The sequence below is a fragment of the Phoenix dactylifera genome, unplaced genomic scaffold, assembly GCF_009389715.1.
Source record: "Phoenix dactylifera cultivar Barhee BC4 unplaced genomic scaffold, palm_55x_up_171113_PBpolish2nd_filt_p 000800F, whole genome shotgun sequence".
Classification (NCBI taxonomy): Eukaryota; Viridiplantae; Streptophyta; class Magnoliopsida; order Arecales; family Arecaceae; genus Phoenix; species Phoenix dactylifera.
The window spans coordinates 47,967-110,309 of record NW_024068167.1 but is presented as its reverse complement, the minus strand read 5'-3'; the positions used below and the strand labels follow the sequence as shown (position 1 = coordinate 110,309).

General features: G+C 38.9%; 3 protein-coding genes across 4 annotated transcripts; all 3 read left to right on the top strand.

The window, feature by feature from the left end:
* Positions 1-9,536: 9,536 nt before the first annotated feature.
* LOC120107224 (AUGMIN subunit 2-like) lies at positions 9,537-28,296 on the top strand. The gene is made up of 6 exons (XM_039120410.1): positions 9,537-9,841; positions 10,767-10,895; positions 13,843-13,947; positions 14,564-14,632; positions 27,079-27,192; positions 27,692-28,296. The coding sequence occupies exons 1-6, from the start codon at positions 9,725-9,727 to the stop codon at positions 28,013-28,015; spliced, it is 858 nt and encodes a 285-aa protein (XP_038976338.1). The 5' UTR covers positions 9,537-9,724; the 3' UTR covers positions 28,016-28,296.
* A 6,850-nt stretch (positions 28,297-35,146) lies between these two features.
* Positions 35,147-41,111, top strand: LOC120107222 (bZIP transcription factor 39-like). The gene is made up of 2 exons (XM_039120408.1): positions 35,147-36,837; positions 40,463-41,111. Exons 1-2 carry the CDS (start codon positions 35,193-35,195, stop codon positions 40,918-40,920), a joined length of 2,103 nt encoding a protein of 700 aa, XP_038976336.1. The 5' UTR covers positions 35,147-35,192; the 3' UTR covers positions 40,921-41,111.
* Positions 41,112-54,985: 13,874 nt separating this feature from the next.
* LOC113463716 (protein NRT1/ PTR FAMILY 3.1-like) lies at positions 54,986-58,055 on the top strand. Of its 2 annotated transcripts, none has more exons than XM_039120399.1 (3): positions 54,986-55,260; positions 55,916-56,687; positions 56,891-58,055. In XM_039120399.1, exons 1-3 carry the CDS (start codon positions 55,194-55,196, stop codon positions 57,792-57,794), a joined length of 1,743 nt encoding a protein of 580 aa, XP_038976327.1. In that variant the 5' UTR covers positions 54,986-55,193; the 3' UTR covers positions 57,795-58,055. The 2 variants fall into 2 exon arrangements, with proteins under 2 accessions (XP_038976327.1, XP_038976328.1); XM_039120400.1 differs by having other exon boundaries at positions 55,175-55,260; positions 55,370-56,687.
* The last annotated feature ends 4,288 nt before the right edge of the window (positions 58,056-62,343 follow it).

Sequence of the window (62,343 nt, the reverse complement as noted above, 5' to 3'; positions counted from 1 at the left end):
CACATGTGGTGGCGGCTGGTGGCTGTCAGCTAGCGGAGACCTCGATTCCTAGTGCTGAGCTAAGAGCTGCATGGGAGGGTGTTCGATATGCGCAGCGAGTGTTGCATGCTAGCTTTATTATTATGAAGGGTGACTCGGCTACTATTATTGAGTGGATCTACAGGGGTCCGAGAGTGTCGGCGGGGACTATCCCCTACTCCGAGACATTTGGGCCATGAGTAGGGATGGGGAGGCCTTCCTGATCAAGCATGTTTATAGGGAGGCCAATGGAGCCGTGAATTGGGTAGCCTCTTATGTGGCTAGTCATTCAGGCGACACTCTGTAGACGCAGGGGGAGAGCTGCCTAGAGCTCTCCGCGGTATTTTGTTTTCAGACTTTATTGGGTGTGTCCGTACTTGTGTACTGTGAGGCACCCATCTAAAAAAGATAAAAAAATAAAAAAAATAAAGAGAGAGGACACATTAAACCCTATAATATTGCCTACACCACCTATGTAAAAAGCTATGAGCCCTCCATCTCAGAATTCAAGGTAAATGTTATTGAATTAGAAGAATTTCAAATTGATGAAGAATTATTAAGAAAAGACTTCAACTCTGAAGCCAATAGAGAAAAGAGGCAATGGTTCTTCAGAACCTCTAATGAAGCAAAAGGAAGCTTTATCAGAGAATTACATAATAATCAAATGAGGGCAGAAGAAAGAAACATCCTTTTCTTTTGACTGGTATGAAAATGAATATTTGGAAGGGCTTCAGAGCTGTAACCCAGACCTACAACTAGCGGTAATCAAATGTTTTTCAAACACATGAAAGGCAGCCAGAGGAGTTGAAGTAGAGTCTGTATATCCACCTTTCGAAACCATACAAGCAGAGGAAGGAGTATGGGCTAGTCTTTTAAAGGTATTCACAAAAGGACTTAGAAAAACTACTAAAGTCGAGCATATGGAGCAAATAGTGGAGCAACAAAACTTCATAAATATGGCTCTCAGATCGATAGGGAAGCAAACGAAAAGGATTGAAACAATCTTTCTGAAAAAGAAGGAAGAGGTAGATAGGGTAGTACATAAGGTCCCTAAAGACAAAAGATACCTCAAAACAATAACAAAATCTCTTCATCAAAAAACGTAGCCCCTATGTTTACTTCTCATGAGTTGGACACAAGAGTCAAACTAGGACCATCCTTAAAATTAAAGACACAATAAATTATTTATTTGAAGAAAATTTTGAAGGAGAAAATTCTGAAGATGATATTCCTTCAGAAGAAAGAGAAGACGAATTACCAGAAAAACCTATAGAGGATGATGAGATAAATAAAATCTCAGCCTATAAACAAGTAGTACAAGCCTCTAGGATTATAAATTATCTAATCTACTCATGCAGACCTGCAGTTCGAAGAAACAGTAGATACTATAGTAGCTGTTCAGTTCGACAGAAGAAGCCTAGTCGAATGGAATCTTGATGGACTTACAGAATACCAAATATTCACCATGTGTCATCAAATGATCATGTATTCTAATGCCTATAAAGTCCATGGTAATATTCAGAATCAATCATGTTTATGATAAACTGCTTTTCATCAATCAATACCATCAAATCAAAACCACTGGATTGACTCTTACTATAATGTTCATCACAGCATGAACAACCTTTGGTTTCAGAGTTAGCCGAAATGATCAATCAGGTATAAGGTATACCTCAAATTCACCATAAAAACTGATCAGTTTCCATTATTCTTCATCCGGAAGACTTATGTCAAAAGATGGAACTGGTTCAATGAACAACCGATTATTTGGGGGTACTAGCTAGGAAAAGCTCCATCAGGATCCGACAATCTATATCAGGTAGAATTGCGTGTCAGTCAAGATCTGAAGACTCATAATCTTGACCTATCTGAAAAGGATCATCAAATTGAAGTATATAAAACTCTGCACAAGATGTTTCAAAAATCTCCTCAATCTCTTGATATAATATACGAAGACATGTATTATCAAAGCCGGACAGCAGCTATATCAACAGAAGCACCAAATGAAGAACACAGTCTATTAGGACAATCTTCTTCATCACTAAGGGTGACATACTGGTTACCCCTCAAGTAGGAGGAAGAAGAGATTGCTGATTTATCTGACGAAGAAAATCTTCCTAAATATAATCTGAGGCTAGGAGAATGAACAAAAAATCCTACCAAAAATGGACCATTCTAGCCAAGAAATCTGAAGAAATACCTCCGCAAAGAAATATTTAACAAAACTTTGAAGTAATGTTTCTATATGTCCACAATAAAAAATTGAAGTGATATCTACAGTAAAAATTATCCCTAGATAAGGATGTCCATAGTAAAAAACTGAAGTGACATCTATAGTGAAAATCCTCCAGATGTCTATAGTGAAACAATCTGAAGCGACATTATCAGTGAAGATTCCATCCAAATCGGCTATAATAAAGGACCGATTTATCCCTTGGACTTCAGAATGAAGTAAGTCCCGAAATCCACCAAGGCTTTAAGTCTTGAGGAGCCCCCTCATCTATAAAAAAGGGACCAAAGGCTCCTGGTGATGGTGACCTCCCTCCGAGGGCTGATGTGGGTATTGCTGATGATGAGAATACGACCCTGGTTCGACCGGTGTCGGCGCAGGAGGTGGAGGAGGCAGTCTGGGCTCTGGCAGCAGATAAGGCTCCGGGACCCGATGGGTTCCCCCCTTCTTTTTTCGGAGATATTGGGGTATCATTCGGAGTGCAGTGGTTGAGGCTGTGCAGCGTTTCTTCACTCAGGCAGCTATGCCTGAGGATTGGAAGGCCACCTTCATTACGCTCATTCCGAAGCGCCAGGAGATGGTAGAGCCGGTCACTTTAGGCCCATTAGCTTGTGCACAACCGTGTATAAGGTTGTGGCGAGAATAATGGTGGGCAGGATAAAGCCCCTATTGCCGGGCATCATTAGCCAAGAGCAGGGGGCCTTTGTAGCGGGGAGGAATATCTCCCACAATGTTATGTTGGCCCAGGAAATGATGTGGGATCTTCAGCGAGCATCGAAGCGGCGCAGCTTGATGGTAGTCAAGCTGGATATGGAGAGGGCATATGACAGGATCAGGTGGAGTTTTCTTCGGAGGGCACTAGAGGCCTATGGCTTCCACAGGCGATGGATTGGATGGGTCTTAGGGTGCGTCCAGGGGCCAAAGTTCTCTATTTTGGTCAACGGCACACCGTCGGATTTTTTCGAGTCCACTATGGGGTTGCGGCAGGGATGTCCCTTATCCCCTTACTTATTCATCATTTGTTCTGACATCTTGTCTCGTGCATTGCAGGGTGCGTGTACTAGCCGGGAGCTGGAGGCCTATGTCCCAGCACCGGGGGTGGGACCTATCTCCCACTTACTTTTTACTGACGATTGTCTTCTTTTGACTAGGGCGCGGGTTTCTGATGCATGGGTACTTCGCAGAGTGCTGGCAGGTTACTGTGCGGCGTCCGGACAGAGAGTAAACTTTATGAAGTCAGCCATTCAGTTCAGCCCTAGCACGGAGACCAGAGTCATACTGGAGATCAGGAGGATTCTGCAGATACCAGAGCAGGAGGGGACATTGGTCTACCTGGGAGTCCCTATCACAGGCCGGAGACTACGGGTGACAGAGTGCTCGGGGCTGGTACGGCGGGTCGAGAGCAGGCTGGAGGGATGGAGGGCATCATCTCTATCCATGATGGAGAGACTGACACTAGTCAGATTGGTGTTAGGATCTATGCCGATATATCTCATGGCCAACACTGTGGTCCCAAAGACGACTCTGTTGAAGATTGAACGTCTTCTCCGGAGCTTCTTGTGGGGGTCTCACGGTGGGGGCCATGGGGTACATCTGGTGGCCTGGGAGCAGGTCTGCCTTTCCATCAGCGAGGGTGGTCTGGAAGTGCAGTCCCTCCTGGAGCGGCGTGAGGCCCTTATTGCTCGGCATGCAGCTCGTTTCTTGCTGGAGCCACAGGGGCTTTGGAGCCGGGTGATGGCAGCCAGATATGGCCGAGGGGGCTCTGAGTAGAGTTGGGCACTGGGCCGGGCCGCCCACGGCCCGGCACGAAGCGGGCCGTGCCTGGCACGACCCGCTAGCTACAGTACCGGGCCGTGCCTGGCACGACCCATTTAAGGGGGCCGTGCTGGGTCACGGGTTTCTGGCCCGCGGGCCGAGCCCGGCACGACCCGCTTCGGGCCTGGGCCGGCACGGCCCTCTCTTGGCCCGCGGGCCAAGCACGGCACGGCCCGCGGGCCAGCCCAGCCCGGCCCAGGCCATCATAAATTTTTTTAATAAATTAATAAATATTGAAAACTAAGGATTTATTAATATAAAGCCACCTTAATGGTGGGGAGTTTGGCATAGACCCCTACCAGTTTATTAATTTAAATCAAAATGGTACATGAAGGGAGGTTTGGACCTTGGTCTGACCTCCAGAATACAATAAGAAAGGGCCGAGGTTTGGACCTTGGTCTGACCTCCAGAATACAATAAAAATGTACAATTATAAAAAATTAAGAAATCTTACTAATCATTAGTGATTCAGTGAATCAGTATTCACTCTTCAGTAGTGTTTGTATCATCATCATCAGAGGATGTTGTATTATGTCCACCTTTATCTTGAAGTCTTGCCTCAGCATCCAACCAATCTTTGAAGCAGAGAAGCATCTCCACCGTTTCGCCCGTCATCCTACTTCTCTTTTCGTCAAGAACACGCCGACCTGCACTAAAAGCGGATTCCGATGCTACCGTGGACATCGGCACAGCTAAAATATCGCGTGCAATTGCAGACATAACAGGATATTGATTTTTAACACTCTTCCACCAAGTTAATACATCTAGATTCTCTATTTGATTTTCATCATATGCAGACTGAAGATCATTTCGTAAATAAAATTCTAGTTCACTACTTAAAGATGAAGAAGATGAAGATAAACTTGAAGCATGTGTGTGTTTTCTCTGTGCAATGAATGAAAAAATAGATGACGAACAAGAACTACTAGAAGAAGAAATAGAGGTTTGTATGGAAAATCTAGATCCACGAATTTTTTCATCATATATAGCATAAATATCATAAAGAAGTTGTTTTACCTCATTTTTAGCAGGTTCGGGATCTTGATTCATATTTTCACAGTATGTATCAAGTAAAATTAGCACGCCATTTAATTTAACTCTAGGATCAAATACAGCAGCTAAGTTATGCATAGGACATATCTTGTCCCAATACTCATTCCATTTAGATTCCATTAGGTCAATAATAGGCATTAAAACATCATCATATCTATGTTCTGCAAATTTTTGACTAATTATATATGCTTGTTATAAAAATGAACATGAAGTTGGATAATAAATACCAGAAAGAACATTGGTAGCATTATAAAAACTAAGCAAAAAATCTTCCAAAATTTTTTCTTTATTCCAATCAGTTTCAGTCGATGTAAAGCCTAATCCACGATCATTAATATATGCACTTAATAAGTTTTTATATGGGTATGCATCATGTATCATGCTATATGTTGAGTTCCAACGAGTAATTACATCAAGTTTAAATTTTTTAAAACGTTTACCATGATTTATACATAGTTCCTTAAATTCTTGAAGTCTTGATCTTGAAGCATGAATAAAAGAAACTGCATTTCTATTTTTTGAAATCACATCTTGAATCATACTCATGCCAGCTTGAACAGAAAGATTTAAGATATGACATGCACATCTAATATGCAATAAATTTCCATCTAACATGGGATGCAATGAGTCTTTTAATAATGCAACAGCAGAATTATTATTAGATGCATTATCAAAAGTAATAGACATAATTTTATCATTAATATTATATGAACATGCAGTTTGATAAATGACATTTGAAATTTGTTGCCCAGAATGTGGAAAATCAAAAGCACGAAAAGCAAGAATATGTTTATTTAATTGCTAATCATTATCAATATAATGAGCAGTAATGGCAATAAAACAATTACTACCTACAGATGCTGACCAAATATCAGAAGTTAATGAAATTTTTATATTTAAAGTAGAAAGTGTTTCAATTAAACTTTGTCTCATTGCTAAAAAGTTAGTCATAGCTACTCTTCTAAATATACGCCTACTAGTTCTTTTGTAAGCAGGTTGTAGGTTTAATTGAACATATTCTTCAAAATTAAAAGATTCACATAAACTAAAAGGTAATTCATCCTTAACTATCCATTTTACAAGTGCTTTTCTTTGATTTTCATGATTATATGCAAAATTACCTACAAGTAATCCCCCTTGTATATTAAGGGTACTTTGAGTTTGAGCATGAGAATCATGCATCCTATGAGACTCTTGATGTCTTTTTAAATGCCCTGTTTCCCCACTACTACTACAACTATAAAGTTGGGCACATTTTTTACATTTAGCTTTCCAGACTCCATCAACCATAACTCTATCAAATTCATTCCATACACTACTAGGCCTCTTACGAGAAGAGGTTTGATCTTCACTCGGTTCACTAGTTCTGGAGGAACTAGGAACATGGGGTTGGGGATTAGTTTCTTCTTCCTCAGAAACAGGAGGAATGCCAAACTGACTTTCCTCAAAAGATGACATATCTAAATTGATGAATTCAAAAAATAAAAACTAACCACAAGGAGGAATTGAGTAGAGGGTCGGAGGGCAGAGGCAGAGCCGAAATTCTGAGCTTCCTCTTGTGCTCTCAACAGGAGTGACCTTCTCTTCTCAACAGGAACCTCCTCTTGTGTAGCATTTGAACACTTGCTAAATGCAAATTAAAAATTAAATTGCTAGAAGAGCACTTTAGAAGAGAGAAATAATAGTAGTAGAGAAGGAGAGAATAGTTGGTTTGGTGTGGTGAGAATGAGGGAGGAAAGGGCTATTTATAGAAGCCAAATTTTTTTTCCCCAAAATATCCCTCAATTTAGCCGTTTTTTGGACTGTTGGGAGGGGCAAATTTGGAAATTTCCCAAAATAGCCGTTGGAAACGGCTATTTTTCTCCCCCTCTCCAGACGGGCCGTGCCAGGCACGGCCCGTTTGCGCCCGAGATGGGCCGTGCCAGGCACGGCCCGTCTCGTGCCGTGCCCGGCCCGGCCCGCCAATAGACGGGCCTGGGGCCGGGCCGGGCTTCCGTTCTGTGCTGAACGGGCCGTGCCCAGCACGGCCCGCTTCATAAGCGGGCTGGGCCAGGCACGACTCGTTTAGACCTCGGGCCCGGTGGGCCTGGGCCGGGCCGGCCCGGCACGGCCCGATGCCCAAGTCTAGCTCTGAGGTAGCACGGAGAGGCCGCCGAATCTCCTTTATGTGGCACGAGATTGGGAGGTATCTGCCGACTGTGTCGGCTAACACCAGGTGGCTGATAGGCGATGGACGGAGCATCGATGTGACCGGTGATCTGTGGGTGGATACTTTTCCTTTGAGATGTTGGCCGACGATGGTGGATACTGAGGCAGCAGAGGGGCTCCGGGTGTGCGACCTCCTAGCACCAGGGAGGACAGAGTGGGATGACTCCAGACTGCATCAGTTGTTTGGGGCACATCTTGCTGAGAGGATCCAATCCCTTCCAGTACCAGATTGCGAGGGACCAGACGTCAGGGTCTGGGGCACCTCATGCAGGGCCAGTGTCAGGCTGGGTGATCTGTCTCGGGTCATCCAGCGGGAGCATGAGCGGGGACCGGACTACGCCTGGATTTGGAGGTCTGGGCTCCATCCGAGGGCAGCACTCTTCTTATGAAAGGTGATGTGGGACCGCCTTCCGACGAGAGCAGTGTTGAGTCGGCGTGGTTTGGGGATCCCTACGGAGTGTGGGGCTTGCGGTGCAGATGAGACTGTGGACCATGTACATTTCGGTGCACTTGGGCGAGGTCGACATGGCAGTGGACAGGTATCCCGAAGGAGGTGTGGCAGGAGAGGAGACTTTTCCTGCAGCTGATACGACAGTGGTTGGCCAGTCTCGAGACCTGTCAGGAGGCCATCCGAGCGACTTGCACAGCCCATCAGATCTGGCTGGCAAGGAACGCTCGCACTTTCGGCGAGTGCAGGATGTCGTCGAGGTTTGTTGCGGAGTTTGCTCGAGCACTGGCAATGGAGTCCAGACTTCCCACCCCCTCAGACATATCCTTGATAGCTCGGGACACCTGGGGTTCCTTCTCTGCTCAGGCAGCTCCTCGGACGGTGTTCTTCACCTGGGAGCCCCCAGCCCCGAGTTTCCTCAAGATAAATTTTGACGGGTCGGTGTTGGATGGAGGTACGCAAGGCGGGGCAGGCTTTGTCATACGAGACCCTCAATCCAGGGTAGTAGCAGCGGGCGGTTGCCGGTTGTTCGACATATCAGTTCCAGGGGCAGAGTTGCGAGCTGCCTGGGCAGGTCTTCGCCATGCCCGGCAGGTGCTGCGTGCCAGCTCGATCATCCTGGAGGGCGACTCGGCTATAGTTATTGGGTGGATCCGGCGGGGACCGAGTGGTAAGAGCACTGACCACCCTCTGATCCGGGACATTAGGATGATGGTGAGGGATGGCGTGGCCTTTGAGGCCAAGCATGTATTCAGAGAGGCCAATGGGGCGGCTGACTGGGTGGCTGTATATGCGGCCCACCATTCCGGATACGCCCTGTGGGCATGAGAGAGAGAGAGCTGTCGTTGGCACTTCATGAGATTATGTATTTTGACTTTTTTGGGTGTATTTAGACACGTGTTGTCTGAAACCCGTTTAAAGCAAAAAAAAAAAAAAAAAAAAAAAAAAAAAAAAAAAAAAAAAAAGGCAACTAGCCGAGCACCTGCAGCCTCGACCCTCACTCCTCTACTCTTTCTCACTCATCTGCCTCTTCCACTTCCACTTCCAACTCTACTCACCTTCCCACTTACATCCACCACAGCCATTCACCCTCACTTCTTTCTCCCGAACCACCCCTCTTTGTAAATCTATTGTAATTAACTAAGAGTGTATCTAGAGTAAAGTTTATGTCTCGAGTGAGCTTCCCTACTAGTCTGTATAAAAGGTCAACAAAACTATTATAATCATCATCTTTATCTTAATGATAAATATTATGTATTTATTTTCTTTATTCCTATGTTTATTGTCTTTCTTCTAAACTAGACCGTATACAAATCTAGTATAAAGTTTATGTCTTGAGTGATCTTTCCTATTGGTGTGTATAAAAAGTCTGACAAAACACTCGTAACCATCTTCTCTATCTTAATGATAAATATTTTGAGTTTTTTTTTTGTTCGTATGCTCATTATTTTTCTTTTGAACTGGGTTGAATACTATAAAATACTATAAAATACTATATATATATATATATATATATATATATATATATATATATAGATGGCTGGTACATTGACCTTAAAAAGATATACAATTTTTTCTTTTTGACTGATGACCTCTTTCACATTTAGTGTACAAATATTATTCAAAAGAGAAACGAATGGTTTTCACAAAAAAAAGGAAAAAGAAAGATGAAAGGTATGTAAGATCGGAAGGAGAGTACGCTTTTAAAATTTATTTCCCATGAACAATCTTGATTAATGTTATCATGGCTGTCCATCAAGTGCCTCGCCCTTTTCTCTGCACCCCCCCAAAAACCTCTCCTTGATTTTTGTATTTTTCCTTCCCTCTGAGTCACAGACTCACGGTGCCAAGGGGAAGTGCCCGACCGAGCAAACCCCTCTCTCCTCCTCGTCTTCGCTCTGCCACTCTCCGCTGTCCTTCCTTCTTCGTCCAGTTCTACTCGGGACTCCCAAATGTCGGTTTCCGGTGACGCGGGCTGGGCCACGAAGAAGCCTCCGAAGCGCCTTGGAGGCATGGCCGAAGCCCTCTCCATCGCTTCCGATCTCGGCTTCTCCATCCCTCCCCTCCAGGTCCCAAATCCCGTCCGCGATCCATTCTTAGATTCTATCTTAATTCTCCCTTCCTGTAGATCTTGGTCCTTCGTCAAAGCTCGCACCTTTCATCGTTAATTTCGATATATCCATGACATCCCAACTCTCCTTGGTCGGCAGGCAGATGGATTCCTTTAATTTTGTGTAATTTTCAATGTTAGATTTGGATAGGTTTCGCAGATTTGTGGTTTTCGGAAGTCCTAATCTCTTTAAACAAAAGAATAGGAGACATTTATGTGAATCTGTTCCTTTGTTCCTTTGATTGTAGCTGATCATATTTTTTTGGGCTTTTCTCACTCTTGGATGCTTTAGTTGCTTTTTCTTCTGTGATTTGGTGGGAGATACTAATTTTTCTATGTAGTCTTAAGCAGCATTACACTTCCTAATAGGATCTAAAACCTCTGGATGCGGTTAAGCTATCAATTTTCCTCACCCAAACAAAGAGTTTCATGCATTATGCATTCTGTAATTCGATATGTTTTCGGGAGTTCATTTAATTCCTAGATGTATTGATTCGTTTTCCTCTAACAGTTACAGATGTTAGTCTTTTTGTTTTATATCTCTCTCCATCACTTGAACATATTATGTTAGAAACACTTCATTAATGAGAATTATTGGCAAGCTTCGTAATCTATGAAGGTCACATATATTTATTTTCTAAATAAAAAATTGTAAAACCTCTTGGGTCAGCTTTTTTTGTCATTTTTTTTAAATTATGTTCTTTAGCTCATTAATATTTGATTTATATTCAATCTTGCGAGGGTCATCCAGCTTTTCGTTTAACTTAATTTCTTGTATTTATTGGTTAGTATATCTTGTTATTTTTTTGGATATGCAATTTCTCTTCTAACTATGTTCCTTTGGCATCATTTGATCCAGTTTTCAATCTTGTTCATTTTCATAGGAAGATCAACAAAGCATGGTTAACTCCTTTGGTGGTGACAAAAGTGATGACTTGATAAGGGTTTTAAGAGAGCTTACTTCAGTGCAAAGAAACATCGCCAATTTGCAAGTGGAACTTCAAGGACGAAAGGTGAATTAATTTCTTGTGCTTTTTTCCCAAATCTACTCTATGGAGATATGTTGCAGTTCTTTTTTTCTTTTATGTACCAATAAGAATTCTAGAGATATTGCTATTGTAGTGTTTTGTTTCTTGATATTTAAAAAGATTCAATGTTGTTTGCATCACATGAGATCAGGGTCTTTTTAAAATTTCTAGTAACATATCTTGCTTCGTTGTTATTATGCAACCTAAATTGAAGTCTTTGACTAAAGTAGTCATGGTTCAATGTACAAGCTTCATAACTAGTGTTGAATGAGTAGTGCAGGCGATCGAGTGAACTAGTGACCATGTTATATTTGATATTTACATATTGGTGAACTTTTTCCTTAATCTTCCAATTGAGATGTCAACTTTGTATATTGGATGCTTCATTGTGGGAAGGCCATCTTTCAAGCGTCAAGTCGAGGGGAAAGTGTGCTACATTTCCATATTTCTGGCAAATGGTTTTCTATTTATGAATATATAGATATTTTTATTTTTGATTTTAATTTTCAAATGTATTATCAAGTATTTTTGGTTGTTTCTTTCAATTTTGCAAAATCCTATTCAGATTAGGGTAATGACTATTGGTCCCTTTCAGTTGCATTTTGTAGTTTGAGGTGGGAAAATTTTATATCACTAGCAAGATTTTAAAAGCCAACACATTGGCCACTCTGATGGGTGATTTATTCTGAGATAAAATCAAGATCTTGGTTGGTTTTCCTTGCTTGAGATGGATGGAAATATTAAAAAAGAAATAAGCAATATACATGAACCAAGTTAGTAAAATATCAGCCAATATAATAAACAGAGATTAACTGTTGCTTTTAGGCATTGATTTTGATATTTACTAATTAAAAAACCCATTTAAGATAGTAAAAGAAAGACTAGGATATCCTGGTTGATATATTGATGTTGTACATGTATTGGCTGGGAAAATAGTGGTCTATGTTAGTCTAGGTAGTCTAGGTAATAAATGCTGAGATTTTAGATATATATTGGTCAATGTTGGATGCCTTTACCAACTGATATCTCAGCCCAGGTGAAAACCTTGATTACTAGGGTTAAACTTTAGCCATTTTAACCTCTATAAATCATGATCTATGAGGGTAATATCAATGTTACTAATTTATTTTAATTTAAGAATCTCTTTAAGTCTACAATTAAGGTATCACACCATATTGGTTTGTACCATATGGTACATAACTGGCTAGGTTAGTACAAGGTACATACCTCTGTATCATGCACATCTATCCATGTTAGTTAGGCCCGAACTTGCATGGCTTAATATTGGCTAGCGTGGACACAACTAACACATCTTAGGGCATATGATTGGTCCTATCCTAAGTTACATACTGTACCATGCAAGCCGATGATCAGCATGGGTGTGGCACATGGTAATTTAATACTTGCTATAGGTCATGAATAGTCAATAATGCTTTGAGTTGTAGGACACATCTCCCTTTCTCTTGCAGCATGTGACTTTGATGGTATGCTTCCTTTGGCCTTAGACTTTGTGCACAAATATTTATATTTTAGTCATATTTTTTTTATTCTACTTCCATCACCTTTTTCCTCCAATACCTGCCTATGTTGTAAATTATCAAAGTTGAAAATCCATAATAAAATACAAACTTTAAAAATCCAAACTGCTTTTTAAAATATAACCCACAATATCTAAAATACCTAGAAACCAAAATAAAATAGCCTTAAGGTTTCGTAGTTATGCATCATATGGCTCCAAATTAGATAATTTTTAGTTGCATGATACAATGCTTTGATTTGACTAAAGGTTTTAAAGCATACAAATTAGTTAACTATGTTTCTGTGATTTAAAATGTATAAATCAAGATTGATGGCTCTACTGAAAAAAGAAAAGAAAAAAAAAGTAATGGTCAGGAATCTCAATTTAGACAACTTTTATTAGTTTTGGCACTGTAACTTCAATAACAACATCCATTTTTTTTATAATTGAGCATAGGTAATAGACATTCAGAGCAAAAATTTCTTGATTTTAGGCAATTTAAATATTCTAGATCACGTCGATTGTCTGTATGAAATGGTCTGACATTGGTTTTGCATCAAATTGTTGAAGGTTCATTAGAAGGATCATATTTCAACTCTCCACGCTTGTGCATATCTTTGTGTGTATATTTTTTAAAGTCATACATCCTACAGTCTATCCTATCTTCGCACATAGTTGTTGTGTGGCCTATGTAATCTTTGCAATTCATCCCTAGCCAAAAGAAACTTTTGTTGGAAGTTGCAGTTAGCCTGACATTCAGCCTGTCCTTCTTAAAACCTCCCTGGTCACCCAATAAGACCCTACAATTCTATTACCTTTACTTCAACTCCATTCATCCTACACTAATTTGTGAAAATCTTTTTCTAATTCACTTTAATCCAAATTCGCGTGCAATTTTAAGTTTGTACAAAGCACATATTCAGCTTTCTTTACCTACATCTTAAAAATCCCTGAAATTCCGCATTCTTATTTTTGTCCAATATCAATTTGGGCATTAGAGCTCAAACTCTTTGATTATCCTGTATCATTTTTTTTTAAAATTAAGTGTTCTCTCTTTTTCTTTGTCCTAGTTTGTTGAGGTATCAATCATGAGAGAAGTCAATTATAGTTAATTAGATCTACTTTTCCTACATTTCTTGTGTTCCCCTCTCCATTTTCAACTAATTCTTGTTACTCTTTTCTTTTATTTACAGAATTGTGCATTTTAGTGGAAGCAGTCAAATATAACAAATACTTAGAATTGCTTGCCAATATGAATGTCCTTGCTTTATAGGAACTACCTGCTGCATGATGTTTAGTATGTTAAGAATGCGCTGTAGTAGACTCATAGTTTTCTGACACTTGTGTACCTCGAGCAAAATATTCTTTTTTGTGAAGCTATTTTTGTTTATATGCATGTTTTTAAATGCACAGGATGATAAAAATGTGGCACATCTAACCCATGTGAGTGAAATGGAAAAGAAATGCGAGTCTTTGGCCAGAATCACTGCTATTTTAAAAGATGTTATCCAGAACAAGGTATTACCAACTCTGAATTCCTTTGCTATGACCACTTGAATTTTCAAATTGTATGTCAAAGTAATATTTAGCAATATTTTAATTTGTCGATATATTTAAGAGTGGAACATTCGTATGATGTATCCGGCCCTGGTATTAGTTTCTGTCTTTGTCTTATGTCTGTGGTTTTTTATCTTTCCATCTGCCTCTGTAATCATTGTGATTCTTATTACCTAGTTAGTTTTAAGCTTGCATTTTAAAGCTACCACATGTAAATGCGATCTCTATTGTCGGGGAAAAAATATTTAATCTTGTAATAAAGATGTAAATATCTGTGCTTGATAGGAGTTTGGGCCATTGATAAATCCTAAGTTATGCATTCATGAAGAATAAAAATTTCAATAAACAGAAAGAAGAGCTAGATTTCAATATGTCCAGTATTTCTGAGGTCCTACCTCTCCTTTAACCGCTGAAAAATGAAACTTTGATCATTACAGTTTTGGAAATTCATCAGGCTTGGGCAGCCTTGATGAACTAACTAAATCTCCACTTGTTAATCAGCGATTGGAGTGGGTGATATTTGAAGTTACTGTCACTTATTAGAATCTTTTCTCATTAAGGGGACTTGTTTTGTCAGGATCGCATCATTGCTCGGCTTCAACAACCATATTCTCTAGATTGCATTCCAGTGGAAGCTGAATACCAGGTTAGAGTATTCGATATTGGGGATTTTTATTCTTTCACTTATTATCCTAATGCATTTGAAAGGCAAACTCAAATATTTCATTGGATTAGCATATGATTACTTCATATTTTAGTGCTCTAATATTTCATTAACAGTTAGAATGTATATGTTGATCCAAGTCTAATTATAACACTTCATGATAATATCATGGGATATTGAATTTATCTCATGATAGCTTCTATGGTCTGTGAGGAATAAATTGCTTCTAAATTTGAAATAAGGCTTTTGCTTTGTACTTTATTTTAGTAAACTTCCCATTTTTTGATTAATTCTGGCTGCAAGCTTTAAGGTCCATGACTTGACATGGGAACATTTGCTTGAGCTTCATAATATACAATTTTGTATTTTAAAATGTTAAAAGCATCAAACAAGGTTGTTTAGGACATCTTATTAAGCATGAAAGTACAATGAGTAGCGATGCAAATGTCCATTTTTTTAACATAGGTCAAAGGGTTTGTTGATTAGTTTATCAGGACATTGGTTTAGAGTATAGCTAGGTTTTGTAAGGCAAGTTAGCATGCTCACCTTTGTCGGGGTAAAACTATTTGGAAGGAAAAAAAGAACAAAATAAAAATATAGTTTGCATGTTTTGATATCACCCTTCTTCTCATCAATGATGCACTTCTAGAATTAAGTTTTTTTTGGCTTTGATGATTACATTTTTCAGGGTTCGCCAACTAGTTTTGGATGGCTTACCAGCCGGTGACCCGTTTGGCATGGTCTGGGTTTGTACCAAGGTATTCCGAACCGGTACTGGTAGGCGTACTGGTGGCCTACCGGACCGGTTCATCCTTTTCGGTACCGGGCCCGTACTGAGAGTCGGAGCCGGAGAAGACGAGGTGAAAGAGAGAGCGAGCGGGGGAGGGACAAGGAGAGGCCTCCGCCGCTAGCGGCGGGGGGGGGGGGGGGTAGCGGCCGCGTCTCCTGTTTCAGCATACCATGGTTTGTACTGTGCCGTTTCGGGATGCATCAAAATAGGAAGAGCCGGAGAGGGAGGGGGAGAGGGACTAGGAGAGAGGAAAAGAGAGAGAGGGGGAGAAAGGGAGGGAGAGAGGGGGAGTGGGAGAGGGAGAAGGAGAAAGGTTGAGAGAGGGAGGGCCATCATCGTCAAGGTGGGGAGAGAGAGGGAGAGGAAGGGAGAGGGAGGCAGGGAAAGGGAGAGAGAGAGGCCGACAGAGAGAGAGGGAGATGCTGTCCTTGTCGTCGTGGGGGAGAGAGAGGACTTACTTTGGGGACCTTGTTGGCGGCAACGACGACATTGTCGTTGAGTTGGCCGGGGATGGGGATCAAGGAATTTGAAACGGGAAGAAGTGATGGAGAGAAGCGAATGCGGGGTGAGGGCGCTTTTTACCGAACTGATATATTGAACTGTGTTGGTAATCGACCGGTCTAATTCAGTATGCTCCGAACCAGCCAGTTCGACATGGTTCAGCCAACACAGACCTTTTGCCTATGGTCATTGAATCAATAAACAATAATTCCTTTGTTTTCTTGACATCCAATATGAGATGGATGCTATAGGAAACTAGGAGATTCTACGATTTGAGAGGTCAAAGCTAGTAAAGGACATACTATTAATCCCTAAAGATGTTTACAGCAGCTCAAAAGACTTGTTTAATTTGTTTGAACTGTTCCATGAATTAATAACTTTCTTAAATGAAGATTCCTACCAAGCACCAGACATAGATTGAAAGAATTGCTTGGTCCATGATTAATAGCCCTGATCATTGAAATTCTGATTGATAATCGACCGACTAAGAGTCATCTAGCTTTAAAAGTGTCATAATCAGCATGAAAAGTGCATCGATTGCAAATCCAACCATTGATTCAAGACCCTCAAGAATAGAGCTATGTTTGATTTCAAAATTTACTGTAACACATGAAACCATGACAATGACCTTGTCTGATGTTACTGGAGGAGCAGTCTGGGGGCTGATCATGAAAAAAAGCTCATAGTTAGTCTTCATCAACCACTGTGCGTTGGGAGCAAATTTACTGTGATTCAACTTTAGATGAGACTTTAGGTCGAAGGCTTTTTCCCTTCTAATTTTTGGACATAATCGCAGAAACAAGTTAAGAGGATCATAACTTGCAAGCAAAGCACTTTATAGATAATTTTGTGCCGTGTCAATGAGACTCATATCTAGAAGTTACAAGAAGACCTTTTAAGCTCATAAAATCTATACGAGTTTTCCAACTCAGTTGAAGACCATTCACAGGTCAGTTTGTGATTTTCTATCAAGCTTTCAAGAAATCTTTTCAGGAAAATTAATTTTTCCAGAATAAAGCCAAATTAATTGCATAAAATCTTACTATTCTAATTCTTGTTTTTATGATCTATTTATAATCATTATTTGACTCTATAAATTTGGTTTTATGCAATGTTTTGTAGATCGACATATTATTGATTCAAGGAATGTGTACAGTTTTTTTTTTGTAATTTTCTTTTAATGAATCTCCAAGTATTAATGGTCTTTTTATATTGATCTGTTATCCAAGGCAAAAACTGTCATTATCATTCTGTAGCTTTTATCACATCATCCTTGCCGGTAACTTCTTAGTGGCTCTTTGGTTACCTGGAACTGGATTGGCAGCAAGTTTATTTGCAATGAGCTTGCAGGCAAGCACCTATATGTGTTTGGTTGCATGTAGGTCGCTTCAGTCACAAACAATTGATTGCGACTTTTGGCCCTTTTGCTGCTAAACCACTGATAGTCAAATTTAGTTGCAAGTACACTTCTAGCCACTAGTTGCAACTTGTCTAGGGACTGACTCGCAGTCTTGCACCATGCCTATTATCATGACCTGGAAGCTTCTCATCCTCTTTGGAAACACTCATAGCATAACATAACATAACATAATATTATCATACATAATATTATCATATGTTTATAGGATAATATATATATAATACAACAAACATATCTATTAATGTTAGATGTCATATCATTATATATAATGCAACTATTATAGTATTATACAATATATGATACAACATATAAACATAATATTATAGTATAGTGTTAGCAATATACTCTATGTAAGTTATATCATTGATAATATTTATGTTGATTAAAGTACTATGAACCTTAATACAAATGAACTGAATTATACTACATAACATTACCAGCAATGCTATAATATCATTAGTCCAATCTTATAGTAATATTCCAATGACACTATAATATTCATGATATAATCATTAAAATAAAATAATATAATAGATTCTTAAAAAAAAATCATATTTTCATGTTATTGGTATTATATCAATTAGAAATTGTGTATAGTATCAATAATATTATTATGTACTTATGTTAATGCATACTAATAATATAATATGTAATAAATAGTAATGTCATATCACTATTTTGTATTATTATACACCACATGTTATAACCTATAATACAATTTATGATAATATTTTAACATAATATAATAGTATATTATGTTATCACAATATAGTATGATATAAAAACAATAACATATCACAATGTCATTGTATAAATATTATTTTCACTGTTTTTGAAGCAGATAGTCTCATCAGATTAGTTGTAAGATTACCATATCGCTTTACCATTGGACAACTAAACACAGAATTGCACTTGCAATATCAGGTGCATGCATCTAAGGAGGAAACAAAAGTTTCTTCCAGCTGTATTGCAGATTAGCCAAATAGATACCTACAAACAGAATTGCAGCATTTCTACTTGCAGCTGCATATCCTATTGCAGGCAAGTGGAATTGCAGGAGACCAAACTGCCCTTACTTTATCTTTACAGTATCCTCTACACCAGTCACCCTGTGATGTATATTTCCTAAATATTCCTGTTTAATCCACATCCAATATCTTTTCTATTTCATTGGGATTCTTTAATTTACTACCATTCTTATTGTTCTTTGTATATAATCTAATCTACATCCTAATTTTCCTCAATTATTTCCATAGCTTTTTGTTCGTTTTCTCTCCCTTTTAAAGCTTATTAATTGTTTGCATAAACCATCAATTGCAATTTTCCTCACTAGGTTCTATCCTACCCCTTGTACTTCTTGCTTTCCCTAGTTTTGAACAAACCGTAGAGCATGGCCTTTTTGCATTGATTGCATTATCTATAACCATGCTTGCTTTACGTTATCTTAACCTATCAGTATATTGTGACATCACTTTTGGTGGTGCTTCCAAGTCACCTTTGAGATGACCAAGGTAAAGATGGAGAGCAGAAGGTACTGGAGTCCAGAGAGAAAAGATCTTACAGGAATCTCTAAGAGTCATATTAGAAAAGTTCCTTGTAGGGGACAAGATAAGTTTTCTAAATCTTCTGGTCTTTGTCAATGCAAGGCTCCTCTTTTCCATTTTCTCCTTAAAGGAGTTCGCTTCAGGTTCGGAGGTAGAGACCATCATTGGAGAGAGTGCAAATACATGCTTGCTGTTTTTGTGGATGCAGATTGGCCATTGAAACTTTCTTTGTAGGAGGTTTCCACTTAGTGTTCTAGTTGGTTCTTGGGGAGAGATGGTGGAGGATCAGATTAATCTTGGTTTAATTGCCATTCCTATATGGAAGCATATAAAGAAGCAATGTGCTGAGGCCTGTGATTCGACCATTATCTTATCCTCTATGAAGATCCTATGTAGAGGAAAGTGGAGATTATTTTGTGTTTTTATGCTAATATCATTTGGAAGTGGGAGGAAAAGATCTGGGAAACCTCATACAATGGTCGTTTTCTGTTGTCAAGAGAGGCCTTTTTTTTTTTCTAGCCATGGATTAAGTATGGGTGGTGAAACATGATTACAAGTTCAGAGCTTGAGTTAAGCTCCTTGATCTACTTGTTTTTTGTTGTAACAAGGCCTCTGTTGCAAGTGTTGTAAGCAATTTTTGTGCCATTGAATTGTCCAATGTAGATAGTTTTTCAAGGAACTACATGAAGGAGTTTAAGTTTACAATGGTGTGTGATGACTTGAAAAATACCAAAGGTTGGTTCTTTCTGTTATAGTGTCAAGATTGAGGTTGATAATTGGTTAAAAATACACCATGTCTCCTAATCTAAAGGCCCCAGCTGATTCAATAAAGTTTGGGATTTATGGTACAAGAAGGTTTATATTGAATTTAGAAGAAGGAAAATTTTAAAGAATTTAGGTAATCCAGTCAATGCTGTAGAAGCTGCTGGAGTTTCTTCTTTTCTCCTAGTTGAGACTACTCTTGTGTTGGGAATTTAGCGATTTGGTAAGGTAGGGAAATATTATTTCTGTAGTCAAATATACGAGTCTCAAATTTGAATTGGGTAAATATTGGATCAATGCCTATTGTTTGCTCGGTCGGGATGGTTCATTATGCTAATATTGGAAAAGAAAAGAGTAATGAAGAGGCCAGGTCTCCAGATGATTTAAGTCATGAGGAGATGTGGGATAGCTTTGATTGCAGCATGGATGAGGTGAACCCCTTTGGTTCACATGAATGTCAATAAAAGAGGCTTCTTTAGGGGGATTGCCTTCTACTGACATCACTCCTTCAAGAAAACTTTCTAAGGTTAAGAGTATTTTGTTTGATATATCCCTGCTCTTTGATTGGAATGTCCAACATACTTTTGGGGCTGTGTTAGAGGGAGAGCCTTTTTGGAGGGCCTGATGACTATTGCTTTTATACTTGGTCCTGATCTGGTGTTGTCTGCTGATGCTGGAAAGTGTTGCAATTTCAAGTTTAATTTTCACTTCTATTGCTGAGTCAGCTGGTGAGGCCCTCAGTATGTGTTGAACATTAAGGAGCCATAGCGTTCACATCTGGCAGCCCTGTCAACTGTAGCCTGAAACTTTTGCAAAGGGTGCTTCTCTTGGGAATATGGTTAAGGCTTCTAAAAGAAAGATGGTGAAGGATTTGGAATGTCTGTCCTTTAAGACAAGGCAGTCTTCTTGTTCTAAAGATTCTGGTTCTCAAGTTATTGCTATAATGAGTGTTTATCAAAGGAGCAACTGATGATTTTGTCTTCTAAACATGAGTTGTTTATTGGTGGTCAGGGTATAAAGGGAATTGCTTTGAGGAGGAAAGAAATGAAGAGATCCTTGCTGGCTATGAGCCTCATAAGCAGACTTGGATAGTTCTTACTGAGAGGGCCTATATGTGGATCACAGTAACCCTTCCTTCCTTTCTTTCTCCCCTTCCGCCAACAAACCCCACCCCCCCCCCCTCCCCTGCGGGGGTGCGAACCACCCAAAAAAAAAAAAAAAACCGCTGTGTCTTGTAATGTTACATGGGCAGGAGGCAAGTCCTCTAAATGTTGACTTGTTAAAAACTCTTTAGCTAGTTGTTTGTTTGTTACAGAGGAACTGAAAGCTGCCTTACCCTGCCTTTCCTAAAATCTATTAGTGGTAATTTTTTAAATTCTTGCGTCTGGATCAATTCTCAAAGTGGTTTTGGGGGACCTATCTTGGCTTGGAAGACTGGTCTGGCTGACTATGTTTGTCATTCAATGGCAAACTCTCTTTACCTCTGGTACTTCATATGAAATTTGGAAACTTTGATTGCATTTTTTTTTCTTGTATAACCGTCCTCCTGATAATTTTGAAAATCTGGAACTTTGGAATGAATTAAGGACAGTCAGTAATAGGTGCAATAGCCCTTGGATGCTTTGTGGAGAGTTCATTGTTACAAGATTTGGAAGGGAAAGAGGTGGTATAGAAGGATGTATGAGAGAAATGAATTCTTTTAATGACTTCATCAGAGAGATGGAGTTGATAGATTTTCCTCTGTTTGGTAGAAAGTTCACTTGGAGCAATATGAGGGAATGAGGCTCCTATCTTTGCTAAATTAGATAGTATTCTAGTTTCTATTGATTGGAATCCTATTTATAATACTTTGGAAGTCATGGCACTTCTCAATTGTACTTCTGATCATGTACAAGGTTGATTGTCAAAGTGACGAGCTGTTTAGATTTGAAAAGGTTTGGCTTGGTAATCTAAATCTTGTTACTTTGAGAGAGATGTGGTGTGTGAAATTGCTAATACAAAATCCTTTTTTGCTCATCTGATCACCAAAATGTGAGAAGAAAGGAGTTGGGAATTCTTCTATTACTGATACCAAGCTGAATGGTGAGGAATTCTTTAATATTATAAGAATCTTTTTGGTGGCCATTCTCAACCCCAAATTCATATGGACAGGAGGTCCTTATATCTTAACTCAACTTCAGATCTTTCTCAGATGGAAGTGGAATTCATAATGGAGGGAAACAAGGAAGCCACATTTGCTTTAGGTGATGAGAAGGCCCTCAGGGCCGATAGCTTTCCTATTCTATTTTTCCAAAATTTCTGGATATTGTCTATATGGATTTCAACTGAAGAGTTTGAAGATCTATTTGGAGGCAGGGTAGAAGAAGTGAATTTTTACATCAGTCTGGTCCAAGGACTGCTGAACCAACCTGTACCGGTCGGTTCAGCCCGTATCGGACCGGTACTGACTGGCACCGATCCAGTACAGAGGTGGAAATCGGTTCCGACCCAAATTGGGTCGGAACCAATCGGTACATGTTCGAACCGGTGCGAACCGGCTCGGTTCGCACCGGTACATGTTCGAACCGGTGCGAACCGCTCGGTTTGCACCGGTATGAGCTTGAACCGGTGCGAACCGAGCCGGTTCGCACCGATTCGGTACTGGATTTTAGTGCCAGAAAGTGCCACAGCGCTGGCCAGAGGCACTTTCAAAGTGCCACTTCGTGCGGCACTTTCAAATGAAAGTGCCGGTGCGGCACAAAAGTGCTGCGCTGTGGCTCACAGTGGCACTTTTCAAAGTGCCACAGTGCCTCAACGGTTGGCTATAAAAGCCGACCGAATGCTAAAGCCAAATCCATCAGCTTAGGTGAAGGAAAGGCAGAGAGAAAGGAGGAAAAAAAAAGAAAGGCAAAGACAAAGGCATGAAAAAAAATTAGAAGGGTCAGAGAGCGTCGTTTTTCTTGAAGAAAAATCCAGCAAAAACTAAAGAAGGTAAAATTTCTTTCCCCTACCAGCAGCGATGAAGGTTCTGGTGGTGATGGATCTATTAGCCATGGAGGAAGTGGAGGACAGTGTGGTACACTTATGAGACACAGCCGGAGGGAGGTTTTCGATACACCGGTGAGTCTCAGTTTACGCATGCTACACAAAATACGGACCACGGTAGGCCGTCTGATATAGGCCGGTCGGATACCATTGCATATCGAAGAAGAGCTCCTCGAGGTCGTTTAAGAGACCAGGATGCAGCTGCAGATGACCTCCCATGTGGAGTCGGATCCATTGATGTATCAAGTTCCGAGTCTTCCTATTATCCGCGGCCTCAGCCAGCCTATGGATATGGTGCATCGGAGTCATCTTCCGGTGGCTACTACCCTGCGCAGCCCGGAGGGTCTTACGAGTCGGATTTTGGTGCCGGCATATTCGGATGGGCCCCTTATCAAGACACCTCTCAGAGTCAGAGCTTCAGCGAGAGATCCGAGAGTTCTTATGACCCGACGCGCATTCCTCGAGGATTGAGTATACAAGACTACAATGCCGCTTGGTTAGAGGGATGGGTTGATCTGCCTCCATATTATGCTGATGATCCAGATATTGACGAGAAGCATCGCCACTCGATCCGATTTTAGATATCCGAGAGTGCTTTAAATGTATGTAATTGATTGTATCTTAATTTGAAAATATTTTATGTTCTTCATCTCATTATTTGAATCATTTGGAAGTAATAAGTTGCATCATCTAGTTTTAACCTTAAACCTAAATGTAAAAACATCAAAAAAAATATCCAAAAGTGAAAGAACTCCAAAAAAAAAAAAAACGACAATGGGGTCGAAACCAGGCCGAATGTGCCCTATCGGTACGGTATCGGTTCGGCTCGGTTCGGCACCGGTACCGTACCGTTACCGGAGTCGACCGGTACGTCGGTATGATCGGTACCGCGAACCTTGGTCTGATCAGTGATGTACATAAGATTGTATCAGAAAGTTTAGCTAATGGACTTAAGAAATGGTTGGACTCAAGCTGCTTTTGTTGAAGGAAGACACGTACTCAATAGCTTTGTTTTGGCTCAGGAAATTGTTTCTTAGGATCATAAGGTTGTGTTTTCTACTTAAACTGAACTTTGGAAAATCTTATGACATGGTGAATTGGAACATTCTATTTAAGTTGCTAGAAGTCAAGGGTTTTGTTCAGAGATGGATTGAATAGGTGAAAGAAATTAAGAAGGATTTGCACCAAGGGGTCCTCTCTGCTCTCTGTTATTTCTTCTGGTGATTGATGCTCTTGACAGAATGCTGAAGTTGGTTCTGTACTATGGTCTTATAGCAGAACTTGACCCCAGTGTTGATTTGAAGGTTGCCTCTTTGTAGTATGCTGATCATACACTCATTTTTCAGGAAGCTAATATAGTTCTGTCCTGTAATTCGAAATGCAAATTATTTCTCTTTGAATGGATTTCTGGCCTGAAGATCATTTGTCTTAAGTTAGGTCTGGTTTGTTTTTGGTAATAGAGATAATCATGGTATCTTTCTTCAATCTTAGACTGTAATAGATTTAACTTCCTTGTGAAGTACCTTGACCTCCTTTTGAGGCCTGATGCCTAAAGTACAGAGATTGGAAGATTAACTTGGTTAGTTCTGTATTACTAACCTACCATTGCACTTTCTTCTTGATTCCTAATTGGGTTACTCAAAATGTTGATAGAATCAGAAAGCCCTATTTCTGGTTTGGTATGGGTGATGTTAAATGGGCCTACCTTTTAGTTAACTGGAAGTGTCTATGCAAATCCATGCTTGCAGAGAGAAGCGGCGGGGGGGTGGGGGGTGGGGGGTGGGGGGGGGGGGGGTGTGGTTTATGGTGTAGAAGATCTCGAAGTCTTAATGTTGGCCTACAAGGGGAATGGTGGTGGAAATTCCTTAATGGTAGAATCCTTACTACTGACAATCTTCTAAAGAGATCTTGGCCAGCTTCATCTGAATGAGTCTTTGTAGTACTTCTGAATCTGCTTCTTTCATCTTCCTTAGATGCTCCTACTCTAAGAGAATTTGAGATTTCTTCATAGCTAAAATTAAATGGAATGGATGGCCAGGCTCAGCAAGTTTCTTTTAAGATGCCTAGAGACCCAAGAGAATAAACAAATTTTCTCAGACCTGAATGAGATATTCTTGCTCCAATGCGGGGCAAATTATTGTAGGAAGCGATGCCAAGATTTTTATATTTTCAGCTAAATCTGATCTGTTACTTGTAAATGAGATTGTGGACTGGTTGGGCTTCCGTTTCTTCATCTAAGGTCGGGAAGGATGTTAACTTTTCCACGTGTCCTTATTGCCCTAAAGTTTTGTATGATTTCATGAACTCGATAAAATGTTGTTGGGCCTTGCCTGCCTTTTTCTCAAAAAATCATATGGATTCATCTGGTGGATATAGATTGGAGAATATGGATAAAGCTTATTTGCTGAGATATATTGTAGGCTATACAAATTGAGAATCTTCACTGTTGATCATGTTCTACATATTTTGGAACGCACAGAAACAAGAAATTAACTGCTACTATTGCTGTCCAACCATAGATTAATCAAAACATTGTATTATGCTCACATAAATTAATAGTTTCTTGGCAGTGTGGGTGTTGCAAATCATAATTAGTGGTGTGGATTTTTGATATAAATGCTCAATCATTGACTTTGCATTGGTAGGATTAGTTTGACTCCAAAACTATAGCTGATTTATTGCCCTTCTATTAATTCTCACAATGGCTCAAAGCAGAGATGATCCATCTGTACATTTTGTTTGAAAATGCCATACTGTTAAGATAAATAAACATCTTGCACACATTGCCTTAGCTGATCCTGTGAAATTATCTAGGTGTCTGTTTACCACCCCTTTAGTGCATTTAGGGGTAAATTGACAATTTATTGATCATTTATCCTTGCAGTTAAAAATCACTTAGTATCAGGCACATGCTATACCTGTATTGCTGATCCATATTTATGATGATGAGATTATAGAGAGGGATTTGGTAGATGGGTGTATAACATCTTTTCTGAGAATGGATGGATTTTTTTATGGAGGTTGATGGTGGACCATTATCATGTGATGGAAGAGGAATTTTAGTTCGACAGACCCCATGATTATGTAAGGGTCAACACCTTCATTTTTTGATGACACTGTAATTGTAAAAATACATTCATTTTTCCCTTGATGCATTCATTTTCTCTCTCTCTCTCTAAACATGTAAGAGAGAGTAGTATTCCTATCAAAATAAAAAAGGTATTTTTAGCAATTTCCTTCATATTTTGCGTGGGCTCATGTGCAGGTGCCTCAGGTGCGTAGGGACCTGGTCATGTAGTTCTTTAGTTAACAAACCAGTTATAAGTATTCCTATCAAAATAAAGAAGTATGCTTATCAATTTCCTTCATATTTTGCATGGGCTCATGTGTGGGTGCCTCAGCTGTGTAGGGACCTGGTCATGTAGTTCTTTAGTTAACAAACCAGTTATAAGTATTCCTATCAAAATAAAGAAGTATGCTTATCAATTTCCTTCATAATTTGCATGGGCTCATGTGTGGGTGCCTCAGCTGTGTAGGGATCTGGTCATGTAGTTCTTTAGTTAACAAACCAGTTATTCTTGGCTTGACATTCTTATTGTGTTCAAAAAGCGTTATCTGCATGCTGCTGATGCTATATGTGACTAACTTATTTTATTCTTACATTTTATTGGGGACTTTACAGCCTGCTTTTGTGGTCTCTTGTCTTAAAAAATTTGGCCATAAAAAATTTAATAAGTTGGTCGATAATGATAGACTTGCTGACACTATATGCGACTAACTTATTTGATTTTCTACATTTTATAGGTGATTCTACTTCACACAGCCTGCTTTTGTGGGCTCTTTTCTTGAAAAATTTGGTCACAAGAAATTTGATATGTTGGTTGATAGTGAGAAATTTAATATGTTTGTTGGTCTATTTCTTTGCTGTCGTCTTCTTCGTTGTCCATCATTTTCCTTCTCCTTGTTCTTATCCTTGTCCTCCTCTTCTTCTTTTTTATCACCTTTCTGTCTAGCCTGGTGTTGACTGGTCTCATTTTCACATTTTCCTTATATCAGTTTGAAGTTATGTAGTCACTTGGTTCTACATTTTCATCCGAGACTTGCACTATTCCATTTGTAGGCTTTTCTTTAACAATTTTGATTGGCTTGAAAACTTCTGAAAATTTTCAAATGAATAAATTGGTTAGTATTACTTTCCGTTTGAATCTGTTCTTGATGCTAATTTGACATGCAAAGCCATTTCTAAATCTTCCTTGAAAATAATCATTGTTTATTATTCATTCCATCCATTTGAATGGTTGGTTCTGAGGATGGTGGTGGTATTTCAACTAGAATTTTTGTAGCTTCTATTAATAGTTAAATATTATTATTCTTACATATGATCCAGAAACAATTTTCGGAGCTGTTGCTGAAGGCTGCTAGTGATTATGGGGCTTTGACAACATCTGTTGCTGATCTCCAGTGGAGCCAGAACTTCAGAGAATCACCATCAGTGTGGGGGGTATGTAAAGAATTTTTGTAGTTTTTAAATGTATGGACGGCTAGGTTTTTATGTATTGGAGGCGACAATGAAAAGTTCTCTACTTTTTTGTTTTCTACTGGTAAGCGTTCGTATATGCTCCATTTTATTGGTCCCTGAGTTTGTTATGGTATTTTAAGTTCTCTGAGAAAAGATCATTTTATGTTCATACTTAGAGCTCCATGCACAAAGTAAAGTCAAACGGCTGGTGATATTTTTAAGAACCATGTTCCATAATTTTGCATCCAATTTTCCACATCATATGCAGAAATACTAATTTTTAATGATTTTGGATGCTCACATCATTGTTGATAAATTTCTTGGTTCGGGTGCTGAATTTGTAGACCAAATTTGTTGATATAAATCTTCCCTGTGTTGATCGGTGGTGTTGTCTTGACAAACTTTGTTCAGTTTGTCTTGTTTCCTTCACATCTTTATTATCGTAGGCCAGTTTTTGACATCTTATTCTTGTTTTTTGAAGGAAATGCTTCGTCCGATCCCTGCTGCCTTGGCATCCTGCACTCGTTTCTTTGAGGCCATGTCTGCCATGAGGGATTCATTTGCGACCCTCCAACAGCTACGTGTGGGTCACTCTTCCTCACCTATGACACTGAGTGACTCTTCGGGAGGGGATTCTAGGTTTTTGACACCTTCTCAATGGAGAGAGGGGACAATGAGCTCTGGTGATCCAATTGTCGATAATTGGAGACAAGAGGCAGAGGGTAGAGTGGAGGAGGGTGATGCGGGCGATGGCATCAATCAGAGGAGGTTATCTTGGCCTCCCTCGCTTAGGAAGGGCCCCTGATTATGTGGCTTCACCTGGCAGTTCATAGATAATATTTGGCATTACTTTGCACAAGTTGAAAGATAATAAACTGCAGTTAATTCTTTGTTGTAACCTTATTTTGTAAGACATCTACCCAGAGGATCCTATATGACATTGTAGCTGTCATTGTCCATGAGACATCAGTTGTGATTCATTGGATTTTCTACCCTTGCTGATTTTTTGAGATGTATCACTTGTTGGAATATGACAGATTGTGTTCATAGTGGCACGTATATGTATATGCGCACAAGCACATAAGGTCATGCAAGTCTTATCCATATATGATCTATGATTTGTTATCCTAAATCTAAGAATTTATACTTGTAAAGATCATTCTCAATCTATTTTAAAGATTTCTAATTGAGGTTGGGGTGAAAATGACAGAGTAATCTTCCTTCAAATCATTATATAATTGGTCAGGATTAGATATTTTAGTATTTGGTGGTAACAAGATATCGTATGAATTGGTTTTCAAATTTACAATCATGATAAAGGTTTTGGGTAGACTACTTGTCCAATTTAATAAAGTTTAAACTACCCTTGTGATGTGTTGCAATAAGGATAAAGAGTTCTATGATTCAATTATAACACAAACACATTTTGTATATTTATCTACCTTGTGTTGACTTTCAAATTTGAAGGAGCTGCTCGATAGATTATCACTGACAAGAGACATTCAGTATGAATTGATTTAGTATCTAAATTGTCATTATCCAACTTGCACAATAAAAAATAAGCTTGGTAGTTAATGAGGAATTAAATAAGCAAATGAACAGTTGGTTGAATAAGAGATTTGTTCTTTTGGAGCAGGGCTTGTATATCAGGAGGCGAACAAAGGCGTAGATTGGATGGCCTCCTTTTGTTGGACTATTTTGAACTACTGAGGCATAAATGCCAAGGGCTTTTAGGTTATTTTTTGATTTTTTGGGATGTATTCATATCAAAATAATATAAAATGCCCATTTCAATAAAAAACAATTAAAAAAACACAAGAGAGAGAGAGAGAGAGAGAGAGAGAGAGAGAGAGAGAGAGAGATGAGGGTGGGACCATATTAAATATTGTCCCTCTTAGAACCTAAGAAAAGTTTATGGAAAGATTGTATAGACGTCCAAGCCACTAACAAAATTACAATCAAGTATTGATTCCCCATCTCAAGCCTTGGCAACATACTAAATATTTTGTATAAATCTATGGTTATCCAAGATCGGTCTAAGAAGTGATGATTGCCAAATTGGTATACATGCAATTAGAAGATGAGTAAAATACTACATTTCAAAAAAAAAAAAAAAAAGATTAGATGAATGGATGGTCATGTCATTTAAGTTAATTAATGCTTCCAGTACATTCATAAGAGTGACGAACCTAGTTTTTTAGCCCTTCATTGAAAAACTTCTTGTTGTATACTTTGATTATATTTTTGTACTATAGCAGGCTTGAGGAGGAACATTTGAGTCACTTGAGGCGAGTGATGTGGATACTTAGGAAAGAAAAGCTTGGCATCAATATGAAGAAGTGTAGCTTTATGGAACCAAAAAAGATATTCTTAGAATTCATGGTCTCATCAACAGAATGTAAAGCAGATTCTAAGCTGATCAAAGTAAGATATTCTCCTATGCTGATAAATATTTAGGAAGTCCTGAATTTTCATGGAATTGTTACTTTATACTGACATTTCAATGAAGGCTTCAGCACTATCATGCCATCAATTCTATAGTGCATGGAGCAAGGGACCCCTACTCTTCACTTGTTGGCTCTATTCCAGAATAATTTTTGATGCAACTATGGCTTCTTGATTATAGGCATCCTTCAACCACTTTGCCTCAGTCCTTTGAGGATTTTTGTTATACAATTTGGAGCAAGATGGTCCGACTTCGTGTATCCAAAAGATGAGGGCTTTTAACTCATGTTAGCATGGTATAAATAATGCACTTGCATAGAAGTTGTTACATATAATACATTCTATTGCCTATGCTTGAAGTATGCATATAGTAGGACTTGTAAATACACCATATTAGTTATATGTTTGCATCTATGTTAGTATAGACTGCTTATGTCTCATAAATTTGTAGAAGTTATGCTTGAAATATTTGCATAGTTGGACTTGAAAATGCAGTGCCCCGTAGATGTGCAAGTTTTGCTTGTCATATGCATATAATATGCAAGCAATATGCACTGGTCTTGTCATATGATTGCTTAGAACTTTTATCCATTACTTGCAATTTGTATGTGGTTTACATAAATATTATTTAGAATTTGATATTTGCTTCGACATGTTTTCTGGCTTGATGGTGATGGTATCATTACAAATCTTATATCATTCTTGCATATTTATGAATGAAGAGAGAAAGGTGGTCCAAAATTACTAACCACCTTTTATTCTGCACTTGAAGATGAAAAACTACATAAACATACAAGAAGATGAAAACTTATACAAGTGACAAGCCATCCTACTCTTCCCCTGTTTATACAAGACAATGTCTTCTCCTAGGTAGATTTGTGTCTTTTAAATTGCACAACCACTCTCTAGCTCATGCAAAGATAATACATGCTCCAAAAGTTAAAAACAACCTAAGCACACATCAGTATTTTTTTGATTTCTAAATATGAACTTCACGGCGGATGTTTTCTCTTGAATGATAGGAGAATTTAGAAGAGTTCTATGCTCTAAGTGGAAAGCTCTATTTAGAAATTTATACTTGACAATGCATTAACTTGTTAGGGATATTTGGTTGATTTAAGGTCAATATGGATTGTTTGCTCTTCACAGAGTGTATTATCCCTCTTTAGATTGAGAAAGGAATACAAGACAACAGAACCGGAGGAAGTACTACATGGAAACTCTCCTGTTTTGAGCAACAGACAACAGTTTTGCCAAATGAAAAAGATGGATTAAGAAAAGTTTGGAGGCCAACAATGAACAGTGCGGACTCAGCCTTTTTGATGCACTCATGATGTTTTTGCGACTCTCGACGATGTTTGATCTATTTCATCAATCCATTTTACGGCCTTTGTCATGAAATTTGATGCATTAAGGATCATAATCATGTTGCTAGAAGGTAGAGAGTTTCTGGCCTGCATCAATCTCCCTACCTAAGTCCTCTTCTTCACACAATATCCTTTCCCTTTAGGCCCATTCAAAAGCACAGGAAACAATCCATTTGATGCATTATAGCTCCAGCCATCTCCTCCATTTAGTTTCGAAGCCTTGGCTTTGAGAAGCTCTAAAAATAAGACCGATCTGCTCCATCCTAGGACTTTGTGAAGTAACTAACATTAAGGATGCCTTCTTCAGTGGATCTTTTACAATGAGAAATGATCTTGCTAGCTGTAGGATAGGATATGGTGCCGTTCAAATGAAAGCTGATTGAGATGCTTCCACCAGAACATCCATTAAAGGCTTGAGCCTACCAGCAAGGATCTTGGAGATGATTTTGATGATGCGATTTAGTAGAGAAATGGGTCTATGGTCTCTCACATGACAACAATCCGCCTTCTGGGGAATAAGAGCAACAAAGTTATAGCTCAATCTATGGGAGTCAAGATGAACTCCAAGAGTTATTTTTTTCTTTTGGGTGCTGGTCCAACTAATTTGAGCCTTAGGCTCAACAAACATAGCTTGTCTTATAGGGTCTGTAATTGGGTGTCTAGGATTTATATCTTTAGGATAAAATTCATGATAGGATGTGGGTGTTGATCCTATAGGATTAAACGTAAAATTCATGATGGGATGCGGGTTTTGATCTTATACCTAAACAAAACAGAGTACCCTTTATTTATGATTTGGGAAATAGAAATCAAATTTTTCTTTGTACCGAATATATAATAAACATTATTTACAGCAATAGAAGAACAAATAGATGATGTGAGAAATAAATCAACAATACTTTTGATAAGATAAAGGGAATCATCAGCGGTAGCAATAATATCAGAATCAATATAGAATCAAATACCTTTCCTTGACCAGTAAGATGATTAAAACACCAATAATCAATAATCCAATCATAAGCAAAATTAATGTCTGGCATATGACAAGAAGTAGAAATACATGCATACTGGCTATGTAGATAAACTGAAATCAACAATAGATGTAGAAAGAGCCTAACTATTATTTTTCTTCTCTCTCCTACGCTCTGATGTTGATGATGCAATATTAGACTATTTGTATTTCACCTTATAATCTTAAATTTTATGATCAAATTTTCTATATCTAGGATAATTCTCTTTGAATTATAATTTTTCTTCGGATTAAATTTTTTATATTCTCCAACTGACCTTTTTCTAAAATTTTGAATTTATTATTCCGCTTCTTATTTTTCTTTTTACTACCAAAAAATAAGGCTTCTTCTTTTTGAGGAGATATAGTCAAATCATGCATCCGAGTATTAAGTGTTTTTTTGATTAACAAGTATATTTTCTTAGTTAACAGGTATATTTTCTAGTTCTGCTAACGTAGATAGTTTAGCCTATAAAGAAGTAGAAAGTATATAAGCACTATACTGTTTATTCAAAGTTTCAAAATATGGACCACTAATCTATGCTATTTATTTTCATCATAATAAGCATTTAGATCAAGCATGCCAAACTCATCAAACAATTTCTTTTCTTTAAATATTGAGCGATTGTAAGATTATCTTATTTGAAAGCACCAATCTTATTCTCTAAAAATTGAAGCTGAGCATCAATAGATTTTTGAGTGGAAAGCAACAAATATATCCGATGCTATCTACGAATCCTTTATATCTTGAATATGCACTTCATCCACATTGGTCCTGAGAATATATATAGTGTTTCTAACTTTGATCTTCCACTTTTCTTCGCTTCTACATTATCAAGAGTTTCCAGTAGTATCACCGTATTTGTCCTATTCATGTTCTTCCATAAATCTTGCCCGATCAAATAAAATTTGATGCAGGCCTTCCAATATGCATAATTGGTATTGTCCAATTTTTTGATTCCCATGCTAGAGATGATGGTAACATCAACTATGCTAATTCACCTCTTAAATCACCAAATAAAAGTCCGCATGTTGACAATGCCACACAGTGAATTACTGAAAGCTCTTCAACCATGGCTTCAATACTGTGTAGAATAGTATCCTACTCAGAGTAGATCAACTACATCGGCATAGGATCGAGAACAACACCAAAAGAAAACAGATAATAAGGAAGAGATGCTGCAAGAAAAGATTTAGGAGAGAGAAAAAATTATTAAAAAAATTGTAAACCATATTGGAAAGAGCTCTCTCATGCCTCATCAAAGAAGTTGATTCAAGCTCTCTCTCTCTTCATACCACATACCAAAGAGGACGCGGAAGGTCTCTTTTGAAAAGAGTGAGTCTTTTTTGGAATTAATTTTATAATTAGAAATATTTTATCTTATGATGAGATGATGTTCATATTATCAAGTAATATTAAAGTTTTGTCTAATCTGAGATCTTGTATATTTTTTTTTAATTTTGCTCTAGAGAACGTGCGGCCGAGTCATATGACCAGCTCGAGTGATGAGTTTAAAGCTTGACCATAATTATACTAGATTATCTTAATTTTATATCTTCTTTATTTTAGTAAAAGTTCAGTTATAAATTACAAAAATTTTGGTGTACTAATTGAATTTTTAATTTTAGCAATACCTTAATATATATTTTGAAAGCAAATCTTTTAAGAACTTGTCCACTTTACCATCTTCTTGGATATTTTTTTTTGTTTTCTATCACCTTCTAGAATATTCATGCTCTGATCATCTCCAAAAAATCATTGATGCAAGGAGTGCAAAATTCCCATCTTTAATATTTTTCATTATCTTTTAACTTCGATCAACTGTGGTAACTCCCAAACAAACAAAAAAAATTAACATTTTAACTCAGATGTTTAATGTATAAAAAGTTAATGTAAAAAGTAAAAACTGATATCCTCAAATACGGGCTTTTTTTTTTTTTTTTTTTGGTGCTAAAAACGGGTTTTCATACAATACGTGTACGAATACACCCAATAAAGTCAAAAAACACTAACTCACGAAGTGCCAGTGATAGCTCCCCCTCCCCCATCTAAAGGGTGTACCCTGAATGATGAGCCGCAAAGGCAGCCACTCAATCGGCCGCCCCATTGGCTTCTCTGAATACATGTTTGGCTTGGACGGCCACCCCAACCCCACACATCATCCCTATATCCCGAATCAAGGGGTGGTCTGTACCCACACCCCTCAGCCTCCCTGGATCTATTTGATGACTGTGGCCGAGTCGCCTTCCAGGACAACTGAGCCAGCCTGCAATACCTGCCTCGCATATCGAAGCCCCGCCCAGGCCGCTCGTAGCTCTGCTCCGGGAACCGAAATGCTGAACAACTGACAGCCCCCTGCTGCCACCACTCTGAAGTGCGGGTCCCGTATCACAAAGCCCGCACCACCCCGCGCTCCTCCATCCAATACTGATCCATCGAAGTTGACCTTGAGGAAACTCGGGAGTGGGGGTTCCCAGGTGAAGAACACCATCTGAGAAACTGCCAGAGCAGAGAGGGAACCCCAAGTGTCCCGAGCTATCAGAGGTCCATCTGAAGAAGGTATGATATCCAATGCCTGTACTCGCGCGAACTCCGCTACAAACCTCGGTGACACCTTACGCTTACCAAAGGTGCGGGCATTCCGGGCCAGTCAGATCTGAATACGGGCTTTTTTTGTATTTACAAATTTACTAGCATTTATACTCCTGGATTCCAGGAAAAATCTTTAATTTTTGCCATATTTTCCACATCCATCCTTCCATTTTTTGGTATTACCAATCCATCCTTCCTTTGCTTGTACGTTACGCGGGGAGTCACGGAGACCTCCTCCCACCCATTCCATACTTTTCTAAAGAGGCGAGGGGTTCGGGTTGTATCACACGCGCTAAAGAATGGTTGATCTTGTTTCGCGATGTCGCCCGTCGGATTGCACTTCGCACAGATCACGACGCAACCATTGCGCAATTGTACGGTGGATTCATGCAAAGGAAGGTGAATCCTTTTTTTGCGAGAAAGATACAACCCTGTTCCACGAGGGAGAGGAACTTTCCCGAACCCGTGTGCGTCGCACTCACGTCAACCAAGTTGGTCGGACTCCTTTCGGTTTTGACCCCCTCCTAGACCCCCAAATCTTGGCCTTCTCCGGCGGAGACGCTAAGCCATGGCGGAGAATTCCTTCCTCGACCCGTCCCCCTTCGACTCCAATCCATCGATGGATGCCTCCTATCCTCCCTTCTTCGATTCGGACCTCACCCTTGACGATCTTCCCCTCCCCGCCGATTTCGGCGAGGATTTCTCCTTTCACGACTTCGACATCAGCCCCGATTTCCCCATCGAGGATTTGCTCCGGTCGCCGGAGGAGCAGCCATTCCCTCCCTCCGGCAATGGATCCCAGTCGCCTAATTCAAACGACGGATCCGGCGTATCCTCCTCCTGCCCGACCTCCGGCCATCAAAGCTCCGATCTTTCCCGGAATAATGGCCCCTCCTCCCCTGACTCCGGCCACTCCGCCGCCTGTTCACCCAATTCCGGCAACTCCTCCGGCGTCACCAGCCAGGAGCTGAAGCTGGAGGATGAGAACAGCAGGTGGAACCTCAAGAGGAAGCAGGACGGAGAGGATGGATGCCCTAACCCTATTGCTAACCCAAACCTTAGGAACAGCAAGTATCAGCGATCGGAGCAGGGGAACTGCGCGAGTGCTTTTAATGCGGGGTGCGAGGAGGAGGAGAAGAGGAAGGCGAGGCTGATGAGGAACAGGGAGAGCGCCCAGCTCTCGAGGCAGCGGAAGAAGCATTACGTCGAGGAGCTGGAGGAGAAGGTGAAGTTGATGCACTCCACGATCAATGAACTGAACACCAAGATCTCGTACATCATGGCAGAGAATGCGAACCTACGGCAGCAATTGGGCGGAAGCAGCGCGAACTGCCCTCCGCCGGGTGTTTATCCTCCGCCACCGATGGCGCCCATGCACTTCCCGTGGATCCCGGGATATGCCGTGAGGCCCCAAGGGTCTCAGGTTCCTTTGGTTCCTATACCTAAATTGAAGCCTCAGCAGCCTGCCTCAGCTTCCAGGGCCAAGAAGTCTGAGAGCAAGAAGAACGAGAGCAAGGTCAAGAAAGTTGCAAGTGTGAGCCTATTGGGGCTTTTGTTTATTTTGCTGTTTTTCAGAAGTATAGTTCCAGGAGTGACTCCTAGGTATGGAGGAGATAGAGATGAAGTATTTGGTGAGTTAGGTGTCGCCAAAGATGGGATTTTTGGTCGGTCTAAAGGAAGCATTTTGAGTGTCAATGGTCGTGGTAGTGGTGTGAATAGTACTGATGAAATTGGATTATGCAATGGAAAGATGGATCTTGGCGAAGGAGGTGTTGATTGGGTCACTCGTAGGAGATGTGAGACTGGAGTGGATGGATCTGTGTTCAAAGTCAAACAGAACTTGAGCGAGACTCTGCCTGCTTTGCTATATGTTCCAAGAAATGGAAAACATGTGAAGATTAATGGAAATTTGATAATCAATTCGGTTCTTGCTAGCGAGAAGGCCATGGCACAAACAAAGTCTAGAGATCAGGTGAGGCAATCGTCAAGTAAAGAAGGTGAAGAGACGGGTCTAGCTATTCCTGATAATGTGGCCTTGGCTTTGGCCCTTTCTAGAAGTGGAAGAGAGGTGGATCAACATTCTAACTCGTATAGGAGCGCAGGTGAACATCAGAGAGCACTTGCTTCTGATTCTGAAGACGTATATGGGGACAATTCAAAGAGAATACCAGCTGATGGACCACTGCATCAATGGTTCCGTGAAGGAATGACAGGTAATAATGGTAGCTGCTTATTTGTTCATCTGCTTTTTTGTTATTGTTGCATTTATAAAATGCATAATGCTTATACAATTTGCATCTTATCTTGTTGTTTTCACACCTAAAGATATCTGTTACCATCTGGTGATAAGGCTCTAGAATTTATTTAGTGAGTCTTCTGCGGAAGAAGGATGAATTTTCAGTGGGGACACCTTAGAAGATATGGTTTGAGAAAACATGGTTAGGTTCTGTTTGCCTTTTTTGATAATTCCTGCTATGCTGTAGCTTGGTCGCGTAGAGTTTGGTATATTCCGTGGTAACAGGCATTCGCCCTGTGTTTGCATGAAGCAGAGTTAAAAGAAGGGCAGTTTTGGGTGCAGGAATGAGGAGACAGTGGAATGTTGATATTCTTGAGATGCCATACTAAGTACTACTTGATGGCATTTTGTTGTTTATTTTTACATTCCATGATGCAAACTAATATTTCTTATTTGATTTAGACGAAGTTATGGTAATTATAACTAATTGTATGAGAAATAAATGCTTACATGTTTTTGGTACTGGGAGTGAATCATGAGTTATGAAGTGGATGTGACACCAAGATAGGATATTCTTGCAACCAAGTTCCATCCCTTCATGTTTCTCTAATCATGGGTTGTGGTTCATGAGAGTTCTTTATGTACTGCTCATGTGAGTTTATCTATGTACTAAAGCAGCAGTAATGGCTATCAAGGAGGAAAGGTGGGCTATGTTTGATCTTCTACATCGAGTCCCCAAGGAATAGAGGATTGCTTATCTCATACCATGAAGCAAATTGAGTCCAAAAGGGTGTATTCTTGTTAGTTTAGAATGAGAATGGTCTTTTTTCCCTCTCTCTTATTTATTTTTCTTTTCTTTCACCCCAGGTTTTTTTGGGGGGGTTTTGGGGGGGGGGGGTGCGGTTGGGGTGGGATTTGGAGTGTGTATGTGTGTGCAGGCACTATATTCAAACCCTAGACATGAGCTTTTTTCAAGGAAAATGCTGAAATTATAGTATTACGCAGATTGAGGATGAGGGTCTTGGCATGTGGAGCATGATATATAAGAGATCATCTTCCAGTAGGATGATTTTATAGTAATTGAGATATTGATTTTATAGTTAATTAGATGGTTGAGACTCTAATTGGAATATTTTTTTGAATGATGTAAGTTATACGAAGATGATCATTATTAAATATCTTCCATTGTTGAAAGGACTATATATGAATTTAGAAGCTGAATTGGGGAGTACTTATAGATGAGAAGTTAAGAGGAGATGTGCTTCCAAATTAAACATGTCCTTTATTCTTTCTTTAATCTCTTGAGAAGTCAATACTGTAATTCTTTATGTAAGATTCCCTTGATTGTAACTAATGTTTGCATCTGGCATAGATTGGATTACCTTGTGAGAACTTCCGTTATATTTTTGATTACACTGCCTTTAGTAGTGAATATTTTTTGTGCTTGAGGACTTGTATGATGCTTTATGATGAAATGGAACAGTCATTGGGCCATATATTTATTGCAATGCCCTTGTTTAACTAGTAATGCTCCTCGTTTTGGACTTTTAGTGGATCCTTCTGACTGCTTCTGCATATGTCACAATGATCATCTTCATTTATAATCACATTGAAATGAGATTGTGCATTAAGTTAATTTATGAAGAAGAGCTGAAATGCTAAATGTGAAAAGATGCCAATTTTGTAAAAAGAAAGCCAAATACAAAAGAATAAGAGTAGCCATCTCTGAAGGAGGCTATTAAACCTTAAAATGTGTAGAAGGCAGCATGTCGTATATTTCTAAACTGAATTCTACTATTATTTTTGACTTTTCAATTGTAATTGAGTGAAGAAATACAGTCTGCCACATCCTTATTTTGGGGTTAGATTGTCTTCAATAAAAATTGTTCTAAATGCTCTTTGATCAGCCTGTAGATATGGATATGGGATGCAGATACTACATGATATGGATACATTAATGCACCAAATATTGCAAAATAGAATACAACATGCCTTGGACACTTAAATGGATAAATGTACAATTATATATTTTATAAAATCATCTAGAAATCATTATGGTTTATCATAACATAGTCCATACTCTATACATTAACATCCATAAACTCCATCATTTAGTTGTCATTCAAATCCATGGACCACAATCTATACTTTATGCAGTGTCATTGACATTGCAAACTCTGAAATTACCAATCCACCATTCAAAGGTCTAGATTCATCAATAGAAAGAAAGAAAGCCCTCCACATCCCTAAAGGTATTTGGAAGTATTCTGATCCTATTTAAAATTTTAAAAGATAGGATATTTTAATAAGTACCAACAATATAAATATTTGTCAAGTATTTGATGTGAGCATGCAATGCAATTTAAGTATCATGCTTCGGACATTGATATCTTTGGCTGTTATAAATGGGAATTTTTCTAAGATTGGGATATGAGTTTGAGTGTTGGTGTTGACCAGGATATTCCTTAGGACCGAAATGCAATTTTATCTGTAGGATGACTTTAATTAGTTTGATCTATGTTAGCGAAATAAAAATATTAAAAAAAGGTTATGTAAGAATAAATAGATGATTATTGGAATAATATAAAATTCTAAATAGATGATTATACTATATCTTTTAACATTATTTGTTGTAAAATTATTAATGGTTCTTGTTTGAGGAGAAAGATCACATTATTCTTGAGTAAGTTTAATCTTGTGAAAAATAACTGTTCTGTGAGATTTTATTTATAAATTATTAGAAAGTTTTGTTACTAATTCATAAATTATGAAATGATGATCATATGTCCAAAATTCCTTCAGACTATGAATACTAGAAGTCAATTATGTAATCGTACTGTTGATATGTGTATCCTGATATTGCTTAAGAATATAAGTTGTTGTTCTGTTTTCTAGCTTATACATGTTTTAGTATGTAAAAGATTCATCAAATCTACTGATAGATTGTTTCATTGCAGTGGGAGATGTTATATGCTTACTACATGCTTATCGTCAATCGAGTCTTGTAGTTCAAAACTTTGCTATATTCATCAATTGTGAAGCTCAGTATGTAATATATTAAAATTCTTCATCAGTTGTAAATCACTCTGTCTGGTTCAGTTGATGCAACATGGCCATAATTAAGTATTTTCTTTGTCTTTGTATTTAGTATTATCATGGCTTTTTTCTGGAGATATTGAACATGATCCCATACAGGCATATACATAAGACATGCATACATGCAGGCATACAAACATACATACAGATAGACGTGAATATGTACGTATGTATAAGCATATAGATGTCTGATTTGCACATGCTTGTGCATGTAGACAACTTCCCACACCCTTGCCTGTTTTGGCACGTGCAGACATATATACGATGTCTGTGCGCCAGTACGTGCATGGCATGCATGTGCAGTGTTTTATTTTTAAAATATAGTTATTTTTGTATATTTCATTACTCTCCCATGGTGAATGGTGTATTTGAAAACCTTGATTTCTTCATGGAGAAACTACTCTATTGTTAAAACTTTTAGCTAATATACTGTAGCTCATGTATATCCCATTGCAGTCCCTTTGCAGGGTTCTTAAATGTTGAGTTGTGATTGTATCTTTTGGCAGGTCCAGGATTAAGTTCCGGCATGTGCACTGAAGTATTCCAGTTTGATGTCTCACCAGCCTCTGCTCCAGGTGGTATCATTCCTGCCCCTAAAATTGTTAATACTCCAGATGCTAATGCTACTGAGAAGCTACACCCATCTGCTCATCCAAGGAAGATGAAGAATAGGAGGATAATGTATCCTGAGCCAATTCCACTCCCTGGAACAACTCTTAATGATACAGAACACTTTGCAGAGCCTTCTAAAAGCAGGAAATTACATGATAACAAATCTGTTTCCTCGGTGGTCGTCTCTGTGCTGGCTGATCCTAGGGAGGCTGGTGATGGGGAGGGTGATGCCAGGATCTCGCCGAAGTCTCTCTCTCGAATCTTTGTTGTTGTGCTTCTTGATAGTGTCAAGTATGTTACTTACTCCTGTGGTCTCCCATTCAAAAGTAGTGGCCCCCATCTTGTAGACTAGCTGTTAGGGACAAGTTATAACTGGATTATATGAAACTCATTGTGAGAATCTGAATATGGTCAGTTTAGTATGGTTGACGTCATTTGACTGACAACTTCTGAAACAAATAGAGCAAATCTGAAAAATTGGAAGGCAAAATCATGACCTTTAACAAATTCTTTATCATTTATTTCGAAATAATTCTTCACTTATTTGGCTAGAAGCCTGTAAGTTTCTCATCCAAGCTAGTTCAGTTGTAAGATTTCTTGCATTTGAGAGCTAACTTGATGCGAGATACTTTTCAAATTTGCCCTTTGATGCATCTTGCATATGAAATATTTATGTTCCATTATTGTCTTGTGCTAAATGTGACAGGCTGTCTATAGGCTTCGTGTGTGGCTGTTCTAAAGTTTCAGGGCTATACCATGAGGTGGTTTGCAACCTCGATGTGCATAAGAAGGGAGAGTTGTAAACTAGGGGTGGCAATTGGGTTGGGTGGGGTTATAAACAAGTTGGGTTAGATTCTGGTTGGGTCAAAAAATTTCAAAACTTGAATCCGATTCGTTTATTAAATAGGTTCAGTTTTGAAACCTGAATTTGTCCTATTTAATAAATAGATTATCTGAACTGATTTGGTTAATCTATTTAATAAACAGATGGCCTGTCTATTCAATCCGACTCGATCTATTTAATATATTTAATAGATGGTGTTGTTGGACCTGCTAACCCAACCTGATCCAATCTATTTATCCCCACATTAAATTTTATATTTGCTCTAAAGTTTAACTTTGAATATTACATGCATTAATACAAAGGATCCAAATCTAAAATATCAACATCAAAACGAGACATGAAAAGCAAGTAAGGTGGCTATAGTATGAATAGAAAACAAAAGAACTCACTTTAGACAACTTAGATTATGATCGCAATGTATAAAAGCAAGCATAGAAACAAATATAACTTCCATAAGACTTCACTCTTCTAGGTAGAATTACAAATAGAAGCAACAAACAGAAACTTCCACTCTTCTAGGTAGAATAACAAATAGAAACAACAAACAGAAACAACTTCGTACAAGTAGGCATCTCCTTACCAATATACCTAGTAGAATAACAAACTACCCAAATAACATTGTACAGATGAAAAAACCTGCAAGTTCGCACCAATATCAACTTCCATTTCACCTTCTTCACATAGCTGCCACTGTTGCAAACCTTGGCTATCTACTTATCTACATGTAAGCTTGTATGTCTTTGCAATTCAGGTGTCTTGGTATATCTTTGCAACATTAAAGGGTACTGACTTATGTATTTTGGACACTGGTATTGCATGAGATCATGAGCTAATGTCATACTTTTAGATGGGAGGCGAAGGTGCTTGTTGCCCAGTGACCTGATGACACCAGACGAGAACTAAAGCCAAGAAACAAGCAAACTAACTAAATAGGAAGACAATAACAAAGTTCCAAGATATAAATAATATAACAGGCTTATAATGCCATTATATGATACTTACATGATCTGTCATTGTAGACATCTATTTATTTTTCCTATTATGCAGAGAAGACCTGAGAAGCAGCTAACAAACTATGACGACATCAAAATTTGATGCAGCTAATATGATACTATGCATATTGTCATATAATGCTAATATGATACTTACATATTTCATATGAGACATCAAAATATGCTCTGTTTATTTTTCCTTTGATGGAGGGAAGACCTAAAATGCAGCTAAACTATGCATTAGTAAGCAGTTGTATGTGCATATTAATTGATAAGAAAGGAAAAGAGATCCAATAATCCAACTTCAAGGAAAGGAACTATGCATATTAAATGATTTGCAAATGCATTAGTAAGAAGTTGTATATGCACCGAGACAAAAATTCAAATAATTACCCAAACACGAGAAAAATTGTTTTATCTTTGTACCTCTTGATCAGCTCTTCGAAGCATGATGCTCATGCATTTGTAGAGATTCAAAATAAGATACAAGTAGATAAACTTGAAATTATAATCTGAACAAACCTGAAATTAAATCTATCATGAAACAAGAACCTAAATTCTAATCATGACTACAATACTAAGCTATCCCTCCCCAAAAAAAATCTACCAAAAGAAACTATCAACTAGCTATAAATATCAACTACTTAGTAATTAATTAATAATTACCATCATAAGTCCATGACAATATCCATCGTCAAACCAGAACAAAAAAGAGTCCCAAACTATGATAACATCCATAGTTAAACTAAAACAAAAGAGTCTCAGACAAAATGCAACATAGCATATCCAACCAAAACATATGGGCAACATAAGTCCAAAAAAGTAACCATGATCAGCTTTCTTTTTGCATTGTTTCCTACTTCAACTTCCCAAATTTAGGTGAACCTATAAGCACAAAATTCAAACAATTAATGAAGAAAACAATAGAAAAAGATGAAACTAGAAAATATTAGCAAATATTAATTAGTAAACCATGATTCATCTCATTGTGCATTGCCATCAATAGTGGTCGAGCATTGAGTTGATTTGGTTTTATTATAGGAACTTGAGTTCATAACATCTTCTACAATCTTACCTAACTAAGATTCCAAAACATCTACATTAAAATATTAAAATAATTAATAATAAATTTATTCAAAAATAATAACAATCTAATCGATGACACGTATAGCTTCTTTCCAAATGCCCAATCTCAAACACAAATCAAGACTGCAACAATATCTGGTTTAAGTGCACTACGATACTTATCAAGTACTTATCCACCAGCATTAAAAGTAGATTCAGAGGTGACAATAGATATTTGAATAATTTAAATATTACGTGCCATAAGAGAAAGTTCAGGATATTAAAGTTGATTGGCTTTCTAAAATCCAAGGATATCCAGATTAGGCTGTCTATCAACTTTAGGCTCATCCAAATATAATTCAATTGAGAATTATATCCAGTAGTCACAAAATCAAAGCCTTGGAATATATTAAATTCCTACATTATTGAAAAAATAAAATAAGTTATTTATCATAAACAATACCATATACAAGTACAATACATTTATTTTGATAAAAAAATTATTTTATGTTACGTTAGAAGCATCCACTTTTCTACATGATTCAAAAGCCTCATAAAAAATACCACTCTCCATGTCTCAATGAGTTAATGTGCTTGTAGTTAGAGCTTTAAGAGAAGTAAGCATAAAAGAAAAAATATACAATCACAGATGTGCATGCTCTCAGTATAACCAGATCCATTAATTTCTGATAACAAAACTCCACAAATTCAAATTTGTACCAGGGTTCCAAAATGACTGCCATGTCCAAGATTAAGCTATGATCTGACCAACATTTTTCAAATTTTTCCTACATCTACCATGATATTCTTTGCATGAAAGCATCTACACTCTACATCAGTAAGCTCAATCAAAAAATCTTGAGAAAAATACAAGTTTGATGTAGGATATCTAACTCATGAAAATACTAAAGTAGCATTATAAAACACACTTAACAACTTATTAATCTTCTAAACTTTTCCCCACTCTTCTTCACATGGACAATGCTTGTAATTATAGTTATTTAATTTCAAATAAAGAAAGGCATGGCGATAAAAGAGAGCACTCACTAGCATAAAAAATGTTGAATTCTATTTTATAGGAACATCTTATCTTAAGTCTTCCTCTACTTTCCAAAGAAAATTGTCTAACACATTCCAAAAATTTTTGTTTCCAAATTTATTAACCTCTCCCATATAATGCTATCTAGGGCTGCAAATGGGTTGGGTCAGATCCTGAGTGACCCTGATCCGACCCGATTTCTTGTTTGGGTCCTAATTTTGGACCCAGACCCGACCCGGTTGAAAATCGGGTCGAGTCCAGATCCGGATCCGGATCTATGTATTTTTATATTCAAAGTTCCACTATATAATAGTAAATAATATCAAATAACTATTGCCCTAATTATTTTTGGAAATGAAAATAGACATTTTACTAGATAAACTATATTTACATATTCAAATTCAACATTCTCTGAAAAAAAATCTGACCCAAAAAAATGGTCGGATCGGGTCCGGGTCCGAGTCGAGATTGGGTGGACCCGACCCAACCCAAAAAATAGAACGGATTTAAATTTAGGATCCGACTCGGCCCTACGGATCCTAAAATTCGGGTCGGGTCGGGTCTTATACAAGTCGAGTCGGGTCGGATCGGGTCACGAGTTGACCCAACCCATTTGCAGCCCTAATGTTATCATAAACCTAGAAGATAGGTTAATCTATCTCCTTTAATCTTTATTGCACAATTAAGTCGAGAATATAAGCACAACATCGGACATGAAAAAAATCATCATTTGAGTAAAATACATTCTTTAAATTAAGTTGGATCTTTAGATGAAAACATCATTTACTGATGCATTATTCAAAATCATGCACTACAATATCTTTTCCATCCTCTAATCAATCAATAAATTATAAATTGTTTCGCATAAATATATGCCATTATGTAAAGGAGGCATGTTAAAAATAATAAAATGGGTGGTTAAACACAAATATCCATTTACAGAAATAGAGGTTCACAAATCTGAAGTCAATCTTATCCTATAAAGGAATTGAATGTAGATACAATATTGATTTTTTTTTTAATACAATTTCAGCAAATCGGCCTTTACAGCGTTCTTTAATACTAACTTGGCGTTCTCGCAAATATAAGCAAACAAAGATCTAATGCTTCATATACAACAAATTGAAATGGTAGATCATACTTAATAATTGCAAAAGTTAGCAATTCATGGAATTTTGCGGGATCAGATTTAGTAGAACACATTGGCCTATACCCTTCAGATTGTGATTAGAACATTTATCATATGTCATGGTTCTTTCTACAACTCTCTAAATGACGTTTTAGATTTTCGATCCCAATCTTACCACCATATAGATATTCTATACCATATTTCTTGCACTTGTATCTTTGGGTTGCCCTAATTACATAAAAAAATAGATAAACAGGTGAAGTTAGCTCTTTTTTTATATACCATGTGTAAAGCCACCTACTACAACTGCAGTAGAATCTAAAGGCATTGATTCATTTGCTCTATCATCATCACTCTCCAACTCTACATTCATGTCGAACTCTTTGTCCATTTATATCATACAATTTAAAATTATATCAAAAGACCAATATAGAAAGAAAATGATTGATTTTGTGGAGAAATTTACAAATGTGTCTAAACATAATTAAAGAAATTAATCATGCTCAAGAAATTAAAGAAATATTTAAGAAACCAACATACATAACCAGAAAATATTTAGAAATCAAAGAAGGGAAGATGAAGGGAAACTCAGCTTCATCACTTAATTTGCAGCTAAAGCAAAAGGGCTGCTATCGGTTGCCTAAAGACGCAGACTATCCAAGATTGGTTGCTATAAAAAATAACCGATTCTTGCTTCACAAATCAGTAAAATCTTATCCAAAAACCATTAACCTTTCAATACAAATATAAAAATAATATCATAACAGTAGCACATAGTCATAGATAGCAGAACTAAATATAAAGACAATGAGAACATATAGAAACAGGCAGCATAACTGAACACATAAATAATGAGAACATATAGTCAAAGACAACAACTAAGATTGTTGAACACATAAACAATGAGAATATATATGACAGAGAGCATTCTTAATTGTTGTAACCTATGATAAGATCATTTGTGCAGCAACTAAGATTGAAACCAAGAAATACATCTTGAGGATAGTTAGAGGAATGTGAAGCTGAGCTAGAATAACATCTGTGGTTAGTGCAAATTTATAATTCTTAACCTAGTAAGGTAGTCATAGTGCATTGAATTCTTTGATTAGGCATTGAATTATATTAAAACCAATGCTCTAGAACTACCCTCTTTGGTTGCTTGCAGTGAGGTTTTTGATAGTAGTGGAGGTGGGGCTGCAAAGATCTGCATGGAAATGAGTGTCCCATTTTGTAGGAAGGTGCTAATGGATCCGCAGCTTTGCAAGGCAGCTGAGAAAGGCCAATCATGTTTTACTGACCAGAAATGCAGTGCAAGTGCACTTGCTCTAAGAAGAATCATGGAGTAACTGGTTGCAACTTAGCAACAGTCGATATGAAATTTTAATATTACATGCTAATGTGCAGCTTGCGTAGTTAGTTTTTATAAAAATTAAACATTGCAACCGACGTAAATTCTATGCCTAATCAACTGATAATTCTTAGGAATTTGAGTGGAGCAACCACAAGGTCATAGTGGAAACTCATAATTCTTTGATTAGGTTTGTTTTGCCTGGATCCTAGACCTAAATAGCAAGGAAATTAAGCATATAAACTAACCTTGGTACCTCATGTTGAAGACTAGGGTTTTCTGGCCCAATATTCTTAATGTTGAAGATTGAGGGTGCCTTGATGCCGTACCAATCTTTTTTCGTAAAAGGATCAAAAACCACACTACAATAGATTCAGCAAATCAAAACCATATTGAGAGATAAAAAGAGAAAAAATAAGAAAGGAGTTGATGTTAGCGAGCATTTTCTTCTTGCCTCTCTTCTTTTCTTGGAGATCCTCTTGTTCTTGCTGAAGGATGGAAAATCGAGAGAAAGAGGTGAGAGATTGGAATAGAAAGGGTTTGAGTCTTTGAGATAAGATATATTGAGGAAGGCGACGGAGATTTTGAGAGAGTTAGGGTTTGAGATGAAAAGTTAGATTTAGAGAAAGACTAGATTTAATCCTCAACCTCAAGCATCAAGATCTCGGCATCTCACCGCTCGTCGGCTCAATCGATGAGGAAAGGAGCTCAACTTTGGTCAATGGAAGGGGTGAAGCGTTAGTTGGGTCGCTTAGTCAAGAGAACTCCATGGACTAGAGGAAAGGAGCTAAAGCCTAAAGAGAAAGAAACACTAGCTAAGGTTGATGGAAGGGGGTGAAGGGTCGGCTAAGTTGATGTAAGGATGTACGCCATAGATAATTAGACCAAGTCAGGTCGGGTCGGATCCACAGCTAAATTTTTTGATGTAAAGGGTCATTTAGGTCGAATCGGGTCTACGTATAATGCAGTCCCAATCCAAAAAATTTGAATCCAATTCGGGTCTGGTTCAAGTCCGAGTCGGGTTGGATTCAAGTCCCATAGAAGAAGTATACCTTGTCAGATACATGTAATTCATTTTGCCTCAAATTCACATGCACATAGTTTTGCCATAAACAATTTATGAACTGCTATCATAAAATCTCCAAAACATATATGAACATGTCCATTATTGCAATCAAATTCCCAAACTAATATATCAACCTCATGGGATTCTTCTTCCACTGTACCTTTAACATGACTATTGGATGGATGCCTGTCTATTTGATGAGCACCGACTCTTCTTTCCTGAAGCTGATCATGATTTTGTGAGAGATACCCTTATGAAAATGGCTGGTCTGAGCTATTACCTTTTTTTTTGCTCTCTCTTTTTTTACTCCTCAATTGGAGGCGGGCCTCAAATTAGATAATTTTTGGGGGCCCAAGTTTAAACATGTGGGTAAGGCAGTTCCGAGCCCCAAATAAAGTGTGCTAACTACTAGCGTGCTCTTAGCTTAAACATGTGGGCAAGGCTATAAAGAAAACGTAAGTAGTTGTAAAAAAGAAGATAGATACATCTAAAATGGACTGCGAATATGCCATCTAAATTGACATTATAAAAATAATGAGTCGAGTCAAATCGGATCGGTTTGAGATACAGTAAACTCAAGCTCGACCCAGAAAATAGAATTGGTCTAATTTGAAAACTCGACTCAGCCTACGAGTTCTTAAAAATGAGTCAAATTAGGTCCAAAATCTGGATCAATCCGATCAATTTGCAGCCTTAAATACAATAAAACGGTATAGGGTGATTTGCTATAATAAACGGTACCTACTTTGTTACAGGGAATTTTGTATACGTCCCCAACCCATACCCGCCTCAAGATAGGCTGAGGCACCCAGACTTGTCATGTGAGTATACTTAAATCTCCAAACCCACCTCACCTCGCCCGGCCTAGAGTTTGACAGGACGGCCTAGGATAGGACAGAGACTATAAAAATTATTTTTATTTCTTATCTCAGCATACAAATCAAACAAGCAAAAAAGGCTGTAACATCAAACCACAACAACTGACATAGCACTAAACAAATTAAGATTTCAAGACAGAATATAAATAAAATATTTAACAATAATATAATCAACAAATAGAAACATTATTCTTAAGAAAAAATACATTAAATTAAGTGCAAAATATTTTATCAAATACAATAGGCCGGGTTTTGGATGGGTATGCCATTACTCTCCGCTGCGAACCTGCTACAGGTTTTATTTTAAACATCCATCCTCACCCGTGACTTTTTAAGTAGGTCAGGTACAACTTGTTCCTTTAGGATTGGTGGGGTCACGACGGTGCAAACTGCCGCTCAAAACCATTCAAAATTGGATTAGGCTAAATTTGCCGTATTCTTTTTTTTTTTTGGAAATAAAAATGGTAATTTATATGGCTCTAATGTAAGAAATTTGCCATACTTTTAGCTAGCGTTCTGGGCTTCTAGAGGCGGCGTCCGCAGTAATTGAACTTACTCCTCCATTGCTGTTACATCGATGCATCAAGAATCGTTGCAATTATTGAGAGAATCAGTTGATTTAGACATCTTCAATGATGTCGTGCTCGGTCCTCGCAGCTTTCACAGACCCTGACTTTGGCTTGGTGGTAGGCGTGGTTGCTCACCGGTAGTGGAGTAGATGTGAAATCGCATGCTTTGGCCTTGAAGAAATGGAGTCTTGCTTGTAGTAAGGATGGTTTCCAGGTGGCGATGGGTTGGAAGAAACTAGCATTTGCATTAGCAGCATTGTGCCAGCCCAATTCATCAGAGAGACACCTAACACAATTTTAACCAATTATGTGAAGACCCATGCCTATTTAGTTTCATATCGGTTACTGGATCAAAAAATCTAAATAATACCTTCCGGCTAACTATTTTGGGTAAGGTACTCGGTTGTGACAAATAGTATCAGAGCGAATCCGGTCCATAATCTATGTGGAATAGAGAGATACTGCAGCACGGATCTATTGAGACTGACCACGGCCTGATCATAGTGTTTGTGATTAGATTTGAATGGATTTGAACCCTTAGCCCGATGAGGACCTGTGCGGACATGTGTTTAGTCCTACATCGGTTATTCGTTGGATAGATCTTGAGTACTTATGCAGGATCAAAAAATCTAAATAATATCTTATGACTAGCTATTTTGAGTGAGGTCATGAGTTGTGATATATCACATCAAAGTAATATGGCTTCTAGCTAATGCCCAGCTCCTTGGAAGCTTAGCCCGTTTTCAAGAACTTCTTTAATGGAAAAACAAATAGAACTTATTATCTAGCCTCTATTGATAAGGATGTTGAGAGATACTTTGTTTAAGTGATGGTTTCTTAGTTCTTAAAGATAAAATTATAACTTAAATTCAATACAAACAAGTGGCCAAGGTTCTTATCTTATGGTAATACCGGGCCTAATGTGTTGGGCATGATACCGAATAGAATAAGACCAGAACCTTTTCTGAGACTGCACTATGTTGGATATGACTCCAATGACCTTAGCATGCAACTTTGGGCAACATCAGGAAAGTAGACCCTAAGCATGCAACTTTGGGCAACATCAAGAAAGTAGATAGATCCTTGGCGTGCAACTTTGAGCCACATCAAGAAAGTACAGTTTTTGGTTGCAAAGTTGGAACGTTGGTGGATCGAGAAAGAATTAGAGACACCCCCTTTGAGTGTTTACATAAATATATTTAATTTTAAAAAATTAAATATATTTAAAGTCTAAATTTATAATATAACAATCCAGAACTTTATCTAAAATAACTAGTCGGAAGGTATTATTTGAATTCCTTGATCCTGTATAAGTACCTAAGATCTACCCACCGAATAACCGATATAGGACTAAACATACGCTCACACAGGTCCTCACATATTCTCTCCGTTTAAATTTTGACGTCCTCATCAGGTTAAGAGTTCAAATCTATTTAAGTCTAATCACAAGCACCACGATCGGCCCGTAGTCAGCCCCAATGAATCCGTGCTGCAGTATTTTTTAGTCCACATAAATTATGGATTAGGTCAACTTTGATACTATTTATAACAACCTATGATCTTATCCATAATGGTTAGCGAGAAGATATTATTTGGGTTCCTTGATTTTGTATAAGTATTTAAGATCTGCCGAGCAAATAACCAATATGAGACTAAACACACGCCTACACATATTCTCACATATAATATATAATAGGTAACAAATTTTTATTTTTCATAATTACCTTAAACGTTATAATTGTGTGCTCTATAATATTGTTAGATATTCCATATGTGTTTGGGCTAGGCCAAACTGACATCTGTGAAATTAATTTTAACAAATCCAATCCCAGGCCAAATCTCTTCTACGTAATAATAAAAAACAAAAAGTTACCAACATTCGGGAGAATTTGGAGCAATATCGAGGTTGTTCCTAACTCTTCCAATCGTTTGACTATTCATTTGGGGTTCCAATTTTCTTTCCTATTTATTTCTAATTGATGTTGTTCTCTCTTCTAAGTTGTAATTTCTTTTATCTATTTTAATAAAAGCTGGCTACCTCCTTTTAGCCTCCCTTTATCATCATAAAAAAAAAAAAATTTGCTTCTGGAGATGGTGTTTGCACCTTTCTAAGTCCTTTGCTTTATTGGTTTGGCTTGCTCCTTTCCACCCTATGATGAATGAAAAGCCTTTTCAGCTACTGAAATTCTCGTGGATCATCAGCATTTGCTCTTAACGTTGATTCAGACATCTTAAATCAAGGTAACTTTCCATCAGATGAATGTATTAAAACATAAATGGAGGCAATGGACTCTTACCACTTTGCCAAGGATGGTTTGGTGATGCCACATAGCCAAAGGTGATGGGAGTCATAGAAGGTGTGGCTTGCTCAGAAGTGGGGGAAGAGATGTCAAGACATGCATGGGCTTGGCCATAATGACATCAGGGTGACGGTTGGTTGACTTGGGTCAAAGAGAGATAGAGAGAGAGATTAGTTGAAGGGCAAATCAAATATAAGTCAAAAGTGTCGGACTAAAATCTCACAAATCACCAATGATATAAAAAAAAAAAAATCTTGTTATAAATTCATATACTCAAGAGGGCTCAAATGAGACATCGCTTCACCGCTATGGAAAATTAGAACTCCTTCTAAAACTAAATTCTTCTTTGGTTATCTCTTATGAACAAGCTGAATACCAAAGATCATCTTTTTAGGAAGCATATATATATCTTCATTCAATACCCTTTTATTTCTTCTATTCGGTATGCTCTTTGCTCTCGCCTTGGGGTACCTACACTAAATCATTGTCCTAAAGACATGCAGCCAGCCATCTTTATCCTTATTGCTGCTATTACGTACCTGGTCCTGCTGGAACGAGAGGAATGCAAGAATTTTCCTTCAAGAAAGCTTATCTCCTACTGCTATAGCTATCAATGGATTAAAAGATTGGTTGGTCCTTTTTGCAGTCATAAGGAACTGCCTGGCTTTTCTACTTGAGCTTGGACTAGTTTTCTTCACAGCTTTTCTACTGGACTCCTGCTGTGATCCTCCAACCGCTATTTCTTCTGGCAGTGGTGCTCTCTTTTGCAAGCATGTAGCTTCAGACTAGCCTTCTATTTATCCATGTTATTATCTACGAGCATTCCCTCAGCTTCTCTATCTTGTAATATGGCTTCTTTCCAAAATTTGGGAGACTATGGTGTCTACTGTCACAGCCCAAACTCCCCCTCACCTCAAAAATAATGTAGGGACATTGCAGGAGAGTTAGCATATGCCACAATTTCTTATGGCTGTGGCTTGTTACCAAGAGCATCTTTTCCTGCAAAAATTAATGGATCTTATTATCTCTTGTCCAAGATCTTGTCCATAAGATCATGAATAAAAAAAAAAGAAGAAGTTGAATTAAGCATGCTTGAAAGAGAAAGTTATAGCATGAATTCGATCCAGTAAGAAAGATACTAAAGAAGTGACCAGTTGGGTGGACATGATATCCCTGTCGGTAGTAAACAGGAAAAGGAAGTAAGTCCAATCCTTCTCCAAGTTACTTTTGCCGACCTTGAAGCAGATATGTGGTGCCATTTGTCTATCTTCGAATTAGAGCCCATGGTACGACTTGCCTACCTCTTGATGGAAAGAAGACATGAATGTTCCGCATGACAATTTGTGCTTAAGCTTCTCAAATGTTCCTCTGCACTTTCACCTGGACCACCTTATCTTCACCACCACCAAGGATGAAGATATCCTTCTCTTGACCAAACCACTACTTCCATCCTTGTTCCCCATTATGGACCTTGTCACACCCATGGACCAAGGTGAAAGCTCTAGTTCTTCCTATGAAGACTTGTTTGGTTCACAGAATTTTTTTTTTTCTTCACTAGAATGCTTTTTCTAAAAAAATGATTCCTAAGTATATTATGCCTGAAAAAATGGTTTTGGCATATTTGGGTTGATCATGAGAAATTAACATATTCCACAATGGCTTATATTTGGTTGGGCATCTACTTTCTTGAGAAAGTTATTAGAAATACGTATTATACTCTTAATAAAGGGAAAGACTTTATTCTTAGATTTTGATGGCTTAAGGATATTTTTGAAAAAAAAGAAACTGTAATTACCAACCGGTGGAAAAGTAGCTTTTTTATATCCTCATGAGTTTTTCTTTTCTATGAAATATTAGAATTTTATTCTCATGAGAATAATACTTTTTCATCTTCCTTCTTTGAAAACTTCAACCAAATAAGAGGCATTTCTTTATTTTTCCGCTGGCTACACTTTTTTGTTTTCTTTTCTTGCAAACTAAATGAGTCCTAATAGAACTCAGCACGACGTAAGGCTCACGTAGGAAGACATTAGAGTCTGGAGTTCTTGATGAATGGCCATAATGCTACGCAGATATCAAAAGAAAGGAGAACAGGGGAGTCATGTTTTAGGGCAGAGAAAAGATAGGCTGTGCCATCTGGCTAGGAGTTATGGATTTGTCAGTCTAAAGCAAACACGGAAACAGGGACCTCAAGAAGGAAAGATAAAAGGCACTTGAGAATTTGGGTTTAATTCAGAGGTAGTTCCTAACCCATCTTAAGCATGTCATTGTTCTCACTGTGCCTTTAGCAATTCCATTGCACATAAGAAGAAGCGTGGATGACAAATATACTTAAAATTTTTGAAGGTACAATCATCTTACGTCTCCCTTACAATAATAATTAAAAGCTCAACCAGTTTTTCCTTATTTTATAAGGGAGCAGCTGTAGCAGTGTGAGATGTGGGAACAAATTATTTGGAGCACTATGGACCTGAAGATACCATGGAGTTCCAGTCTAGCATAAGAATGGATGAAATTCGGCATGCTAGTAAAAGAAACACACATACATCCACACTTTGATTTGCCGAGTTGAACAAACGCATTTATAGCATTATGGACCCAGTGACGCTGGAGTTCCCAGTCTAGCATAAGAATGGATATCGTGGCTTGCTACCAGAAGAAGCAGACCTACTTTGATCTGCCAAGTTGAAACCAATTATTTGGAGCATTATGGACCGAGTGACACTTTGAAGTTCCAGTCTAGTATAAGAAAGGATACACTTTGGCATGCTGACAAATGAAGCCAACCTACTTTGAACTGCCAAGTTGAGACGAATTATTTGAACCATGATGGACCTAATGACAGTATGAAGATCAAGTCTAGTGCAAGAAAAGGATGTATTTTGGCATTCTAACAAAAGAAAAGCACCCACTTTGATATGCCAATCCAGTGTCTGAGCCTCTGAGCCTAACTCACATCACGGCGTGGGGTATCCATGGCTCTGCAGTACAATTGCTGCCGAACAACAGCTAAGTGCTTTAGCTTTTCCAGAACACGTACCCACTGCCCAAATAAATTCATTGAAGGGTCATGAAACGCTGAAGACCGTGACCCTTCATCTCTTTCCTTTGTCCATGGCTCCATGGGCCCAAAACACGCGTACCAGGCTGGACCATAGATAGTGATGTTGGGCAACATTTCATGGTGTCGTAGGAGATTTGTAGACATACTTTGTCTCTAGTCCTTCACCATTGCAGGGGAGGGGCATCTTCATTTAATAGCAGTGGATTCTCTCTCTATATATAGATGGCACCACCACTCATATGCTCAAGGTAAGGAGAGTCACACATTGGCCAAGGCCTTAAGCATTGTTACTTTTCTACTGGGGGAGGTTGGACAGTTCTATCTGTGAGCAATGGCTGAGGATGGAAGAGAGAAGGAGAGGAAGCAGGGTGGTCTCAAGACCATGCCATTTATACTAGGTGAACTATATATGATACAAGTAGTTATTCTCAAACTTCGTTAGTCGATACATCTGTGTTGTCTATTTAGACTCTCCGTTTTCTGGGCTTGTTTTTTTTTGGCTGCAAGGAATCGGATGGGAACTTAATTTGAGCACTAAGTAGGAGTCTAACATCATCCTCAATCACTATCTATCATAGTTCCATAAATCATGCTATTTTAAAGATCGAATGCCGTTATTAGTCTCTCTCATTATTGATCTCCTCTGCTTGACAATGGGTGAGTTCTCTATGGTATTGCACATCTCGCTCCTTCAAAGCAGTATTTTGGGGCTCAGCTGTAAAGTTTATAGGCTTTGGGGATTTTTTTACTTCTTTCTTTCTAACCTCAATTCATGGGAAACTCTATGTAGTCATGCTCTGTTTTCTCTGTTACTCTTAATAGAAGGAATTAGAACAGATGCGACGTCATGATATCTGGCGTTTACGACTTGGTTTCATCATGCCAGGGAAGTGATCTCAACTTTAACAAGTTTTTACATAATCAAAAAAGGAAAAACTCCGACAAACTTTATATTATGGTTCCCCTAGTAGCATTCAACTATTTTCATGGAGCTTAAAGGACATCAATTTCCTTTCATATTTATAAGATTGCTCAATTTATACTTCCATGCAGCAAATGAAATCTGCGACAGATTTGCCACCTCGGGATTCAGTGCAAACAAGATCACATACTTAACCCAGCAGCTTCACATGCCTCTGGTTCAGGCGTCAAACACCCTCACCAACTTTGGTGGCACGTCAAGCCTGACACCTATCGTCGGCGCCCTGATCGCCGACTCCTTCGCCGGCCGCTTCTGGACCATAACTGTAGGCTCCATCATCTATCAGCTTGGAATGATGACCCTCACCATATCAGCCGTCCTCCCGTCGCTCCGCCCGCCAACCTGTTCCCCTCAACAACCATGCCGGCAAGCGTCGTCACTGCAGCTCGCAGTTCTCTATCTCTCACTCCTCTGCACTTCCATTGGCTCTGGCGGCATCCGTCCCTGCGTCGTGGCCTTCGGGGCCGACCAGGTCGAACTCCAGGGGGATGCCGGCCACAAGTGGAACTTCTTTAACCTTTACTTCTTCAGCATGGGGATGCCTGTACTCTTGGCCTTGACTGTGGTGGTGTACATCCAGGAGAATGTGGGCTGGGGCTGGGGCTTTGGCATTCCCACCGTTGCCATGTGCCTCTCTATAATAGCTTTTGTGATAGGTTATCCTCTCTACATTAAGATGAAGCCTGGGGGGAGCCCATTAACCAGGTTAACCCAAGTCCTGGTCGCTGCCTTCAGGAAGAGGGACGTGGTAAAACCTGAGGACCCTAGTCTCCTCTACGAGGATAAGGAGCTGGATGCTGATATCTCTACCACCGGCAGGCTACTTCACACCAACCAGCTTGTGTAAGCCACTGAACACTGAATTTATCAAGAAAATTCCAAGTCTGGGTTAGGGAAGAAAATTAAAAGACATTCAAAGTATTTATCGTATGTGCCAACAAATTCGACAGATTAATACACTAAAAATTATTTGGTACTTGAAAAATAAGAAAAGGTTAGAAGAAGATGATTACTTTCAACTGATTGTGGATACTGCTTGCATGAAGGTTTTTGGATCGAGCAGCGGTGGTGGTGGAGGGTGACATCGAAGAGTCTGGCCAACCGAGGCTCTGGAGGTTATCGACGGTCCACCGCGTGGAGGAGCTCAAGTCCATCATCCGAATGATCCCCATTTGGTCAGTCGGCATCTTTGTGGTGACTGCAGCCTCCCACAGCTACACCTTTGCAATCCAACAGGCACGTTCCATGGACCGCCACCTTACCCCCAAGTTTCAAATCCCCCCAGCCACCATCTCCATCTTCACAGTCATGACCATGCTCCTCAGCTTAGCCTTCTATGATCGGGTCTTCGTCCCGGTGGCTCGTCGGATCACCGGAAAGCCTTCCGGCATCACATACCTTCAGCGCATGGGCATTGGCTTGGCCATCTCCAATTTAGCCAATGTTGCTGCAGCTCTTGTCGAAACCAAGCGGAAGGCGGTCGCGGCGGAGCACGGGCTGCTCGATACGCCGGACGCGACCATTCCAATCAGTGTCTTCTGGTTGGTGCCTCAGTATGCGATCCACGGGCTGGCTGACGCCTTCTCGTCAGTGGCACACATGGAGTTTCTCTATGATCAGTCCCCGGAGAGCATGAGAAGCACGGCAGCCGCTCTGTTCTGGCTTGCGGGATCCCTCGGGAACTACCTGGGGACTTTGCTGGTGACTCTGGTTCATGACTATACTAAGGAAAAGGGGGACTGGCTCCAGGACAACATCAATAGGGGGAAGTTGGATTACTACTACTGGCTTGTGACAGGAATGCAGGTATTCAACCTTGGGTACTATATCATCTGCGCAATGTTTTATACCTTTAAGCCTTTGGAAGTAGCCAAGCCTGAGAACCCTTCGAAAGTTGTGGACGAGGAAGTTGGTGCCAAAGAAGTGGAGTTCAGCAAAGTGGGAACTTAGAGATTGGAAAGATGAAGTTTACCATTGGTGTAGATATTGTTATCCACTGTAGCTAAGTTTTGCCAACAATAATAGTAAGTATATTGTTGGAGGATTAAGTATCGTATATTAAGCATATTACATGCATATAGCCTTAGTGGTATGCTGATCACCTCGTGATCGTTGTAACCACCACGTATGTAATAATTCTCTCTTAATATATTAACATATAGAGAAGGAGAGCTATTAACAATCCAATGGAAGCTCTGTATCTCTTTAAAACTTCCTTGATGCTCTTGCATGTTGTTCAATCCCATGACGTCGTCACGCATCGTTCCCATCACAAGCACCCATTTGCTCTTCGTTCCTCTTGCATCCACCTCCTACCAGTCCTATCAAACCATTGATGAAGAGTATGTTCTCACAAAGCACGTCAGCTGGGCGTGCTCTTACGAAGTTTTCTCAACAGGTTCTCTCCACTAGTTGCATGTATATTGTAACACCCGGTCCTTTGAGAATCAGTCTTGGTCCACTTGAGCAGCCTGGTATTTAATTTAGGTTGCGGCCTAAGCTTGGCTTGAAGTGGGGCCCATATGATCGACCTCAGCAAAAGGAGGAGGCGGACTCCCCCACTCCCCAATCTCCAACAGGGTCTAGGAAAGCTAGCCTCTGCCGCTTATATACCCAATAAAAAGGGAAGTTGCTTAGTGGTCCAAAGTTAGACCCGTTGACTGTTCTTTTAATAAGCGGTCCATTGACATATAAAATGCCATAAGGAGACCAAAATACCCCTGACCTTTTTCCTCTTCCGTCGTTCCTCGTATGCTCTGTGTTCATTTGAACAAGCCCTATTCAAAGTTCACCGATTTCAGCCCTCGTTCATCCCCAATCTTCGTATCCTAATCCTCTCTTCCGACGGAAAAAATTTCATAAAAATCTCGCCCGATTCCGCTTGATTTTTACACCCGGTTTCAAACCCTAGAACTGCAAACCACTTCCCAATGGTACTCGATCTTCCTCTTTTTTCCTATTAAGCCGTTCCCCTTTTGGAAAAGTAGAACCCTTCCGACCCGATTCTGAGGAGCAAGAAGATATTTTCTGTCCGGCCTCAGAGTCGACCTTCGAACCGACTTCGCCCTGTTCGTTTGTAGCGGAAGCTTAGGTGGACATTGGTCTCTCCAACCTTCCCTGAGTCGTCTCTGCATTCCTTCAACAGGTTTGTCACCGCATACTTTCTCGAATAATGTATTGAACACGGACGTGATATGCAGTATTGTACGGCATTCCAGATAGTTGTTGGAATGGTCTAGTGTTTTTGCCGAATTAATGGACAGAGAGGTTGTGGTAGCACATTTGAGATATTTGTTGTGGAAAAATTTTTCTATTCCGTGCTAATTGTGTTATTTGTTTTAGTTTTTAGGATGATTTATTTTTCGTTGATATTATTTAAAATAATAATTTGTAACTATATTTGTGATGCAGAAATCTAAGATGGCCCCAAAGCAGAGTACCGGCAAAAAATTCTCTGTTGGCCTGAGTAATATGGTTAATGGAAGGTATTATTTCGCCCACTTTGTAAATTTTATGGTCATCCTAATCCCATGCATGTCTGATGAACAGAAGGAAAGAATACGTAGCACTCCATTTGGGCACATGCTAGGTCTACCGTATATAAAACAGAGTAGGCCTGTTTTGGACACATTGCTCTTCCTTTAGGATAATGTTGAGGAGGGTTTTTGGTTTGGTAGGATTATAGTACCTTTTGTAGGGACTGATTTCGCACTAATCCTTGGTTTGAGTGTGACGGGTGATGAGGTGCAACTGCGTAGGAAAGGGAGGTTTACGTGTGACCTCATCACCCGATTTTTTGATGGTGACCACCAGAAAGCCAGTAGAGATGCAATTAAAAGTAGATTACAAGTCCTTGTCGGTATGAGCAGTCGACAAGATGTGGAGGATTTTACAAAATTATGAGTTTTTTATTTTTTTGGGACTATCCTCTTCCCAACCGTACGCTACTATGTCCCTAAGACATTATATTCATTTGTTGATGATTTAGACCGCTTAGATTCGTATAGTTGGGGTCTTGTCGTTTTCTCTTTTCTTCGGCAGCAAATACCTAGCCTAGCCGATAGTGTGAAGACTAGAAACATCACAGGCCAAGGGGTTGGTAGATACATGGATGGCTGCACGGTCGCCCTGGTGGTAAGCATCATAAGATGTTTTTTTTTTTAAATTTCATTGTTACGATATATATTATTAGATGTAATTTGATGTTTACAATGCATTTTGGGCAAGTATGGGCTGTTGAGCATGCTAACAGCATTGTTGGAAGGCATCGGCCACCGTTCATGTATCCACGTCTCGTACGCTGGAACAACACCCCATTCCCCCGCAGGGTGGACGTGATTGCGGATGTTATGAAAAATTTAAAACAATTTGAGGTTTGAATGTTGAATTCTTACATTGAAAATATTTTAACTTGTACATAAATTTAACTGTTCGCATGCTTTAGGTTATTGAGAAGCTAGAACCAAGAGAGGAGGAGTTGCACCTTCTCTCGCAAGGAAGGCCACAATTACTACGGCCTGATGAGAGGCATACGGAGACAGAACAGCAACAATCCGTGCATGTCGGAACTCAGGTATTAGCAGCTTACTGTGACATAGCATTTCCAAACATAGTTAAAAGCACTTTTGATTTGGCATGCACTTTTCACTTGCCGGCACATAGTTCAAGTTTGCACACATGGATGTATGCCTACAGTTTGTTCAATTCATACACCACATTCATTATTGTATTGTTTTAGATTTCGTCATCCAGCCAAAGTGATCGACATCCACAGCGGGGAATTCACACACGTATCACAGTGCTTGAGATGTGTTTGCTACAACATGGCTTTAGTTTACCAGACCCTCATCCTATTAGGGATGTTGAGAATACCCGCATAGAACAGCTCGATAAGAGGGTGTCGACAATAGAGAAGGTCCTACGAGATAAGGGCCTTCTGGTTGATGACAAACCTGGGGAGCATGCTACAGTTCCCGCTGAGGTAAGCATGCTTTCTCTGTATAAAGTCTGACAAGTTAACTATCAGTTCTAGTATGAATCGATTTGCTTGATTTAAATATGATCTTCCTTGATTACGTGAAGGAGCATACCACAGTTGATCCATCTATTCACGACGATGCTCTTCAGAAAGATCATATGCAGCATAGTGCTGATTCGGTGGAGGTATGTAATTTTTTGGTACGTAGTATTCGCAGTTTTTAGAATGGTAGTATAAATTGTCTTTGTTGCCCAGATAGACAACCCAAGAGGGGGGTGAATGATAAGTACTTAATAATCTATAATTTAGTTATCTTTCCATAGCACTTATCAATGTTTTTAAACTGATAAATATATATTTTACCATAAAATTAAATAAACATTGAAATGAATTTAAAATATGGTAAGAGGTAAATAATTCTTTTCTCAAGACAGACTCTAAACTTGTCTCTTTCCTAGTTATAATCTTTCATGAAAATATATAAGGAGGAGATTGTGTTGACCCGGTTTGGTAACCTGATAGAATTGTAGTCAAGCTAAGGTTATAATTAAATGGGTTTTGGTCCTGATTCGATCGAAAGTTATAATTTATTTTGTATGGGGCAGAGGTTTGATTAACTCTTTTTATTAGGTCACGGTCCTGTTTTTAGTCTTGTCTAGTCGAGTTCGATCTGAAGCAGCTTAGCAAGAATTAAATTTAAATGACAATGGGCTCAAGGACAAGTCAACCATCATGACCCACCTCAAACCCAAAGTCAATTCCCAACCAATTCCTTACTAGCCTTCATATAAAATTTATAAATTGAAAAAAAAAGAAGATAATTAATATAATAAAATAAATAAAAATAATTTCGGGGAGAATCACTGGATTCACTGTTCATATGAACAGTGTCCCGTAAAAACACTATTCATATGAACAGTGTAAAATAAATAAATAAAATAAATAAATAGATAATAATAAATCCCACTGTTTATCTTCTTCCTCCCGCTGCCAATCCTTCCCGTGATCCCGCCTCATTCATTTCCTTCCATCAAAACAGCCCGATCTTCCATCAGCCGCGTGCCAAATCCAAGAGGGAGATCAGCCGGGCATCTTCCGCATCCGGCCATGGCGTCGTCTTCATTCCCGGATGCTCCGCCGGCGATCACTCCTCCGCTGCAATCAACAAGCCGCTCCAACCGTCGGGAATCAAATGCTCCGCATCAGCCCGTTCCAGCACGAGTTCCACGGGGTGCAGCCAGCGACCGGATCCCCCGCCTCTCCTTCCGATCGTGACGCTTCCAATTCATCATTCGCACAGCACTCGGACACCTGCAACATCTTTCCGCCCGGATTCATCCCTAGCACCAAGCCGTGATCGGCTCCCAACCGCTGGAAACCCAGCTCGGCATTCATCTACAGCTCAGTCCCCAGCTTCTCCGAGATCCAGATACTCCGCATCAGCACCTCCCATCGATCCCGCGGCCATCTCATCTTCTTCCCTCCACCTCCCGTCGATCCAGCGGCCGGCTTCATTTCCGG

What these genes read in the sequence shown, in the direction of transcription:
- LOC120107224 (XM_039120410.1), top strand. Translation starts at nt 9,725, where the DNA reads ATGTCGGTTTCCGGTGACGCGGGCTGGGCCACGAAGAAGCCTCCGAAG. An exon ending in TCTCCATCCCTCCCCTCCAG is followed by an intron (nt 9,842 to 10,766) that starts GTCCCAAATCCC and finishes TCATTTTCATAG; the next exon opens with GAAGATCAACAAAGCATGGT. An exon ending in CAGTGGAAGCTGAATACCAG is followed by an intron (nt 14,633 to 27,078) that starts GTTAGAGTATTC and finishes CATATGATCCAG; the next exon opens with AAACAATTTTCGGAGCTGTT.
- LOC120107222 (XM_039120408.1), top strand. Translation starts at nt 35,193, where the DNA reads ATGGCGGAGAATTCCTTCCTCGACCCGTCCCCCTTCGACTCCAATCCA. An exon ending in GTTCCGTGAAGGAATGACAG is followed by an intron (nt 36,838 to 40,462) that starts GTAATAATGGTA and finishes ATCTTTTGGCAG; the next exon opens with GTCCAGGATTAAGTTCCGGC.
- LOC113463716 (XM_039120399.1), top strand. Translation starts at nt 55,194, where the DNA reads ATGGCTGAGGATGGAAGAGAGAAGGAGAGGAAGCAGGGTGGTCTCAAG. An exon ending in GACCATGCCATTTATACTAG is followed by an intron (nt 55,261 to 55,915) that starts GTGAACTATATA and finishes ACTTCCATGCAG; the next exon opens with CAAATGAAATCTGCGACAGA. An exon ending in CTTCACACCAACCAGCTTGT is followed by an intron (nt 56,688 to 56,890) that starts GTAAGCCACTGA and finishes GCTTGCATGAAG; the next exon opens with GTTTTTGGATCGAGCAGCGG.